Raw genomic sequence first — 72089 nt, forward strand, 5'->3', positions numbered from 1 at the left:
AATTGAAGTTCTACTGGGAGTGCGTACGTATGTGTACGCGCGTGAACATAGAGTTGGAGGATGTGGTTGCATTTATGCGCCAACATTCCAGGATAAGGAATTCCCTGTGTTGGGGGAAGGGGGGAGGGAGGGGAGGGAGATAAGGGAGCAGGTTCAGTCTTTGAAACTGTGTTTGCATTATGTACTGGAAATATGTATGTTTTCAGTTTTAGTTATTAGTAAAAGGAATGAGGTAAGGTGGTAAATATATGTTGGAGAGACTAAGCGGATACCGAAAACAAAGACGATTATGTGGCATTCAAAGAGATGGAGAGGTTAAAACAGTTTAATGATTCATAAGTTCAGGTGACACATACAAAATAGAGAATGAGTGGGTTAAAGTTTTCCAGGCTGGGGGGAAGGTGTTGTTAGGCTGCAATTTCATATGGCTGGATAGTAACTTTAGTTTATTGTGTACTTTTTGTGGAATAATTAGTAAATACAGGGTTTCATGTCTTGTATTCCACGTTTAATTCAGTGTACTTTAGTGTGTTAGTTAATAGCACAGGGGTGTAGCAAATGGTAAGATATAACCTGCTGGAGTGGAAGCGACGGAGATGGAAGAAGTACGTGTGGTTTATCTTATTACCGCTGTCTGATTAACGGAGGCATTTATTTTAGGAAGATACTGTTTACGCCGAGGTACAAGCTAAAGCTAGAGAGATCGTTGGGATTACTGTAGGACAGCGTAGCTGTCAAGGAAATTTTTTCGTGCTGGTTGTATGGAGGTCGAACAGGAGTGAGAAGTGAATAAAGACATTGGCCAAGCCTTCAGCGTGAATTATTACACAGGAACCGAAACTGATCATGGTTACAAAGATTGAGAGATTGGAGAGAGAGGATTTGGGGTGACTTTCATAGATAATAGGAAATGTATGGTTTTGTAGCTTGAATGAAATGCTCCAACGTCGTAGTAGCTTTGTCTAAATCGAAGGGCATTAAAACTAGTCGATGTGCTCTAGGGGACGGAGAACACGTTCGGAGTGGACAAGTAAGAGAAAGAAATTCTGTCGTGTCTTGTTCAAAGTCACCATCCCATTATTCACTTCAAGTGACAATGGGAAAACACGTAAATATTATCTGGATAGTACGGTGAGTTATGTGAGCACTACGCACAGCGAATGCGAGTCTAGTATTTTAATTACTGGGTCAACTCACTCGTTAGAAGAACAGGAACGTATCGTTAAAAAAATTTGCGTTGGAGTTGTTGTACTGAGCAAGCAGTACGCTTACAAGCTATGCAGCTCTCCTTCGAAATAGCTAGGTATCCAATAATACTTCGAGCGAACATTCGGCTACTAAAGAAATACACCAGCAGAGCTTTAGTGGTACCGAAGAATACGAACATACAACGTAAAGACAGTTTGCGGAGACACGTTAGGTTTATCTTGTACGAAGGAAGCAATTACTGGGGAAACGCTGACGTTACTTTATATAACGTCTCTGTATATTAATAACCTCTATGACGTTGTTCGCAGTATATGTGCGTCAGAAGATACAGTGGATAGCGCAAAGTGAAGGGAGCGTATTATATATGTGAGGGTGCTACCGTTCAGTTGTTTTGGCCAATGTGGGTCGCACAGAGAAAGAAGAGATACTGATATACATTTTGATTTTTAGCTTTAGACAAAATGGGCATAGAATTGCTTTGAAATCTAGTTATCTGTAGAAAGTTTTCGTACAGTCTCAAGAAGTGCTGATATAACCTCTAAACGATGACAATGAAAATATAAAAGGACTGATGAGACTGTTACCTTTTACTTATCGACATTCATTGTAGGTAACTGATGTTCTTTATCTTTTTTTACGAGAGTTCTGTGGGATGACGTTCTTTGAGCGTTCATGGCCTTTCCCGCAGTGTTCGAAATTTGGAGTGCATATTTCCCCCTTTCAGAATCAAAATATAATATACATTAGGCTATCCATTAACACACATAAGTGTCGTACACTGCGTAACGTGCGTAACTTCTCAAACCACAGAATCTCTTAGACTGTCTTACGTGACTTCAAATAAATCAACTGCTTCTGTGTAAGAAGCATACACTTTTTAAGTGATAGTGTACCTGACTTCGTTCTAACAAGCAAACCATTCCTCCAAAACCTAGAATATTAATTATAATTAATTACATAGAAAAAGTGTATTTTAAACCCAAATGTTCCTTTTCAGAAATCGAAGTGAGAATTTAAAAAAGAAAGGACTGATTTAACTAGTATGAAGAAAAAATATATGGACTATGTTCTTTCGCAAGAGACATACATGGCAATAACGAGCCTCAAAAATTCAACACATTGCATTGACTATCTTTCAGTATATAACACTACACAATCCCAATAAAGATGTCTACAGAGCCAGTAAAGAGTATGCAACAATGTCTAAGGAAAAATACCACCTATATCTGCTCTTGAAAAATACTTTATTCTTCAGATTAATACAACTATAAAACTATCTCATTAATTTTAATAACGTAGAACTAGAATAAACTGATGTCAACCAATGGATATGACAGACGTTGTTCCATTGTCCTTACATTGGAGATCGCGTCGGGAACACATGTGTTCAATGTACAAAACATTCATAGCACGCTTTTGGCACTAAAATATCCATGAAACTACCATTCTCAACCTGTAAACTACATACATTCTTACGTCAAGTTATTGCAGCAAACAGAAGGCATCCGCTGAAGTGCATTTCACTTCCAAATTGTTGGTGTGGTGATGCAGGGGAAATGGCAACAGATCTTGCCAAATGATACCACTTTTTAATTGGGGAGACTTCCAACGGGACATGGAACCAATCCATCAAGAATGAAATATTTTCATCGGTGGTAATGTGACGCAGTGAAGTTGAATAGTACGCGTAATATCGCGACCCCTGACTTTCAAAATAGATAGCATAGTTTTTGTGTTTTTGTATTTCAAACATATTGATTTGGTGCTTTTCGTCATGCATTTTTTCCCAGTTTCGTACCTAGATACAGAAAGTATATAAGCTATGAAATGTCTACGTACGCCAAATGTAAATTTATTCCAGCAGTTGTTGGCATTACGTTCATTTATTTGTCTCGCAGTGCTAGATCTCTTGTCTTCTCTTGTGTTCTATTCTTTTAGATGAATGTTATCTGTGCACTTTAGTTTTAATTGTGGTCACAATAAATTATAAGTGAAGATAAACTCTTTCTGTGAAGTTCGTGATGTAGTGTTTCCCTGCAACTCTACTATGAACTCTACTATGTCTTATCGTCGACATTCATTGTTTTTGGTTTCCTTCTGTAACATTTCACTACTTTCTATAAAACACGACTTGTTACATGCAGGAACTCTCTATACGGAATGTTTCTTTGTTGTTGTTCATGTGTGCTTTATCATTTCCTAAAGAAAAGCAATGAGGGAAATTCGGAAACTTTACTAAAAAGAGTATAAATTTCTTTTTGGTGTTTTATCTCTGCACGTCATCTGTGTAGAACCGTGATCCAGCAATTTCCGTGCGTCACTCACAGCAGTTGGTGACTGCTGAAAGCTTCTGGCCCTGCCGATGTGAAGCAGCTGGCAAGACAGCTGGCCTCAACCACAACGTCACACGTTTACTGTCATTCGAAAGAATAATGAACCGAATTTAATCGTGACAATCACGTTCCAGCTACACAAGAAAAAGATGGAAATTTTAAACTCAATATTGCGCCGAAGCCCTAGTAATTAGGGAAGGACGCCTAGCGCAGATGAACAACATGAGAAGGTAATTCGGCCGGTGCATATTCGAAGAAATCATTTCATATTGGCTTGAGTTTAAGGAAACCACACAGAATGTAAATGAGGAGCCGGAGTATATTTCAATCGTACGCCGGCCGATTACTTAATGATCTTTAAAAAAATTATTCCTTTCCTACCAACAATAAATTTTACCTAATTGACTGTAAAATATAGGTGAAGTTGTAGCCTAATACATCTAAGTTTAATATTATATAAATAGCTTGATTCAGTTACATTTGGGCCGGCCGGTGTGGCCGTGCGGTTCTAGGCGCTTCAGTCTGGAACCGCGTGACCGCTACGGTCGCAGGTTCGAATCCTGCCTCGGGCATGGATGTGTGTGATGTCCTTAGGTTAGTTAGGTTTAATTAGTTCTAAGTTCTAGGTGACTGATGACCTCAGAAGTTAAGTCGCATAGTGCTCAGAGCCATTTGAACCAAAGTTGCATTTGGATTTTCTGATGATAAATATAAGCTAACGCTAGACAATAGTGGTCCTACAACTTATCTTAGGAGACTGGCTGCAGGAAGGCATACCTACGTTCGTAGTATTTGTAGATTTAAGGAACGCTTTCGAAAATGTTGACTGGAATACACTCTTTAAAATTCTGAAGGTAGCAGGGATACGACAACGGTATTGAAAGATTATCTACAACTTGTACAGACACTAGACTGCAAGTATAAGAGTGGAAGGACATGAAAGGGAAGCAGTGTCTGAGAAAGGGAATGAGACGGGTTTGTAGTTCATCCCCGATATTATTCATCCCGTATACACAGGAAACAGAAAAAAGATACACCAAAAAACTCGGAACAGGGATTGAAGTTCAGGGAGAAGAAACAAAAACTTTGAGATAGGCGGATGATATTGCAATTCTCTCACAGAAGGCAAGGCACCTCGAAGAACAGATGAAAGGAATGTGTCTTGAAAAGTAGTTATAGGATGAAAGTCACCAAAATTAAAACAAAGTGATGAAATATAGCAGAATTAAATCAGAGGATTTTGGGAGACTTGGATTAGAAACTAAGCCACTACAAGGGATAGATGTAAAATGCAAACTGACAATAATAAGAAAAATGTTTCTGAAAAAGAGAAATCTGGTGTCAATCAATATAAATTTAAATGTTAGAAAGTCTTTTCTGAAGGCATTTGTCTGGTGTGTGCCCTTTTAAGAGCGTAAAACGTGGACGACAAACAGTTCAGCCTTGAAAAGAATAGAAGCTTTTGAAGTGTACTGCTACAGAAGAACGCTGGAGGATAGTTATATCGAATTACTGATGATGAGGTACTGAATCTAACTGAGGTGAGAAGAAAAATTTATGGCACAACTTCAGGAAAGGAAGGGATAATGTGATATAATACGTTTTGAGAGATCAAGGAATTGTATGTTTGTTAATGGAGACAGATGTGATGGATAAAAATTGTAGAGCAACACCAAGCAGATTCAAATGAATGTAGACTGCATTAGTTATGCAGAAATGAAGAGGATTACGCAGGACAGACTAGCGTGGAAGGCTGTATCAAATCAGTCTTCAGAGTAAAGACCACAACAACATCAACAGCAACAAGAGTGTGTGTTGGGTATAAGGTTTTCACGTAATGTGACAAAGTGCTATTATTGTACTCAGCTGAGATACAAAAATACGGTTGTAATGCTATTTCACGACAGCAGTTACTGTATCCCTTATCAGCATTTGTATTTGAGTCTCCTGATGCGTCTACATACAGTTGCAAATCCGGTTCAGTGCGTCCACTGGTACTGGTCGCTCTTAACACTTAACGCATATTGTATCTAGCTCTCCCTCAGACCTTGTTGTTGCACATCCTTTGAAATTATTCTGCATGCTTCTCGCATTCTTTTCGCTGACGTCCTACATCCCTATAGTGTGAGAAGAAATAATTTACATCTCTGTAGAATTTATTTCTGTGTCCAGATCGGAGCATTCATAGTATTTCTGAAATACTACATAAGCATTGCTATTCAGACCTAGGTTTTGGAAGTATCAGGTCCTTCACGCCTCGTATTGCATTCGAAATGTGATATGGTAAGTACGTCTCTTGCGTACCCGCCATGTTAGCCGAGAGCGCTAATGCGCTGCTTCCCGGACTCGGGTAGGCGCGTCGGCCCCGGATCGAATCCACCCAGCGGCTTAACGACGGAGGCCGGTGTGCCGGCCAGCCTGGATGTGGTTTTTAGGCGGTTTTCCACATCCCACTAGGTGAATACCAGGCTGGTCCCCACGTTCCGTCTCAGTTACACAGCTCGCAGACATCTGAACACATTCGCACTATTCCATGGATTACGCTAGACACAGACAGTTTGGGTACACTAATTCTGTCCCGGGGTGTACGGGGTGGCGGCAGGAAGGGCATACGGCCACCCCTTAAATTAACCTTGCCAATTCCGATTAACCATGCCGAACCAGTGTCATTGCGGGAAAAAAGGCACAAGCGAAAGATAGAAAGAAAGTACGTCTCTTGCGTCAGCCGTAAAGTTCAATATGATCTCATACATTATATTTTCTGCTCCATGTGATCTCTCATGTTGTGCTTAAAGTTGGTGTCGAGTCGATCTTCATCAGTCATGCCGCGCGGGGTAGCGGCGCGGTTTAAGGCGCCTTATCACGGGCCGCGCGGGTTACCCCGTCGGAGGTTCGAGTGCTCCCTCGGGCATGGGTGTATGTGTCGTCCTTAGCGTAAGTTAGTTTAAGTTAGGTTAAATATTGTGTAAGCTTATGGACCGCTGACCTCAGCAGTTTGGAGCCATAAGATCTTTCCACAAATTTCCAAAATTTCATCAGTCATGCTGGGAATCCATCTTCATCAGTCATGCTGGAAGCGAATTGTATGTTGTCTTCATAGATGTCGCTTTTCAGTAGAACACACATCACAAGTGATAATCTGTACGCTTTTTCCTTGAAACTGCACTCATTTTTATTAGGTATCGATTTACACGATGACAATTTTTTTAGTTCAGATTGCTGCAAATATCTGCTCCTCAGTCGCTTCGTGGCCGTCAATGTGTGCACGTGTTTCCGTGTTTCAGCAGCGAGCTTACCGTTTTCACTCTCACGAAACAAGTTTCATAAGTTCTTCATGAAGAATCATATTTTAGCGATTCAGCTCTTTTATAAGGTTCGTTATCGTCGCCGGATGGATTGACCATTTTGACAGCTTAGATTTTAATTCAATTAACCGACCCACATATTATATCTTGTTTACTACCAATCTTGAATAAACTGAATCATCTCATGAGGTAGTCCTCAACAGTGTCAAAGTTTTCCGAGGGAGGGCCAACTGGCTGCTTCGATCCTATGTAGCTGGACACTTGTTTTTTAGTGCTGAAGCGCTGTACTCACTTATGAACTATCCCTTCATCGCGCTGGTCAAATATGTGTGTTAAATCTGTTCGGTTCGAGGTGGCTCCGTCAATTCCGTCAATTGCCGCCCAAGCGATTGCCATTGGTAATGTGACAAAACATTGCGTTTAACAACCGATCAGCCATTCGATTTTTTTTCGTTAGGTTTTTCCAGTCGAATGAAACAACCAAATTTTTCACTTAATCTGAGACAACCGACTGACTGAAGTGCCTGACGATTGTGTCAGTTTAGAGTTGCGCCGTACCAAAACTACGGTTTGGTAGTTTCGGTACACTACATAAATGACGTAGTAAATGGTAGTATTACCGATAGTATTGGTAGCATTGGTAAAGAAAGAAACATAAATGAGTATGTGCGACGGAAACTAGAATCCGACGACTTCTCTTCGTTTCTTGTTTGTTTGCTTGTTTTGCACATAATAAGAACCGCACATCGTTCAGTATTAGACCAGTGTGTATTTTAAAAATAAATGTTCAAATTAGTGTGAAATCTTATGGGACTTAAATGCCAAGGTCATCAGTCCCTAAGCTTACAGCCGGCCGCGGTGGTCTAGCGGTTCTAGGCGCTCAGTCCGGAACCGGGGGACTGCTACAGTCGCAGGTTCGAATCCTGCCTCGGGCATGGATGTGTGTGATGTCCTTAGGTTAGTTAGGTTTAAGTAGTTCTAAGTTCTGGGGGACTGATGACCACAGATGTTAAGTCCCATAGTGCTCAGAGCCATTTGAACCATTTGAACCTAAGCTTACACACTACTCAACCTAAATTATTCTAAAGTCAAACTCTTATACCCATGCCCGAGGGAGGACTGAAACCTCTGTCGGGACCAGCCGCACAGTACATGACTGCAGCGCCTTACACCGCTCGGGTGTATTTTACACCCTTACAGAACGTAAATTCCTTTTTATAAGTAATAAAAATTAATCGATCGTGTAACTTCTTACAAAGTTCCTTGTTATTATTGATAAATGCGGAAGTTGTTTATGAATAACAGAAATATGTTTTATATAAGTTCGATAGATTTTGTGTCGTGGTTTTTTTATTTTAACTTTTTGCTGAGGAAACTGCGTTTTATAGCGCTATATGATAAATCTGTGTTGTTTTCATTACTTTTATTACAATATCCCTCTGTTTCACGGTACAAATCAAAAATTCACAAGGTAACACCTGACACGTATGCAACACACCTAACAGACAGCTGACGCGGGTACGACCTTAACTGGCCAAACCTACTACCGTGTCTACGCGTACTTACGGTAGTTTACAGTAGCCTATGGTAGTTTTACAGCTCTACGTCTGTTATATAAACATTTTCGCTAAGTCTCTGTGTTTGACTGATTTCACTTACATACTTTTTCAGCCTTTATGGAGGTTATAGGTGCACCATCACTAGGGTTGCCAATATTTTTAGAGACAAATGACAAGGAAAAGTGACTGAAAACTATGTTTCTAAAAATATTAATTATTTTGCTGAGGGAAAACGTCGTTTTGTGTGTTTCACATTAAGGAAATTTCAGCAGACCATTCATTACTGGGATATTACTAGACCTGTGAACACCAACAGATCAACAGATATGCTGAGAGCTACTTGAAATGAGCTAAAGGTTATATAGAAAGGAGCGTAACCAGTGTTCTGGTCGCCCAGGAAAGCTGCCGAATGCAGGAGATAACTCTAGCGGCTACTTACGCCAGCTGCTGCAATAACAGACGGCTGGAACCAGTGGGAGATACGCGCCATCACTTCGCTGCTTCTGCTACCCTGAGCAGCAGCGCAGGAGACTGTAATACATCGCTTCCAGCGCTACGCAGTGGCGCCAACGTGGGTGGTCTAGACTGTCTGCAGTGGTGGCTAGAGATAAGCTTCACTATCCGCCTCCGTGGCCAAGGTCACTAACGCTCGTCTGTGGTAAGCCGGTTCGAATCCTGGTGGTGGAAGAAATTTTCACTGCCAATATATTTTGGTTGGCAGGGAGTGAAGAGGTAGTGGCATAATGTCCTGGTTTATATACCAGCAGACCTCTCCGCAGCGCCCCCCTGAAGTGAGGTAATATAACACTGTTGACGGTGATCCGTCAGTCGGAAGGGAACGTTAATCTCGGAGGCCCTCTGGTGCTCTTCGACAGGTATTGGCTATGTGCCGGCACCCTCTCCCTTCTCTCATCATCTCCAACACAAACGTGACATTGTACAATACACAGATACTTTACAGTCATTTACACTTAACTGATACAGTTACGCGCACAGTTCTCCTACTTCGTGAAGGAAGGTGCCTGCCGACGCAAATGACAGAGAAAATCTTCCCAATTCGGCGACTGAACATGCCCTTCGGGGTCTCCCAGCCTTTCGTGCCACACGACTTTACTTCATATGCATAACTGTGAAACTGAAGTACCAATGTATGATTGTCAAGAGTATTTCTTCATGCGACTCTGGTGGCCGGCTTTATGAGTATGTTTACGGTGGTCGCTACAGCAACGACAAAAAGGAGCGTCACAAAAATACTTGTAATTGCAAAGGGGACTACTTACCTTACTCGTCGTCGGTGTTGTTATCATGTGTACGATTTATACGTACGCAGCCGGTATTGCAGTTTTCTACACACTATACTTACATTCAACGCAGATAAATGGTTGAATAAGAACTGCAGATCTAGATTCAACTGGTTTTTAAGTAATGGACATCACACCTTTTCAGTAAAACGAAATGCAAACAGTGGCTAAAATCTAGCAATGTTCCTTCCTCTCTCACATACTGCTAAGGAAGGAACTTTTATGCTATATTATGGCCGACCGTTGTGCCCAAGCGGTTCTAGGCGCTTCAGTCCGGAACCGCGCGACTGCTACGGTCGCAGGTTCGAATCCCGCCACGGGCATGGATGTGTGTAATGTCCTTAGGTTAGTTTCGTTTAATTAGTTCTAAGTTCTAGGGGACTGATGACCTCAGGTGTTAAGTCCCATAGTGCTCAGAGCCATTTGAAACATTTTTTCCTATATTATGTACCCCCAACGATATATCACCTTTGTTAGTTACGTGTTAATTGCATCTGGGACCAATTAATCCACAGCACTATATTAATCAGTTTTAAATGATTAAATAGAAATTAGCCTATTCAGTGCATAATTAAATGAAAACGTATGTAATACGGTTGCAGTAGTTATTCGGAGATGAAGAGGCTTACGCAGGACAGAATGAAACAGGTATTCCGACCGAAGACCACAACAATTACAACACCAACAACATATACAATGTTCATTTTAACTTTGGCGTACCCACAGAGATGTCTTCACGTACCCATGGGTTAGGGCTACCCTCCGGGGTATGTGTACGCCGGTTGTATACCACTTTAGTTCAACTAATGAAAGTCAACAAAAATGCAGTGAAGAGTGATTTCAGTTGAAAGACCAGATATTTATGGTTCAACCGACAGAAAACTACCGACTGATTTCGCTTGAAAAGAAAGAATGAGTAATAAAATCAGTCAATATGGAAAACTACAACAGACTGGGTCACTTGTTTTCATTCGGTTGCTCACACAGAATGCTTTCACTAGAAATAAATGAGTGCATAATAATCCAACTGATACGTACACATCCAAGCGACTGACTCGGTTGTTTTGGTTCGGTTCCTCCCACAGCTTGGTTTCACTCAAAAGAATGAATGACAAGCCCAACCTACTGAATCGACTGTTTCCATTCTGTTGCCCTCATGGACTGGTTTCAGTCCAAAGATCGAATGAATATTTCAACCGTCCGCAGCTCGTGGTCATGCGGTAGCGTTCTCGCTTCCCACGCCCGTGTTCCCGGGTTCGATTCCCGGCGGGGTCAGGGATTTTCTCTGCCTCGTGATGACTGGGTGTTGTGTGCTGTCCTTAGGTTAGTTAAGATATAGTAGTTCTAAGTTCTAGGGGACTGATGACCATAGCTGTTAAGTCCAATAGTGCTCAGAGCCATTTGAACCATTTGAATATTTCAACCGATATGTAGAGTTACAACAGAATCGCTGCTTTTTCAACAACCTACTGAATCTATAGTTTCCATTCACTTATTGTCATCACTTATTGCCACACTAAAACGAAATGAAATGATCTCATGTCATTAATGGCCGGGAGTCACCACCTGGGGAAATTCGGCCTCCTACTTGCAAGTCTTTTCAGTTGACGCCACGTTGGATGACTTGCGTGTCAGTGATGATGAAATGGTGATGAGTACTACAAAACACAACACCCAGTCCAGTCCCCGAGGGGAGAAAATCTCCAATCCGGTCGGGAGACGAACCAGGGCCTGTCAAACGGCAGTCAGACACGCTTACCACTCAGCTATAAGAGCAGACTCCATGCTAAGACGATAAAGGCTGACGTTCGCCACAAAGACCTTGCTACTCGCGTGCGCATGCGCACAAGTTACTTATCTCTTGCCTCTCGCCCTTCTGACAGTGGCCAGACCATGGCAGGCAAGCACTGCGCACTTCTCGGCTCGTTATGCACTCATCGTAGCAGCCGAAGTGTTTTTGGATGCATCTGTCTCCGCCGCAACAATATGAAATATTTACGAACCAGTGATAACCGATATGTCACTTCCGGCATTGACGAGTCACACAACCACCCGTTCTAAAGGCTATATCTCACGGTTTGTAATATACTGAACAGGAATAATGCAAGAGATACCACGTCCGAGTACTCACGTGCCTTGCTTATATCTGTTTCTGAATGGTTCGCGCCGGCCGCAGTGGCCGAGCGGTTACAGGCGCTACAGTCTGGAACCGCACGACCGCTATGGTCGCAGGTTCGAATCCTGCCTCGGGCATGGATGTGTGTGATGTCCTTAGGTTAGTTAGGTTTAAGTAGTTCTAAGTTCTAGGGGACTTATGTCCACAGCAGTTGAGTCCCATAGTGCTCAGAGCCATTTGAACCATTTGAATGATTCGCGTTACTTTTGTACTCCAGGTTTTAACCTGCCCAACACAACGCGGTATCTCCAAATACATGATTGTCACCGTCAGTGGTATAGTCAATATTTACCGTTTTGTTTTCATTGGTAGCTTTCTCCGACACAGCTGGACTTTTCCAACATTTCTGCTTCACGAAGTTTCACAATGCACACGAATGCGACAGCTTTTAACATTCGAAGTGATAACCGCAGTGGCGGACAAAGAGTGGTGCGGATGTGGTGGAGAGGGCGGCCTGCCCAAGACTTCTGGTCCTGGGAGGCCTCCACAACTTTAGGGCTTTGAGGTTTGGAGACTCTCCAGGATCAGATAACTTTTAATCAATTCCCAAACAATGCCAGAATGAAATTTTCACAGTGCAGCGGAATGTGCGTTGATACGAGACTTTCTGGCAGACTGAAACTGTGTGCCGTACTGAGACTCGAACTCGGGACCTTTGCCTTTCCTTTCGCAGGCTAGTGCTCTGCCGACTGAGATACGTAAGCACGACTCACGACCCATCGTCGCAGTTTTTCTTCCTCTAATATCTCATCTCCTACCTCCCAAACTTCACAGTATTTCTCGTGCGAAACTTGAAGGACTAGGAAGAAAAAATGTTACGGAGACATGGCTTAGCCACAGCATGAGGAATGTTTAAAGAACGAAATTTTCATCCCGCAGCATTGGCCTCCGAAAGGCAAAGGTCGCGAGTTCGAGTCTCGGTCTGAAACACAGTTTTAACCTGCCAGGAAGTTTCAAGGCCACAGTATGTTTAGTAAATAACAATCAATTTGAGTACGAGGCCCCACACGTACGCGAAGCATAAACATCCGTACCCACTTACCTCACATCATGCCATAGAAACTGCCAATGGATGTGTTCAGAATTTTTATGAAACGGTGCTTCAAGTTTAAAAACTGTAGAATGATAACCAGTCCTCTGCTAAACGCAATTATTCTATATGAAACATTTTTTGAGATGCCATCTACGCAGGTGCACTACAAGTACAAGTGCACTTCATTGAAGAGCTTAGCAGTGATTTATTTGTTCTAAAACTAAACTATTACACACTAAAAATACATTTTAATAGCTTGTACGAAATTATTATGTAATTTATTTTATGAATATGAAAATCCAACTAGATGAACTAGAGCAGAGTCATCGAGATTTAAAAAATGACTCTGAGCACTATGAGACTTAACATCTGAGGTCATCAGTCCATCGAGATTTAAGCAACGGTATATACCAACTGTAGTATTCAAGATCAACAATAGAGTCATCTACACCTAAGGTGCCGAAATTAACCATAGAAAAACGTTACGAATCCATCCGGAAGATTAGTGTCGAGGTCCGGTGTGCCGGCCAGCCTGTGGATGGTTTTTAAGGCGGTTTTCCATCTGCCTCGGCGAATGCGGGCTGGGTTCCCTTATTCCGCCTCAGTTACACTGTGTCGGCGATTGCTGCGCAAACACTGCCTCCATGTACGCGTACACCATAATTACTCTACCACGCAAACTGTTGGGGTTATACTCGTCTGGTATGAGACATTCCCAGAGTGGGGTGGGGGGCAGGGGGGGGGGAGGTCCACTGAAGGCCGGACCACACAATAACCACAATAACCCTGTGTTCGGTGTGGGACGGCCGGGGTGGGTGGACAGCTATGGCCTGTTGTGGGGATGTGAACCACTGAGGGCTACGGCGGGATGAAGCCTCTCCGTTGTTTCTAGGTCCCCGGTATAATATACAATACAAACTACAAATATCTGACTTTTTTGTCAATGATTACATCTACGTTATTCATTTTTTTACAGAATGTGCTCTATAAATACATCAGTATCTAAGCAGAACAGGGGTCTCATTTAGTTTTGCCGCCCCGTGCCTCCGACTGGCTTAGTACGCCACAGGATAACAGAGCACTTCGCAAGCAGAAACACTAAATTGACTGAAATAGTTTTCCAACAAATTAAAAGAAAGACCGAGGAGGGCAGCAGCTATACACTACATAGGCTAGTGACATTTTTCTGTGATACACTACTAGTCATCAAAATAGCAACACCTTGAAGATTATGCAACAAAACGTCAAGTTGGCATAAAGTCCAGCACAGGCCCGGATACGAAAATAATTAGCATCTCAGCACAACCACACAAAGTACGTATGAGCATCACCATCTATATTTAGAATATAAGTAAAGATTAGACAGTGGGCTTCTCATTAAGAAAGTGCATTTGAATCATTGGTTATTTGCGAGAAGTGCCTCGCGTAAGATAGGGAAACGTCCGTCAGCACGTGTCAGTGTTCGAGAACGGCAAGATCGTGAACTATGGAAACTGCGAAATTGTTGCTAAAGTTGATCGAGTCTCAAGTGTCCTGCGAATATGAAATCCAAAGAGACAGGAGAGCTATACTCAACACCATACCCTCAACTATACGACACCACTAGCGTTCATATAACTACAAGTGACTGTAATGGTGCAATAAGAATATGTACGAGTAGTAGCCTGGCGGAAATTGTGAGACATGTTTGAGATGACACAGTTATAAGTCCCAGAAGGCGATGAAATTGCCAAGATGACAGAAAAAGCTGAGATGGTCGTTTCAGAAACTACAATTCGATACCACATCACCCATGTCAGATAACTACAATTCAGTGTCATAAACAAATGGTGTATTGCTGAGATACGTAAACAACAGCACATGGAAAAATGTGAAACTGAAGTTATGAAAATGAGATTCTGCGAAGCAGGTTGTGCGAACGCTCAGTGCGTTGGAAATTTTGGCGATTAACGTCAAGAGAAAAGGATAAAGACAGTGGTGGACGTCAAAATCAAATCAAACCTGCTATGAAGTATTCCCAGATAAGAATGGAAACTGATGCTATGGATGCATTGATAGACATACGTAGGGAATCAGAAGTTACAGCAATATCTGAGCGATTTTATAAGAGAATTCATCAGGCAGGCAGAGATGTGAAAGTTATACTAGTGTGAGGAGGTGTTTTGGTTCCATCATACAGAAGAAAAAGGAGGAACACAAAGAAATAATGGGGAAAGTTAGATAATGGCAAGAGCCTGATTAATGGACACTTCGGGAATAGCATGTTCTCAGAAAAGAAGGCAATGACTGACTTGATGAAGAGAGAATTGATCTTGTTAAGTAATTCTTGCGTCTCTTCCAGGTAGAACAATATAATTATAAATGAAAATCATAATAATGTGTATGTTCTACGGGTTTAATTTATTTAGTTAGCCAGTTTTTGGCTTAGAAAGCCATCAACACACTTTAACTGACTATCGTCATCAAAGAAGTTACAGCATTTTGAAATAACATTGGAAAAGATGTTACTCATCTAGACTGAGGCACGAACACACACTAAATGTCATCTTTGACAATGCAGTGGTAATACAATTAAAAAATAAAAAGTTGAATGGTAAACAAATATAAATGGAGCAAACGAGGAAAAACATTAACACTAAAATCGTAAACACTGCCTATATAATAATTCAAATTAAATTAACTAGCCCAGTAAAATAAGACTAGTAGCCAGTGTGACAGGAGAACTAAAAATAGCTCCAAGCAACAGTAGCAACAAAAAAATGGCTCTGAGCACTATGGGACTCAACATCTTAGGTCATAAGTCCCCTAGAACTTAGAACTACTTAAACCTAACTAACCTAAGGACATCACTCACACCCATGCCCGAGGCAGGATTCGAACCTGCGACCGTAGCAGTCCCGCGGTTATGGACTGCAGCGCCAGAACCGCTAGACCACCGCGGCCGAGTAGCAACAGAATGTAAGGAGTACATAGAGAACCCAATAAAATAAATAAGTACAGGAAAGCGGAGGAACAGGAAGGAAGAGAGTGTGGGAAGCATTGGAAAACTGTGTGGATTAAATGAAGTTAAGACGAGAGGAAGTATTGAACTGTGTTTGGTCATTTATGATTATTTGTAAATCGGGACTGTGGGTTGGATGTTTTTTGATTTCCTGGGCTTCAAACAGATGGTGTTTTCGACCTTTGTTTGATCAGTTGAGGACACGGGACTTTCGCTTGTAGCTGTGGCCCTCAGTCAGTACACGTCCAACAACTGTGGAGTCATAGTTCTGCAGCCTCAAGATGCGGTTATGATCAGCCAATCTAGTTCCTATGACTCCACCTGACTGACCAATATAAAATTTATAGCAATCAGAACAAGTAATTTTGTGTACCCCATTTTAAGGGACTATTAAAATTATACTGTGATGTGGTCTTCCTCACATAGTACGAAGGCCTACAGTTGCAAGATTTCAGTGGTTTTGCTACACTCTGTGATGCCCGTCCTAAATATGAGATGTACTCTATTTCCAACAGGCAGCGGAAGGAGCAACAGAGGGAGCAGAAAGGAGGGGTACACTATTCACTCTTAATTTCCTGTGCAAGATGTGGCCAGTCATGAAAGAACAGTAGCCATTTGTTGATGTAATACATTTCTTTGTATCTAACTCTGCTTTGAAATGTCCGTTGGACAAAGGATTAGTTATGAAACGGTTCACCATTCAGTGGAAATCTGCATCTTTGTGAGTTACTCGTTGTTGTGAGCAAGAAGGTATTACTGTGATTGCAGTTGTTGTATTTCTATAAACTCCGAGGCAATGTGTTTATCCACTAACGTCAATGGTTAAGTCTAGGAAGTTTATGGATTTGTTTCCAATCTCGCCTGTGAACTGTATATTTTTATACTGTTATGAAAATATGTATTGAACTGTCTTGTAGTTCATGTCTACACACACAAAACACCATTGACATATTCGATCTAATATTTTATATTTGCACTCGAAGGTTATTAATTCAAGAACAATTGTTCCAAGTAATTCATCAGTATATCAGCCAAACGTGGACTAAGAGTGGATCCCACAGATTAGCCATCTAAATGAATCCGTTGGAACTCGAAATTGTTTTGTGTTTAGCATGTCAGAATGGTCAGTCTCAGGTCTTTCAATTCTACAGGGATGACATTAGATATGTTCATGAACCCTCTCAAAATTTCATCACATTCATCTACTGGTATGTTGGAAAACAAACTTCAGCCATCAAATGATACTAATTTAGCACTGTGTGAGATGGATAGATTTTTAATCTTATTTATAAGATCCACTTAGTTTAAAATGCCTTGCTTTGATTTGAATTCTGTATTACTTTTAATGAACGTGTCCAGTATACTAGCCAGTTTGTAAAATGAAGTAGTAAATGATCATAACTGAACGGATGGGTAGAACATGTTCCTGTAGTTTTGGAAGCCCATATAGTCTAGGAGGTATTGGATTGATTTTAATAAATAGTTTTGCTTCAAAAGCATAAACCATGATTTTGCAAGATTTAATTGCATATTCAATTTCATCTTTGAATTTCTTGATATTAACTTTAGGAAGGTATTAGGCGCATGTGGGACTTAAGAAACAATTTACTTTTTACAAATAATCACGCTAGTTCAAAATTACAATGGAGTTGCCTTAATCTGATTTTGTGGCAGTAATATCTCACTGATACAATTTCTTTCTGTAGATCCTGAGGATGTGAAAATCCTTAGTCTGTGGAGCGTTACACTCAAGTGTTGTTCCTTTCTATAATGGATGTTTTGCGATAGTATCTGTAGCTATGCTTTGCAGAAGTGTCTTTAGCTAATAATTATTCAGCATCCACCTTCATTATATCAAGTTTTTTACATTATGGAAGATGGGAAGTAGCGTGTTTAAATTTTTTCTCAAGCACAATTTATTCATTTGTCAAAAATAGTTCAAATGGCTCTGAGCACTATGGGACTTAACTTCTGAGGTCATCAGTCCCCTAGAACTTAGAACTACTTAAACCTAACTAACCTAAGGACATCACACACATCCATGCCCGAGGCAGGATTCGAACCTGCGACCGTAGCGGTCGCGCGGTTCCAGACTGTAGCGCCAAGAACCGCTCGGCCACTCCGGCCGGCAATAGTAACTGCTGGTAAAAGGTACAACAAAAGGAGTACAATGGGTCCGTCTTTCGGTTTCGTAACATATCGAATTTTTCTGGAATACTTCATGTCGATCTCCCTCTTTTCTCAATTCTGCAAACGCCAGCGACCTAGCAGCTGTATTGTCAAACTTGCGTGGTGATGTTGAACGTTGCAATTTCTGTTGGTAGCGCTGGGCCCCGATTACTTCAGTATTTTGCCTCACACGCCTCCATCCACCAAAAAGACCAATCTTGTCATCAGTTTCAGCACCTGTTTTTTTAAGAATGCCAACGTGAAGAAAGAGCACACTAGTGCTAGTGGTCCATTTAGTGCGCTTAAAAAAAGGATCAATGCGGAAGTATAGAAACACGTTTTACAGCGTTGTGTACGGAACAGTTCTAAGATGATGATTGTTTGTATCAGCATGACAACGCATCCTGTCATAAGCAGCATCCGTGAGGCAATGGACTGTAAAATACCTGAAATGAGTTTGTTGCCAGAAGCCCCGAACAGAACCCAGTGGAATACCTTTGGGATGAGTGAGAACGTTGACTTCTTTTCCAGGCCCAGACATCGAACGTAATTATCTTCTCCTCCTTCGGCTCTTGAGAAAGAATGGGCTGCGATTCCTCCACAGACATTCAGACACCTGATTGAAAGTGTCCATTAATAGGTATCCGGATACGTTAGATCAGATACTGTATATGCAAAGTTAATAATCCTCTCATTCTGCACTGCACAGGTGGATAACTGGAACGTTCATCTACAGTGGCCTAAGTTGTATACCTCTAGTTTTGCGGCGGAATGCTTCATCCTCCGTGGGACTACCGATTCATGAAATTCTATAAGTACAAGGTATCATTTCAATGTAAAAGGAGTGGGTATTACTCTATTATCCAAAGAAGAACAGTTCTGAGAGAACTTGATTTCTATTCTGAAATATTACTTTATTTGGCTGCATTGTTCATTTACTTATAGTACATACACATTTCAGTCTCTACTACAGCAAGATAACACAAGTCTTGCGACTGATTTTTTGAGAACATAACGGTATTTTGTTCGTCACGATAACGACTCAGTTTACCTACGCATATCACGATAATAAATTCGCAATCGACATGCATCGCACACTAATTTATTTCCGAGACCAATACTCAAGCTTCAATTCAAATTTCGATACAAATGGAGTAGTCTAGTCGCCGGCTGGTACATATAAATAATTTACCACAGGAAATGTTTGAAAATAAATATACAATTGCGTCGCCTCTCCCGTTTCATGACAAATTCGAACATGTACTAACAGTTAGTTACTCATTACCGTCACAGCGAAACTTTCATCGCTCTGCTCTTCTCCGCACTCCGACGAACTAGCCGATTTCTATAGCGCAGCAGCCTTCTCTAAGCGATAGGGGAGTACGACGATACACAGCTTACAAACTAATTTCTCTGTGAGAAATCATATGTGTTCAGCAGGCTCTAGTATGGACTGGGACTAGAATTCAGTGTTTTTGAAAGCAGTCCACAAAACATTGACTCTGGAATTGTAGCAGTTATGAGAAACGATACTGACTACCAATTCATGAAATTCTTTAAGTACAAGGTATCATTTCAGTGTAAAAGGAGTGGGTATTACTTTATTATCGAAAGAAGAATAGTTCTGAGAAACTTGATTTCTATTCTGAAATATTATTTTATTTGGCTGCATTGTTCATTTACTAATATTACATACACATTTCACAGAGGAAGACTGCACTGTAGTTCCTTCTCTAGATTGTCGCACAGATGACAAAATGGTAGATATCGAAATAGACGACAGAGGGATAGAGAAACAATTAAAATCGCTCAAAAGAGGAAAGGCCGCTGGACCTGATGGGATACCAGTTCGATTTTACACAGAGTATGCGAAGGAACTTGCCCCCCTTCTTGCAGCAGTGTACCGTAGGTCTTTAGAAGAGCGTAGCGTTCCAAAGGATTGGAAAAGGGCACAGGTCATCCCCGTTTTCAAGAAGGGACGTCGAACAGATGTGCAGAACTATAGACCTATATCTCTAAGGTCGATCAGTTGTAGAATTTTGGAACACGTATTATGTTCGAGTATAATGACTTTTCTGGAGACTAGAAATCTACTCTGTAGGAATCAGCATGGGTTTCGAAACAGACGGTCGTGTGAAACCCAGCTCGCGCTATTCGTCCACGAGACTCAGAGGGCCATAGACACGGGGTCCCAGGTAGATGCCGTGTTTCTTGACTTCCGCAAGGCGTTCGATACAGTTCCCCACAGTCGTTTAATGAACAAAGTAAGAGCATATGGACTATCAGACCAACTGTGTGATTGGATTGAAGAGTTCCTAGATAACAGAACGCAGCATGTCATTCTCAATGGAGAGAAGTCTTCCGAAGGAAGAGTGATTTCAGGTGTGCCGCAGGGGAGTGTCATAGGACGGTTGCTATTCACAATATACATAAATGACCTTGTGGATGACATCGGAAGTTCACTGAGGCTTTTTGCAGATGATGCTGTGGTGTATCGAGAGGTTGTAACGATGGAAACTTGTACTGAAATGCAGGAAGATCTGCAGCGAATTGACGCATGATGCAGGGAACGGCAATTCAATCTCATTGTAGACAAGTGTAATGTGCTGCGAATACATAGAAAGATAGATCCCTTATCATTTAGCTACAAAATAGCAGGTCAGCAACTGGAAGCAGTTAATTCCATAAATTATCTGGGAGTACGCATTAGGAGTGATTTAAAATGGAATGATAGTATAAAGTTGATCGTCGGTAAAGCAGATGCCAGACTGGGATTCATTGGAAGAATCCTAAGGAAATGCAATCCGAAAACAAAGGAAGTAGGTTACAGTACGCTTGTTCGCCCTCTGCTTGAATACTGCTCAGCAGTGTGGGATCCGTACCAGATAGGTTTGATAGAAGAAATAGAGAAGATCCAACGGAGAGCAGCGCGCTTCGTTGCAGGTTCTTTTAGTAATCGCGAAAGCGTTACGCAGATGATAGATAAACTCCAGTGGAAGACTTTGCAGAAGAGACGCTCAGTAGCTTGGTACGGGCTTTTGTTAAAGTTTCGAGAACATACCTTCAGCGAAGAGTCAAGCAGTATATTGCTCCCTCCTACGTATATCTCGCGAAGAGACCATGAGGATAAAATCAGAGAGATTAGAGCCCACACAGAAGCATACCGACAATCCTTCTTTCCACGAACAATACGAGACTGGAATAGAAGGGAGAACCGATAGAGGTACTCAGGGTACCCTCCGCCACACACCGTCAGGTGGCTTGCGGAGTATGGATGTAGATGTAGATGTAGAAGTAACATCTCAGTCATTTACATCTACATCATTCCTCTTCAAACCATTGGGAAGTGCATCCCAGAGGGCTCTTCCCAGTGTACTTGTTATTAGGGCTTCTTTCCGTTCATTCACGTATGGAATGCAAGAAGAATGGCTGATTAAATGCGCTGTAATTAATATAAAATTATCTTCACCATACGTACCGCGATGATAAATGGGCGTTTGCAGTAAATTAATAAAGTCGGATTTTAAAGCGGCCCTTGGAAATATGTAAATAGGCTTTCCTGGTATGTACAGATATGTAGTGTCTCCTGTGTCTGACACGTCCGACAAAACAGACACCACTGCGTATACAGCGGGTTTAGAGAAACTGTATTACTTCAGCTGCCAACAGTCAGTGAAATAAATCAATATTGAAGGTTGAAAAGTTTGTGGCCGGCCGAGACTCTAAGCCAGACGCTCCGCTTCTCTAGAACTGTTGCCTTAACTGCCTCGGCCATCCGGACACGTTTCCCCTCCAACCTAAATTCTCAACCTGCCACGCGCAAGTAGCGCCCATTACCCTTTATAGTGAGATTTCCATTGCCTACCATCGATAAATATAAACAATCGAGGACAAGTTGAGAATTTGGGTTGAGCGAGAAGCGTGTCTGGATGGCAGAGGTGGTTAAAGCAACTGATTTAAAGAAACGGAGCATTCGGGTTCGAGTCCCGGTATGTCACAAATTTTCAATCCTTACCATTGATTTATTTCAACTCTTGTAGGTCGATGAAGTCCTGATTTCTCGAAATATAGTTTCTTGAGATAGTTTGTGTCCACCTTCATGTGTCTACCAGTTCAGTTTCTTCAGCATTTCCGTGACACTCTCCTAGAGTCAAACAAATCTTTACCATTCGTGCTGCCCTCTCTGTATGCGTTTAATATGCCCTGTTAGTCGTATATGGTATTTGTCTCGCATACACTCATCAGCCAGAACAGTATGGCCACCTATCTGATAGCCGGTTTGTCCATCTTAGGCAAGGATAATAACGGCGACGCGTCTTGGCATGGAAGCTATGAGGCCTTGGTAGGTCGCTGGAGAAAGCTGGCACCACATCTGCACACACATCACCCAGTTCCCGCAAATTCCGAGGAGGGGACCGATGAGCTCTGACGCCACGTTCAGTCACATCCCAGATGTGTGCGATCGGGTTCGCATTTGGCGAATTGGGGCCAGCACATCAACTAGAGCGCGCCACTGTCTACCTCGAACCACTCCATCACACTCCATGCCTTGTGACACGGCTGTTGGGAAACATGACGGCCATGAGAAGGTGTACGTGGTCTGCAGCCTGTGTGTGATACTCCTTGACCGTCATGGTACCTTGCTCGAGCTCCAGTGGACCTATGGATGCCCACGAGAATGTTCCCCAGAGAATAATGGAGCCGCCGCCAGCTTGTCTCCGAACCGCCTTGCATGTGTCAATCTAATACCGAAGCAAGAGCTCAATGGGAAAGCAAAAGCTTTCATTGTTCTTTTTGTTACGACAAGCCAAAGCTCTTGCTTCACATTTTATTCATAAATTCCGAAACTTTGGCTTAGAAATTCGAAGGAAAAGCATTTTCTTCACTTTATTCTTACGGCCCAGGGGGCTATTACCCTACAAGACGACGGATTCGCGCCCTCCTATCATAATGATGAAGAATGTATCGGAATTCATCAGATAATTCAACGCCATGCCACTGAGCCAACGTCCAGTGAAGATGGCACATTCATAGGTCATCGGCTGCGGAGGCCCATCGTTAGGAGTTTTCGGTGCACTATGTGTTCAAACACACTTATACTGTGTCCAGCATTTAAGTCTGATGTTAGTTCCGCCACAGCTCGACGCCTGTCCTGTTTTACCAGTATGCCCAGCCTACGACGTTCGACATTTGTAATGGGGATGGTCTCCCAAAGCCACAACATCTGGACATAGTTTCACCATGGTTTAGCCACGTGTTGAAGACACTCAACACAGCACTTCTTGAACACCTGACAAGAAGTGCAGTTTCCGAAGTGTTCGTGCCTAACCAGCCGGGCTATCACAATCTGCCATCGGTCAAACTCAGATAGATTACGCGAATTCTCCATTTTACAAACGGCCACACGCTCACTGATACTACGTGCACCAGGCGGTATCTGACTAGCAGTCATTTCTCGCCAGGTGACGCTGCTACCGCCTGGATTGGTTTCTGTCGATAATAGGTCGGTATTTCAAAACAGCACGGGCAACACGCGGTCTTGTATTACCTTGTTGGAATAACGTTACTGAAACGTCGAAGATAGGCAAAGTCGCCGGTCTTAAAGCGTCAGAAACATAAAGCCTGCCGTTCAGATTATCATTTATGAGAACCAGAGGTTTTCTTATTGTGTACCCAATAGCACCACATACCACCAGACTGGGTGCTGGGTCCGTACGGTGATTAAGAATGCAGGCTAGATACAGTCTTTCTCCTCGGAGCCTCCACACACGCATACGACCATCGTGTTGTTGTACATATAACTGAGACTCGTCTGCAAGGATGAAATTTTGTTAGGAAAACCACCGTCGGCGCGCCTGTCTCTCTGCTGTCGCGTTAAATAAAGTCACAATAATGCCCGCCGTGCTGAGAGATTCCGCTGTTCCAGGCGTCGAAGCTGCATCCATGTAGATACTTGTCTGTCACAGACATGTTTCTTTCTTGAATAACGTTCTTGAGGTGGTTATATGACCCTGCACGGTCGAGGAGCGATATGTTGTCCTGTCAGACGCTAGTGGCGTGGCGCCGTTGAGATCCTGCATGGCGTTGTGCATGGCCCCCCAGAATCCATAAACCCCATAACCACATGACGGCCGCAGGATACCCACCAACGGGAATAGCATTATCGCGGAACAATAAGTCACTCTCTCTACACGCCACAAACATGTTGCTGTCGAATTCCGTCACGTGATGACAGACGTTTCTCCTTCGCACACGATGCATCACATGATCTTCACACAAACGAACGACATGCAAATGCAATTTGTACAAGAGGAATCCGTTTCGTAGAGCACTAACGGTAAAAAACCACGAACTCCGAAGGAAGTATCAGAATGGGACGAAAACTGGTAGAAGGGATGCACACGTACAGAGAAACAAATGATTATAATTTTACAAAAATTGTATGACTTATTCAAGAGAACGAGTTTCAGAAACTGGGCTAGTCAATAACATGTTGGTCCATCTCTGGCCCTTATGCAGTTAGTTATTCGGCTTGGCACTGATTGAACCAGTTGATGGATTACCTCCTAATACGTATCGCGCCGTATTATGTCGAATGGCGTCGTAGATCGTCAGAACCGCTAGTGGTTGGAAGGCCCTGCTCGTAAGGCTCCGGCCGTTCTCAATTGGGGAGAGACCCGGTGATCTAGCTGGCAAGCACGGAGATAAGCAGTAGAAACTCTCGCCGTGTGCGGGCGGGCATTATATTTGTGAAATGTGAGCCCTGGATGACTTGCCATGAAGACAACAAAACGAGGCGCACAATATCGTCGACGTACCGTTGTGCCGTAAGGGCGCCGCGGATGACAAACAAAGGGATCTCTCCTTCGTGGGGGACCACAGTCATGTAAAATTTTTGAAAAAATTTCCGCCACTTGGGTGTTAGTTATTCATTTATTGTACACAATCGTGATTCCGGCTTTGTAGCCATTCTCAAGCGCATGTAGAAATCTTAAAATATTTCTGACCCATCTGTGACAAGTCACAGAATGGCTACAAAGCCGAAATCATGATTGTGTACAATAAATGAACAATTAACATTAAATGACTGAAATTTCTTTTTTCCTTAAAAAAAAAGGTAGTCCTGCTATGAAATTAAAAGGCACTCCAGACCATCACTCCTTGATGCCTGGATGTGGCGCCGTATGGCGGGTGACAGTCACGTTGTTGTCCCACCGCTGTCCAGGGCGTCTCCAGACACGTCTTCGGCCTGTAATCTCACTGACTAGAGTGATGATTCCCAGTTGCAACTGAGCCCCGATGACCAGCGAAGACATGTTTGGCGACGCCCTGGACAGTGAGATGATACCAACCTCACCGTCGTCCAACATACGGCCCGACAAACAGGAGTGAAGGACTGGAGCCCATAGGATGTAATTCGTGGCACCCTTACAGCTAAGCGGTACGTTGACAATATTCTACACCCCGTCTTGTCTTTTTGCTTACTAAACCAAACCTTCGCCAGGCAGGTCGCCGTATCTCTCCCCAGTTGAAAATGTTTTAAGCATTATGGGCTGGGCCTTCCAAAGAGCTCTGGATTTTGGCGATATAACGCACCAATGGGAGAGAAAGTGGTACTATATCTCTTACGAGGACGTCCAAAAACTCCATCAATCAATGGCAAGCCGAATAACTGCTTGCATAAGTGCTAGAAGTGCAACATTATTGACTTGCTCAGTTTGTGAAGTTCTTCCTCTTGAATAAATGGTTCAATTTTACGGAAATTGTACTCATTTATTTTCCTGTGCATGTACACCACATCTACCGATTTCTATCCCGTTCGGATAGTTTCTTCGTGGTGGTTAGTTCTTTTTTTTTTTTTTTTTTGTCTCTCAGAGAGTATTTCCTTTTACACGCAGTGTGTAGATGGCATTACTCGTACCTACTTGATGTGACTCAACTAAAATGTTAATCATTTGCTTATGCAATCATGCATTATACTTCACGTGAGGCGCCGGCCGGAGTGACCGAGCGGTTCTAGGCGCTTCAGTTTGGAACCGCGCGACCGCTACGGTCGCAGGTTCGAATCCTGCCTCGGGCACGGATGTGTGTGATGTCCTTAGCTTAGTTAGATTTAAGTAGTTCCGAGTTCTAGGGGACTGATGACCTCAGATGTTAAGTCCCATAGTGCTCAGAGCCATTTGAACCATTTGAACTTCACGTGAATTGAGGTTTGTTGCATGCTGCCGTCACTGTACTGAAGTGTCAATGGCCAGCAGTATGCATTGGAGTAAAGCCTGTCGATATAGTGGAAAGGTTTGCTTGTATAAATTCGCTTCAAGCATGCTCATGGTAACGTACGGACCGCTCCTACTTACTTGGTGCAGAAGGCGCGCGATGCGCTCCGTGTGGTCGGCGGACAAGTGTTCGGCGTCGGCGTCAGGGGAGTGCATGGGCGGGCGCCGTTGCGGTGTCGTCAGGCGGTAGGACGCCAGCAGCGATAGCAGCGACAGCGACGCCGCAGCCGTCATCAAGTCCCGCAGCCGCATCGTGCGCCTACCCTAGAACCATCAAGTTTTGCACAATTAGTGACATACAACGCCCTTAACACGAAAATTTGGATGTAGTACAGTAGAACTAGTGACCACCTCATGCAGGGTGGTCAATAGAGACAGCGTAAAATACAGTTTTGCATTAAAAAGAAATTGCGAAACATTTAGCGAAGGAATATTGCTTAATTGAGTGTTGAGTTCATTCACAGCCTCCTTGTAACGTTCTGCTCTAGCTTTTATTGATCTTTTTACCAGGGTCCAGCGGTGGCCGTGCGGTTCTAGGTGCTCAGTCCGGAACCCCGCGACTGCTACGGTCGCAGGTTCTGATCCTGCCTCGAACATGGATATGTGTGATGTCCTTAGATTAGTTAGGTTTAAGTAGTTCTAAGTTCTAGGGGACTGATGACCTCAGATGTTAAGTACCATAGTGCTCAGAGCCATTTGGACCAGCGTCTACACTATCAGGAAATTTTCCGGCGTGAAACGCCAGAATATTCATTGCATTTAAGTTCATAAAGGTGATGTTTAAACTTACGGGTGGATATTCAGATGCGATGAAGACTGAGGGTGAGCGATGTTTGACGTTATTTCATGGCAGCTCATATGTTCTACTACTCAAGGAATGACTCCTGAGCACGCCTATCGGACGCAAAATCTCATCTCATGTACGTAAGTCAAGAATAATAGCAATTTTGAAATCATAACTTTGTTGTTGTGGTCTTCAACGGGAAGAAAGATTTGCTTCTGCTCTTCACGGTTTAGAAATTATAATCTACTGGTATTATCCCTAGTTTAATTCTCGTAACTGTGTAAAGATAAGACTGACGGATTACATCGAGAAAGTTCAAAGAAAGGCAGCACGTTTTGTATTATCGCGCAATAGGGCAGAGAGTGTCATTGAAATGATACAGGATTTGGGATCATTAAAAGAAAGGCGTTTCTCGTTGCGGCGAAATCTTCTCACGAAATTTCAATCAAGAACTTTCTCCTCTGAATGAGAAAATATTTTGTTGACGCTGACCTACGTAGGGAGAAACGATCATCATAATGAAATAAGGGAAATCAGAGCTCTCACGGAAAGATATAGGTGTTCGTTTTTAACGCGCGCTGTACGAGATTGGAATAATGGAGAATCATTGTGAGAGTGATTCGATAAACCCTCTGCCAGGCACTTAAATGTGATTTTCAGGGTATCCATGTAGATGTAGATGGGTGATAAACACTGTCGGATTAAAAGTTTCAGGACACGTCTATGTAATGCAAAAATGACCACTAAATATTAGGAGAGACGGTCCCCCGTCAGTATAGAAGGAGACGGGGAGTATTCTGTTGTTAGCACAGAAGCGGTAGAAGCAGAATGGGTCGGTTAGGAGCTCTGTGTGAGTCGAAACATGGACTAGTTACTTGATTAAAAAAAGTCAGTCAGGGATATGTCTACGCTTATAAAACTGTCCAAGTCGAATTTTGATGATATGAATGTGAAGTCGATCATTGCGGAAGGAGCTTGTAAAACCTGGCATGAAATCGAAAGAATCACTTACGAGTTCCGAAATGCTACCAGCAGTCTCGCTGTCACAAAGACTTCCCGTTAGAAAGAAAGGAGTACAGTGCTCAAGCAGGCCCTAGAGACAACACTTTTCTTTAGTCACTGCTAAGCGACGCTTGATGTGGTGTAAAGAGGTATGCCACTGTACTGTAGCGGGGATCAAGATGGCGGGTGTAAATCAGTTCCCCGCTATAGGCTATGCTGGAGTGGTGAGTTGATTAACTGGGCAACAGGTTCATGAATCCAGGTGAATGTCTGCTGATAAACCATAGAAGCAGTATAATGTAGGCTATTTATTTTGTGCGTAGGGTGGAGCGGTTGTATTGTAGTCTTGCTGCTGTCAGCAGCCAGGGACGGACGACAGACCTGGAGTATGGAGGGCGTGCTGAACTTAGTCCATGACCTTCGAAGACGCCGGCGGCTCACAACATCGTCCTGTCAAGTAGGCGGCAGTGGAGTGGAGTCACACTGTCAGCACCCGGGCAGGCGGAGATGTGCAGCGTGAGGACCCAGGCAGACGACCACCACGCAGCTGATACAGTCTCCGCAGAATTCGGTCACGTTAGGTGGCACAGAGGAAGCACCGTAGCATCAGACATAGGTGCAGCCTGTAATTCCGCAGCTAGTGGAAATGGCGTCTAGTGACAGCAGCTGAATGACCCAATCCAGGTCGATGGCTGTCGTGGACTACATCTAGAAGCTGGCTGCAGGCAATGACTGCTTAGCCGAAACGGGTAATATTTATGATGCCACGACCCAGCACTCTCTTGCTATGCTATCACTCATCGTAATATAGGCCAAGGCAGTGGCGCAGTACTGAGCAAGGACGGGTGGTGAGCCAGGTCATCATTGCTACAATTTGGCTTCCGTCCTTCTTCCGTGTCAGCGGTGCTGCAACAGTGGCGTCTAGACTGAATATGCAATAACTTGTTTCACTGTGAGGTCCGGCGGGTGATTCTTGCTGTGTCAGAACAGCCTGCTTAAGCTTGTTTTCAGAGACCGCCTTGGTGGCTTCTATCTGTTTCGTCTCTTTAAAGCTTCAGGCATCAGTTCTTGATGACAGTAGTCCACTTGCTTGGAAATGGGTTACAAACTTGAGCTTATGAAGCAGTAGTGCAATTGACAGTCGATGACTTTAAACGAGTGATTTGTAGTCATGAATCAGTCTACACCCTGTGGCTATCGTAACGAAGAATTTGGATTAACGAATAACTGGAGAACGAAACCAGTCATCATATGTAGTGCCTACAACAAAATATGGACGAGTTAATGTTGCAGTATAGGGTATTTTACATTGTCATAATGTGGTCCTCTTATTGAGCTTAAGAAAACGTTAAACGCGAAAGATAACTCATTTTAGAGCATTGTGTACTACGTGCAGTAGAGGAATAGTTTGGACACGAAGACGGTTTGTATCATCTTAACAATGCACCCTGTCATAAATCAGCATCTGTGAGGCAATGATTTGTGAACCATAAACTCCCTGAAATGGGCTGGTCTGCTCAGAGTTCCCAACTGAATCCAAGGGAATACATTTGGGATACGTTATAACGTTGACTTTGCTCCAGACCCTTGCGTCCAGTATAACTGCTATCTTTGGTTTCGGCTCCTGTGTAAGAATGGGTTGTCATTCCTCCGCAGGCATTCAGTCTTCTCACTGAAAATGTCCCAATCAGAATTCAAGCCGTCATAAATACGAAGGGTAAACACACCCCATATTAAAATCCATTAATAGGCGTCCAGATACTTTTGATCAGATTGTGTAGATTTTACTGCCAGTGGTATTAAGAATCAGCTGCAGTCTCTAAAACTGAGCAGAACTCCACAGCCCGATGGAATTACTATCGGATTCGAAACCAAATTTGGCGCTGAGTTAGCCCCCTTTTAACCATAATCTACAATAAATTCATAAAAAAGTCGTCCCCAGTGGTTGGGATAAAGCACAGATTACACCCGTCTGCGAGAAGGGTAGGAATATTAATCCACAAAACTACCGTCCAGCATCCCTAGCATCCAAATTCTGAGCTCAAACGTAATGAGATATCTCCAAAAAAATGACCCACTCCAAGCAAACGTGCATGGGTTGCGATGAAACCCAAACCACACTTTTCTCGCATGACACCCTGAAAATAATGGATCAAGGATGTCAGACGTATGCAGTATTTTCGAAAAACACTTCATTCAGCACCGTACCTACGGTTATTATAAAACCTACGATCGTATCGGGTATCAAACGAAACTTGTGACTGGATTTAGGGTTTCTCAGGAGGGCTGACACAGGATATTATCTTAGGTCAAGAGTCATTGACAGATGTAGAAATAACTTCGGGTGTGCTCGAGGGAAGTGTATTGGGACCCATGTTGTTCATGTTGTTTGTTAATGATCTTGCGTACAATATTACGAGAAAATACAGTCTTACCACAGTTGATGCAGTGATCTGTAGTGAAATACTATTTGAAAAAACCTTAAAAGTTATTCAACTGATAAGAGTTGAAAGTATTGCAAAGCTTGGTGACTTGCTTTAAATGTTAAGCAATGTAAAACCGTACGCTTCACAAAACGAGATGAAAACTGGGCAAATGTGACTAGGACTCTAGCTTTGAGGACCCAATACGAGCTTACTTATGTATATAGATAGTTCATCCATCCCAGGAATCGAGAATCACAACGATATTTGCCTGTTATTGATACTGATACTGGCAAGATATCAGTCCCGGGAATTGAAAGACATTCGAGAATGTTTTAATTTTAAGTTTAAATTTTTTGTGTAATTTCGCATTCACAACTGAAATTTTGTATCTATCTCATTAATTTTTGAATTATATTAATATGCTGTGCTAATTGTTGATTGCTGACGCATTGTCTTCGTGAACTGTCGTCCCTGTTGTGATCGTTGGTAAGACTTAACAGAATTCTGCAGAGAAGAAAACGGTACAGCCAGCCACAGAGCTATCGTTGTTATGCAAATGTCAAATCGTTCTTTGGAATCTTTCGGTGGATATTTTATGCGAGATTGTAACCTCTTCCTAAAAAACTAAAGTGCACCTGCATCTTTTACGAGCACTCTCTTGTAACATTACAGATGCTGCATGCGTCATAGGCATAGGCTGTCAGGGAATGTCTGTATGTAGAAAGAACAGTTCATAAGGGAACGCCGGCCGGAGTGGCCGAGCGGTTAAAGGCGCTACAGTCTGGAACCGCACGACCGCTACGGTCGCAGGTTCGAATCCTGCCTCGGCCATGGAAGTGTGTGATGTCCTTAGGTTAGTTAGGTTTAAGTAGTTCTAAGTTCTAGAGGACTTATGACCACAGTAGTTGATTCCCATAGTGCTCAGAGCCATTTCATAAGGAAACTGCGGTGCCACTGCGTGCTTGGCGTGGTTGTCAGGCACGCTTACGCCTATCACCACTAGATGTAAAGGCATCGTTTTCACAGCGGCAGGGGACTCCACTTAATCGTAGCTCAGCCAGTTAGCGCAATATATTTGTAAATTATACAAGCAAAACATCCTCAAGAATCACTCCACCTATTACCGAAAATCAGATCAAACTCCCTACAGTAGTTTCTCAGGCTGTTGACGGATTACGAATGCAATGTAAGTTTGTAATGACAAGACAAATTGTCTCTTCTGTAATATAATGACAAATTAAAAATTTGTAGATTTTTCTTTATTAGTACTGTGAACTCTTGACTCTCACTAAATTTCCTGATTCTAAGTCAACGGAAAGTACCCTATACGTTTTGATGAGTGAGTCTGCGACTGTCCAAAAATGATTGTATCTTTTGATTGCATTGTCTTTGAATTTTTCACAGTGTCGAGGGACCGTAGGCCACAGTACGCGACATAAATTTCAACTTAATACCTCTACCCGTTCCTGAGGAAAAGGGCCTTAATGGTCGGAAAAACAAAGAGACGGACAACAAAGTGATCCTATAAGGGTTCAGTTTTTACAGTTGGAGGTACAGAACTGTAAAAACATAGTATCCAATGACTAAAGTATCAACGAGTCATATTTGAAATCAATCAACTCATACAAATAACTAGATGTAGCAGCTTGTAGGGATATTAAATTGAACAGTCACATACAATTAGTCGTAGTCAACGCAGATGGCACACTTAGGTTCATTGGTAGAATACTTGGGAAATGTAATAAGTCCACAAAGGAGGTGTTCTGAAAATCGCTCGTACGACCAGTCATGGAATATTTTTGTAGTATGTGGGATCCGTACCATATAAGGCTAACAGGGGCTGTTGAACGCATACTGAGGAGAGCACGAATGGTCACAGTTTGTTTGACCTGTGGGACAGTGTCACGGGGATGCTGATGAATCTGAACTGGCAGACACTTGGAGAAAGCCACAAACCAAACTATTCGGAGAGAGCCTACTTGCAAAGTTTCAAGAACCAGAATCCAATGATGAACGTAGGAATATAATACAACCGAATACGTTTCGCTACCTAAGGAATCGTTAAGGCAAGATTAGATTAATTACAACACGTGTAGAGGTATTTCATTAGTTATTGTGTTCACTTCACAGTGATATTTTTGTAGTATGTGGGATCCGTACCATATAAGGCTAACAGGGGCTGTTGAACGCGTACTGAGGAGAGCACTAATGGTCACAGTAGGCTGTAGATAATAGTCTGTCCTGGGCAAAGCCTCTTTAGCTGTGCATAATTACTGCAACTTCATCCATTTTTACCTGATTACAAGAGCCAAGCCTTGGCCTCCCTCTATAATAATTACTCCCCTCACCACCGCACTTTCCTGTGAAACCAAAGTAACGATTCCTTGATGCATCAGGTGTGTAGTATCAACTGACTCCTCTCCAGTTCGGTTAACTACCCCTCCGTTATTTCTTTAGTCATGTAATCTTCAACATTATTCTGTAGCACCACATTTCAATGTCTTCAATTCTCTTTTCCTGTAGGCTGTCTGTTGTCCAAGTTTCACTTTAGGACAACGCTACACTCCAAATAGATATCTGCAGAAAAGAATGCACAGCACTCAAATTCATATTCGATGTTACCAAATTTCTCTTTCTCAGAAATGCTTCGTGTTAAATAAAATCACCTTCTATTGTGACTGGTAACGGTTGTTATTCTACACCCTATCTATGAAGTCAGTCCTGAAATCACAAATAGTTATGTAGTACATGCATTAAACTGGAGAGGAATGGGAAAGCCACCCGTCCGGATGGAGTTTACCCTGAAGTTATTAAAGTTGTAGCTGAAGAGGTGTCGATTGGCCTCAGTCTCCTAACATCATTGTTTATTGTTGTCTGTGCATCATGAAGGACACCTTATGACTGGCTGAGATTAACGTTTATTACGCCGGCGGAGAAGACAAACGCCTCACAATGCGACGACTGTCGCACGATTAGCTTTATGTCTCAGGTACTCAAATTATTTCTGCGAATCATACACGCAAACGGATTTACAAGAACTGTGAATCCCAAATGGATGTGATCCAGTTTGGCTTCCGAAATATTGTTACAACTCATGACGCACCCTCATCCTTAAATGTACTATTGCAAAGGTGCAGATACATCAATGTCGATGTGTATGCTTTTTTCACACACTACAGAAAGTATTTTGACTGTGTGAGACATATGCAATTGGTGGAGATTTTGAGGTCAACTGGTATTGACCAAAAGGATTTACGCACCATCAGCGCACTGTATTGGAATCAGACGACAGATGTAATAACTGGCCAAGGAACATCAGAAGCGACAACAGATAGTTAAGACTTCGTCAAGGCTGTATACAATCGCCTATCTCATTTAACATTTACTCTGAAGAAAATTTTCAAAGAAATATTTGTGGAAAAATTAACGGGATGATTATAAAAGGAAAGATAATCAGTATTGTTAGGTACGCACACTGGTGTCATAGCAAATGATCCACCTGCGTTAGAAAACATGATAGACAAATTAGTCCAGCGCAGTGAAGAGTTTGGCCTGTTTGTCAACGCCTCGAAGACCAAAGTTGAAGTCTTCTGTAAGAGAAGAATCCAAGAAAACTTATCAATTTAAGGAAATAAGATTGAGCAAGTATCCTCCTTGACGTACTTGGCAACTGTGATGGACGAGCAGTGCGACTCCAGGAAAGAGACCAGCAGACAATTTATTTGCATGAAAAAAATTTTCCTAATATCGGAACTTAGTCGGCAACTGAGAATAAGAGTGATTCATTGCTACATGTTCTCCATTTTTTTTATGGAAGCGAAAGCTGCAACCGTCACCAATATCCATAGAAAAGAATTTATGCTTTTGAATTGTATCTGTGTTGCCTTCTCATACGCATAACGTGAGTGCTAAAAATATCTAACGAAAAAGTCCTCCATCGAATTAAAAATACCTATTACTCATTATAAAACAAAGGAAAACTCAGTTTCTAGAACACGTTATAAGAGGCGAAAGTTACCGGTTATTACAACTCACCACTGAAGGAAATACACATTGGGAAATGTCTGCTGGAAGACGAAGGAATTCGTGATTGAAGGACATTCAAGAATGGTACAGCTGCACCTCAGAAGATGCCTTCCATGGTGCAATGTCACTTTCAGAGCTGGCTACGTGGACGGCCAACCTCCTTCACAAGAAGTCACCGTAAGAAGAAGAATTCCCTGTTACAAATAGAACGACCAATATCGAGTCAAATTTACAAATAACTTCGTAGTTTAAGCCTACTTATCAGTATAACGTTGCACCCCTTCTGGCCCGAATACATGACCTGATTCGGTTGCGGAGGGTGTTGAAATGCCGTTACCTCATTTGCTGAGGCAAGCTAGCCCACAGCTGTCCTTGATATACTGATATACTGGGTAGTGGAACTGCGGTAGAGTTACCGTCCGAGCTGCACCCACACTTGTTGTATCGGGGCAGATGTGGGAATGTTGCTCGTCATGACAGTGCCTCACCATCACGCACAGCGTTCGTAGAGACACTTGGGGTATGTGCACAAAGCTTGTCCTGTTGAAAAGGGAGCTACGATATTGTCACATGAAAGGTAATACAAGGATAGCTGTGATGCCGTTGCGAAACATGGGAAGGACTGCACCTCTCCCAAACTCGCAACCATGCTCACCGATGATGACCGTCAGGATTGTGCCGTAAGAGTCCCCTCAGTCATTACCAGCATTAACCCGAAATCATAACCGATGTCTTCACATACAGTAACGCCAGGAGTAACACCGCTATGCCTTTGCGAAACATGGGAAGGACTGGACCTCTCCCAAACTCGCAACCATACTCACCGATGATGACCGTCAGGATTGTGCAGAAGTGCGATACATCGCTGAACATAATGCGACGGCATTCAGTAGCAGTCCAATATTCCTGTTCCCCGCACCACTCCAAACTCAGCGGCTTGTGCTGTGATGTTAACGGCAACCTACGCAAGGGATGGTGTTTCCTTTGTCTGTCTGCTGCTAGTGTCCGACCAATCATGCAAGATAACACAGAATGTTGCAGGGAGTCCGTTACTTGCTCTCAGATGGCAGGTTCAGATGTGAGAAGTTACGATGTGCCTGGTGCACAAAACGGCGATCCTCCCTTGTGGTGATTAGGAGTGCTCGATCGGAAATAGGAATCTTGACTCCTGGTATGCCTGTCCTCACGTTCTCATGCTTTTCAACGTCGGCTCACTGTCACATCCGAATGCCCCATAAATCTGGGTATGGCACGACTGAACTAGCCAACGAAATGGATACCAACAACGAGGTTCCTTCCAATATCATAAGAATCACTCAACGTCTGAGGCTATTCATGCCCCTTATACACTGATAAGCCAGAACATTATGACCACCTACCCAATAGCCAGTTTGTCCACGTTCGGCACGGATAACAGCAGCGACGCGTTGTGGCATGGAACCAATGAGGCCTTGGTAGGTCGCTGGAGAGAGTTGGCACCACATTTGGACACGCAAGTCACCTAATTCCGTAAATTCCAGGGAGGGGGCCGATGAGCTCTGATGCCACGTTCAGTCACTTCCCAGACGTATTCAATCGGTTTCAGATGTGGTGAGTTGGGTGAGAGGTGGGGAGGGGGCAGACATCAATTGTAACTCGACACTCTATTCCTCGAACACCTCCATCGCGCTACTGGCCTTGTGACATGACACATTATCTTCTTGGATAGTCCCACTGATGATGGGAAACATGGTTGTCATGAAGGGGTTTACCTGGTCTGCAGCCTGTGTATCATACTCCTTGTTCGTCATGGTGCCTTTCACGAGCTCCACTGGACCCATGGATGCCCATATGAATGTTCCCCAGAGCATAATGGATCCCCGCCAGCTTGCCTCCGTTGCGCGGCACAGGTGTCAAGGAGCGGTAACCCTGGACGACTAAGGATTTGCGCTCTAATATCGGCACGATGAAAAAGGTATTGGGATCATGCAAAGCTATTCCACTGTGCCAATGTCCAGTGCCAATTGTCACGTGCCCATTTCAGTCGTAGTTGCCGACGTTGTGGCCTTAACATTGGCACATGCCAGGGTCGTCGGCTGTGGAGGCCAATCGTCAGGACTGTTCGATGCACTGTGTCTTCAGATGCACTTGTACTCTGCCTAGCATTAAATTTTCATGTTAATTCCACCAAAATTCGCTACCTGTCCTGTTTTACAAGTCTGACCAGCCTACGACGTCCGACATTTGTAATGAGGGGTGGGCGCCCAACCCCACGACACCTGGACGTGGTTTCACCTTGGTTTCGCCAAATGTTGAAGACACTGACCACAGCACTCCTCACACACCCGACCAGTCGTGTAGTTTCCGAAATGCTAAATCCGAGCTTCCGAGTCATCACAATCTGCTGTACATCAAACTCATGTCAGATAGATCGCATGCCTTTCCCATTCTACACTCGAACAGGTCGCTGGCTGATAGTACATGCTCCGTGCGTGTGTCTGACTAGCAGTTATTCCTCGCTAGGTGACGCTGCTGTAGCCTGAACGGTTTTACATCGATAGTAGATCAGTGGTCATAATGTTCTGGCAGATCAGTGTACACCCTACCAGACCTTCTAACAACACTAAACTCAAACAACCCTAATGCATTCAGACGGCCGTTCTTTCTGTCTCATAGAATTCCAGATCTATTCATTTCTCACCCGTCGACGATTTGTGCGTGTAAAAAATTACGTTGACAAATGACCCTATCTTCTGGATGCTTCACATTTTCTTCCAAGCGGTGTAATTTGAGCAGTCACAACATATGGCTCGTGTAATTCGCCACTGGGTGTAGGGCTTTTGTTTCACGGTTTGGAGGTAATGTGTGTGTTTGTATCCATAGCGAATCAGCGAATAGCTAAATTCGTCAGCTACGTTGTTCTCAGATAAATGTCATCAATTAGATCGTAGGCCATGATATGTTATATATTGTGCAACTGATTATGTTAGCGTGAAAGTAATCAATGTGTCGGCATTAGCTAATCGCTGATAATGATTACAAATAAAATGTAGCCTACGGATGAAGAAATTCTGCTGCAAACGATTTTAAAAACAAAAACGCATAGCTTTTGAAAGAGAGAGGGTTGATTCGTATGAGAGTCGGTCTGTTTGAATCGGGCTAGGCCGGTCAGAAATCTTTCTTCTGACTGTGGAACGAAAGCATGATGCCTCACAATACGTATGGAATGTAGAATACCTGAAATTTACTGATGATTGTAATTCAACACATGCCTATATGATATCCTCTTAAGATCATCCAGAAGAGCCACAGGTATACATAAAAAAAACAATTCGAATAAAAGGAGAAATGTCACCCAACATTTTCGGACACGCTGATGTACGCTGTGTGTTGGCATGTGTCAGCATTTTTAAATGTATACCCTTTTCAGTGCTGTGTGGTCTTGTTGTAGCACTCTGCTGCTAGCAAGATCATGGGTACGTGTTCTCTCCACCCATACCGTCGCCGCCACACATTTGCGTGAGACTTTCAAATGTGTCATTACTGCGCAAGTTTCCTGTAGATTTAGAATACGTAATTAAAAAATAATTATTATTTGCGAGAAGTGAATTTAGTGTGTTCGGTGAACGCATGAAAGATGTATTGACATGTGAATACAACCCGTGTGATAAGTATTCCATGAATAAATGAAACAATCATGTGCTAAATGTATGGCTATGTGGCCAAAATCCTTCCTTTTTTTAATGTTGTGCATTGCGCTGTCCTCTGTTTGACATTTTATTTCGTTAGTCAAGGACGTTACATAAAAGTTTGTTCTTTTCAGCTGTGTTGCAATCTGTAAAAAGCCATTATACACACTACATATCGTTAGATTGTAACGATTCGTCACCACTAAAATCATTAGCGATAGATCACAGTAGAAAGTTCACCTATCGTCGAAAATTATAGCTACACAAACAACATGTTTTTATTCATAATATACACATACCTACAGTAAAAATCAGTTGGCACTCTTGTTATCGTTTTTATAATTCTTAATTTTTCATTTTCTTGTTAGTCGTGGATGTTGCGGCACTTGTCTTTGCGTTATTTTCTTACAATGATGTTGCTGATTGATTTTTGTAAGTGTTCCGAGTGCCTAGAGAAGGGAACAACTGTTGAAGACTGTCCCTTTTCTGAACGAAAAGTGTAAATAATTTTACCGGAAAATATGCACTCTGAAGAACAAGAGTCAAACGTAAAAATGATTAAAAATTGAAGAATGTGGGTTATAGATGGTAATCACTTCGAAATTGGTTGTGTAACTTTTGTAACAGTCTCAAGTTGCTAATAGACGTTTCAAACAATCAAAGTGAGTGGAAACGTAGCGATAGCCTTACACACGGATTTGATTACGAGGGTTTCTAGAATGTTGTGTGGTATATCTAGTTATAAGCAACCGAGTATGCATCTGCAATGGTCACCAGCAGTGGTTTTGGAAAACAAAGAAAAACCTAAGTAGTTGTATCCAAGTAGGAGTTTGATTGACACGGTTTCCGTATATGATTCTGGTTTTTAATACAATTTTTGTTGTTGAGGAAGTTATCCTTAAATTTTTACATTCTCGAATGGCTTAACAGCACGAGAGACAAAGATGAGAGTCACATGTCAATCAAACCTCCCATCAGGGTAATACCAACCTGCCAGCATGAGAGTGATTTTTAAACTTTTTCTCACAACTGTATTGGCAAATGGTAGCTAGCCTGGTTACCCATACTTTCTTAAGAAACATGGCATACTAACTGCTAAAATATGCAACCAAGGAGAATAGAATGTTATTTGAATGGCACACAGATCTAGTGCATATTATTTCATCGCTCATTGGGTTAAAATTATTCTGGACAAACAGGAATGGTATTCGGCAGTGGGAAAATATTAATTATTAAATAACGTAAATGTCAGTGAAATGAGAACAACTAGAGTAGAGAAAGGAAGGAAGAAAGATAGACAGAATAAAACAGAATGTTACCGTTTTGTCATGGTAGAACACCCTCATATTTAAAAATGGGAGAACATAACTGTAAATGTTACGCGTAGTTTACTTCAGCTAAGGGCAGATTTTCTGTTTACAAAGTCATGCAAAAGAAAATAATGGAAATACGCAGTGTGTAATAAAGGTAATGTATCTGAAATAATCCACACAACGGGACACAATAGGAAAAATTTAATAAGTTCTGATACGTACGACTATGTTTTCCTCCAGAATATCTTTCTTTAATGATGAAAGACTTTTATCTCATGAGCGTCAATTCGTTAGCTTGGTTTATAATCTAAATCCTCCGCAGCAAAATTATCTCAGTTTAGTGATTTTATGTTATTCTTTCCTTCACAATTAGCACACAGAAAGACGTATAGCTGAGGGTGTTACGGACAACTTTGTTTTCAGCGTGGTTTGTACTAAGCAAATTCTGTGGTTGGTCTCGAAAACAAAAGCAGTGCATTTGAACTCGTGAGTGAGAGTTCAGCGGAACGCTGCTTATAAACGAGTTATCGAGTCCGTAAATATTGTACGGATTCGCTAAATAGCCTGCTTCCCGTCTGTCTCGTTCCATCATATTCCAATAAGATTATACTGTGCCACTCAACAAAACAACGGAAACAGAACATGAGATGAAATAGGAAGTAAATGCGTTTGCGAAGAGCCATAAATTCAGAGAGCACATGCATTGACAAGCTTGTCTCCATGAGAATAACTAAGTTCTTCACGAAAATCGAGCCAGTCACTCGTATTTCAGTTATAACAGTGAAATATCTTTTACATATTACTCATAGAACATATTACGGTGTCTTGCAATTACGACGACACACTACAGTCTTTCATTTGACGTAAGAATGCTGAGAAAACGCTAAACATGAAATTACAGCCACGCATGCATACTTTTTGCCTAGAGGGTCCTACATCTACATCTAACTCTACATGCATACTCTGCAATTCACATTTAAGTGCCTGGCAGAGGGTTCATCGAACCACCTTCACCATTCTCTATCATTTCAGTCTCGTGTAGCGCGCGGAAAGAACGAGCACCTATTTCTTTCCATGCAAACTCTGATTTCCCTTATTTTATAATGGTGATCGTTTCTCTCCGTGTAGGTCGGCGTCAACAAAATATTTTCGCATTCCGAGGAGAAAGTTAGTGATTGGAATTTCGTGAGAAGATTCCCACGCAACGAAAAACGCCTTTGTTTGAATGATGTTCATCCCAAATCCTGTATCATTTTAGTGACACTCTCTACCCTATTTCGCGATAATACAAAACGTGCTACCCCAATGCTATTTGGTAAGGATCCCACACCGCGCAGCAGTATTCTAAAAGAGGACGGACAAACGTAGTGTATGCAATGTCTTTGGTACGTTTGTAACATTTTCTAAGTCACCTGCCAATAAAACGCAGTCTTTGGTTTACCTTCCCCACAACATTTTCTATGTGTTCCTTCCAATTTAAGTTCTTCGTAATTGTAATTCCTAGGTATTTAGTTGAATTTACGGCCTTTAGATTTGACTGTTTTATGGTGTAACTGAAGTTCAACGAATTCTTTTAGCACTCATGTGGATGACCTCCCACTCTTCTTTATATTGGGTCAACTGCCAATTTTCTCACCATACAGGTACCTTTTCTAAATAGTTTTGGAGCTTGTTTTGATCTTCTGATGACTTTACTAGTCGGTAAATGGCAGGTCATCTGCAAACAACCTAAGACGGCTGCTCATATTGTCTCCCAAATCGTTTACATGAATGAGGAACAACAAGGGGCCTATAACACTACCTTAGTGAACGGCAGAAATCACTTGTGTTTTACTCGATGACTTTCTGAAAGGAAGTAACGAATCCAGTCACGTAACTGAGACGATATTCCATAAGCACGCAATTTCACTACAAGCCGCTTGTGTGGTACAGAGTCAAAAGCCTTCCTGAAATCCAGAAATACGGAATCCATTTGAAATCCCTTGTCAACAGGACTCAACACTTTGTGCGAGTAAAGAGCTAGTTGTGTTTCATAAGAACAATGTTTTCTACGTCTGTGTTGACTGCGTGTCAATAGACCGTTCTCTTCGAGGTAATTCATAATGTTTGAACACAATATACGTTCCTAAACCCTTCTGCATATCGACGTTAATGATATGGGTCTGTAATTTAGTTGATTACTCCAACTACCCTTCTTGTATATTGGTGTGACCTGTGCAACTTTCCAGTCTTTGGGTATGGATCTTTCGTAGAGCGAAGGTTGTATACCATTGTTAAGTATGGAGCTATTGCATCAGCATAGTCTGAAAGGACCCTAATTGATATACAGTCTCGACCAGAAGACTTCCTTTTATTAAGAGATTTAAGATGCTTCACTACTCCGAGGGTATCTACTTCTATGTTACTCATATTGGCAGCTGCTCTTGATTAGAGTTCTGGAATATTTACTTCGTCTTCTTTGCTGAAGGAATTTCGGAAGGCTGTGTTTAGTAACTCTGCTTTCGCAGCACTGTCTTCAATAGTATCCCCATTGCTATTGCGCAAAGAACACATTGATTGTGTCTTTGGCGCTAACGTACTTTACATACGACCAGAATCTCTTTGGATTTTGTGCCAGGTTTCAAGACAAAGTTTGTTGTGGAAAGTGTTATAAGGATCTCGCATTGACGTGCGCCCTAAATTCCGAGCTTCTGTAAAAGATAGCTGATCTTGGAGATCTTGCGTCTGTTTAAATTTGGCATATTTTTGTCGTTGTTTCTGCAACAGTGTTTTGACCCGTTTTGTGTTCCATGGTGGATCATCTCCGTCGTTTGTTAATTTATCTGGCATAAATCTCTCAATTGCTGCCGATACTATTTCTTTGAATTCAAGCCATTGCTGGTCTACACTTTCATTGTTAATTTGGAAGGAGAGGAGATTGTCTCTCAGGAAGGCGTCAAGTGAATTTTTATCTGCTTTTTTGAAAGTTTGGGAAGTCATTCACATCTATTGATGTTAGCCGAGTAGTCAACTGCATGTGTGATATGCATTTTTTGCTGTTACAGAGTTTTGTTTTCGGGGTAACCTTTCTGCCCCGTTCTCAAGAACTTGAGGTGTAACATATTTCCATTCTTCCTGCAACAAACGTAACTGGTGGGGTCACGCTCATGGATAAATAGATCTTGAGGCTGCCTATGTTTACTGTATGGTTAACGTTTTCCACGAGCTTCTGGTCCTTTTAGAAGCTCTCTCTAAAGAACCCATCCAGCTGATGACGATGCAATAGTCACTTCAGCTTGGACAGCAACACTGCAATGCTCACTGAAAGTGCCAGGTGGCAGTCAGTTATCAAACTTTGGGTAGCTTCTGGAGTTTATTAAATTTTCTCACTACTGGGGATAATGATTCGTGGCTCAAAGAGAAAACAATCACTGACTGTATAACAATGCTGATCGAATTTCACTATTGACACAAATAATCACAAAACTACCGTTTACTAAATAGCCACACTGGCACACATACAGAAACCTGATCACCAGGTGATGTACCAGGACACACCAACTGATCATTAACGCCGCTGTTTGCACGATTTGAACCACCATTGCTCACTGCTTCTTGTGAGGAGTGGCATCCTGGCATTGTCACGACCAAATAATAATAATAATCTTATCTCTCGTCGACTATTTCTGTTACTGGCCCCTGTACCTAATCTGCAGCGGAAGTTACCCGCAGTAGGTAGTAGATGAAGAGGATGTCTGACAACTCATCCACATAGTACGCTGTACACTGAGGTGACGAGAGTCATGGGATACCTCCTAATATGGTGTCCGACCTCCTTTTGCCCAGCATAGTGCAGCAACTCGACGACACACGGACTCAACAAGTCGTTGGAAGTCTCCTCCAGAAATACTGAGCAGTGCTGCCTCTATAGCAGTCATATTTGCAAAAGGGTTACCAGTGCAGGATGTTGTGCACAACGTGCAAAATGTTAGAAGCAGTCACAATCAAGCTACAGCTTGCCATTACAAAGTGTATTGTAAGCCTTAAAAATGTTATTAGGAAACCAAAGAGTATGTCATGCGTAAATAAATTCAGTAATTCACAGGATAAAATTAAAACCATATGGTCAGTTGTGAAGGAAGTGTCTGTTCAGCAGCACAAGATCGACGATATAAATTCAAATTATAGTAAAAATATTCCTGTTACTGATAAATCAGATATTCACTACTGGCCATTAAAATTGCTACACAAAGAAGAAATGCAGATGATAAACGGGTATTCATTGGACAAATATATTATACCAGAACTCACGTGTGATTACATTTTCACACAATTTGGATGCATAGATCCTGAGAAATCAGTACTCAGAACAACCACCTCTGGCCGTAATAACGGCCTTGATACGCCTGGGCATTGAGTCAAACAGAGATTGGATGGCGTGTACAGGTACAGCTGCCCATGCAGCTTCAACACGATACCACACTTCATCAAGAGTAGTGACTGGCACATTGTGACGAGCCAGTTGCTGGGCCGCCATTGACCAGACGTTTTCAGTTGGTGAGAGATCTGGAGAATGTGCTGGCCACGGCAGCAGTCGAACATTTTCTGTATCCAGAAAGGCCCGTAGGGACGTGCAACATGCGGTCGTGCATTACCCTGCTGAAATGTAGGGTTTCGCAGGGATGGAATGAAGAGTAGAGCCACGGGTCGTAACACATCTGAAATGTAATGTCCACTGCTTAGAGTGCCCTCAATGCGAACAAGAGGTGACCGAGACGTGTAACAAATGGCACCCCATACCATCACGCCGGGTGATACGCCAGTATGGCGATGACGAATACACGCTTCCAATGTGCGTTCACCGCGATGTCGCTAAACACGGATGCGACCATCATGATGCTGTAAACAGAACCTGGATTCATCCGAAAAAATGACGTTTTGGCATTCGTGCACCCAGGTTCGTCGTTGAGTACACCATCGCAGGCGGTCCTGTCTGTGATGCAGCGTCAAGGGTAATCGCTGCTGCAAACGTCGTCGAGCTGTTCGTGCAGATGGTCGTTGTCTTGCAAACGTCCCCATCTGTTGACTCAGGGATCGAGACGTGGTTGCACCATCCGTTACAGCCATGTGGATAAGATGCCTGTCATTCGACTGCTAGTGATACGAGGCCGTTTGGATCCAGCACGGTGTTCCATATTACCCTCCTGAACCCACCGAGTCCATATTCTGCTAACAGTCATTGGATCTCGACCAGCGTGAGCAGCAATGTCGCGATACGATAAACCGCAATCGCGATAGGCTACAATCTGACCTTTATCAAAGTCGGAAACGTGATGGTACGCATTTCTCCTCCTTACACGAGGCTTCACAACAACGTTTCACCAGGCAACGCCGGTCAATTGCTGTTTTGGTACGAGAAATAGGTTGGAAAGTTTCGTCATGTCAGCACGTTGTAGGTGTAGCCACCGGCGCCAATCTTGTGTGAATGCTCTGAAAAGCTAATCATTTGCATATCACAGCATCTTCTTCCTGTCGGTTAAATTTCGCGTCTGTAGCACGTCATCTTCGTGGTGTAGCAATTTTAATAGCCAGTAGTGTATGTACAGTATTTAACAATCATTTTCTAGGCATTTCTGGTGAATTAAATAAAAATTTAGTTTCTACAGGGAATCATAAAACTCTTTTGGAATTCCGCAGCTCGTGGTCTCACGGTCGTGTTCTCGCTTCCTGAACATGGGGTCTCGGGTTAGATTCCCGGCGGGGTCAGGGATGACTGCGTGTTTGTGTTGTCCTCATCATTTCACCATAAATCATCAAATTGGCAAGATTGGGAAGAGCAAAGGTTGGGAATTTGTACGGACGCTGATAACCGCCCCACAAACCAAACATCATCATCTTCCTCATATATCTCTTGGAAAATATCTTTCCGATACTGATGTTTGAAATACTCCTCCGTGATACTGACAAGGGAGAGACTGAGTCAATAATTAAATCACTGATGACTAAGGACTCTCATGGATATGATGGAGTGCCTAGCAGAATATTAAAGTACTGTGCTACACATGTTAGCCCTGTACTTAGCCATATTTTTAATTTTTCCTTTAGATATGGTGAGTTTCCTGAACAATTAAGGCACTCATTAGTAAAGCCGCTTTATAAAAAGAGAGAAATGGATAATATAAGCAGTTTTAGATCTATTTGTATGGCATCAGTGTTTGCTAAAGTTATTGAAAAGGCTGTGAATGTAAGGATAACTGATCATTTTATATCACATAATTTGCTATCAAATGTACAGTTCGGCTTTAGAACTCGTTTAACAACTAAATGTCCTATATTCTGTTGTCTCTGTGAGGTACTGGATGGACTCACAGTGTAGAGAGTGGCTGTGATGTGTGTGTGTGTTGGGAAGGGGGGGGGGGGGGGGCAGGGATCAGTGTTGGGGTCATTCCTGTTCCTTATTTATATAAATGATATGCCCTCTAATATTACAGGTAACTCTAAAATATTTCTATTTGCTGATGACACTAGCTTGGTAGTAAAGGAAGTTGTGTGTAACATTAGCTCGGTTTCAAATAGTGAATAGTGTAGTTCACGAATTAAGTTCATGCCCTGTAGAAAACAAACTAATGCTAAAATCACAGTAATACTCAGTTTTTACAATTTCTAACACACAATTCAACAAAACCCGACGTTTAATTTCACAGAATGCGCGTATGATTAGTGGAACTAAACAGTTCAAATTTCTAGGTGTTCAGATAGATAATAAACTGTCGTGAAAAGCCCACGTTCAGAATCTTGTTCAAAGATTTAATGTTGCCATTTTTACTATTCGAACGGTATCTGAAGTTAGTGATCGTTCGACACGAAAATTAGTCTACTTTGCTTATTTTCATTCGCTTATGTCGTATGGTATTATATTTTGGGGTAACTCTTCCCATACTGAAACGATATTTTTGACTCAGAAACGAGCAGTTAAGGCAATAAGTGATGTAAGTTAACGAACGTGCTGTCGACCCCTGTTCACTAGTCTGGGTATTTTGACATTGGCCTCTCAATATAGTTATTCTTTACTGTCGTTTCTTGTTAACAATATCAGCTTATTCCCAAGAATAAGCAGCTTTCACTCAGTTAATTCTCGGCTAAAATCCAACTTGCATTTGGATCAAACTTCCTTAATTTTTATGCACAAAGGTGTGCAGTATATTGGTGCTTCATTTTCAATAAGCTACCACAAGGATTCACAAATCTTAGCAGTAATCCACACGCTTTCAAATCGAAACTCGATAGTTTCCGCATGGGTCACTCCTTCTATTCTGGTGAGGAGTTCCTTGCTCATTTAAACTGATTCTTACGTGATATTGTTGACTGCGTATAATGAATCTTGTGGCTTGACTTTTTTCGGGTTCCTAAACCATTTCATTTTTATCTTTTATTACTTTTGTCTTGTAATTTCATGTACCGGCACGTTCCATGACCTTCGAGATTTGCTCCTCAATTTGGTCCTGCGGAACTTGGCATGTAAATAAATAAATAAATCTGGTCTCTCGATTACGTCCCATCGATATTCGATGGGATTTACGTCGGGCGATCTGGGAGGCCAAATAATTCGTTAGAAGCGGGCGCGGTGGCCGATCGGTTCTAGGCGCTTCAGTCCGGAACCGCGCGACCGCTACGGTCGCAGGGTCGAGCACTATGGGACTTAACACCTGAGGTCATCAGTCCCCTAAAACTTAGAATTACTTAATCCTAACTAACCTAAGGACATCACACACATCCACGCCCGAGGCAGGATTCGAACCCGCGACCGTAGCGGTCGTGCGGTTCCAGACTGAAGCGCCTAGTACCGCTCGTCCACACCGGCCGACTAATTTCAAGATCTACAGAGATCGATGACCGGATTCAATACTTCCTAATGTTTACACGACAACGGAACATCACTTCAACGAAATGACGTAAATTGTGGAGCGCTACCAGCGTTTCGCGCTCTGACTGACTCAACCCTACTTATGGACTCACTGTAGTAGAAAGCGTGTATCTGATAATGAAACATTACCTTTCAATCGTGCAGGATACTTTGAATTAAAGTTGTAGAGATTATAGATTAGGATGCAACAACCTCCACAGAAAGTTACATGTCCTTTTTTTAATAATTTTTGATAAAATTCACTAAAATAATAAATTATAAATCATCAGTTAACTTTTTCCTAATCAGTTACTATATATTGTATGTTCCTTTAATGGCTGTTATTCGATTTATAAGAATGTTTCCAGATCTTTTAATATACAGGGTAATTATAATTAAAGTTAAACTTTCGAACCGCTTTAGAAATAACACCACTGGTCAGAATGACGTCAAATTCCAACGGAATACTATCGGAGAAGAGGGAAAACGTATGGCAAAATAAAAATAAGTAGTTACAAAATGTAGCAGTAGATGGCGCTGTAAGTATCATAATTTGATAGTGGTCAACTACAAATGACAAATAAATCTTACAACAAGGCAAAGGTGTACGTTTGACATTCAACAAACTGTGGTGTGCATGGGTGTACAGGTGTGATACTGTTAGTTACGTAAACCTTTCCTCCACCGCAAGGTAATATCACATCGGATGGGAAAAATCTGTTTTTAATTATCCTGAGGACAAATACCGCATAAAAAGCATCAGTCACATCGGTTTTAATCGTCCTGAGGCCAAAAACCGCATAAAAAGCATCATCGTATGGGAAAAATCGGTCTTTAATTATCCTGAGGACAAATACCGCATAAAAAGTATCACTCACATCGGTTTTTAATTGTTCTGAGCCCAAAAACTGCATAAAAAGCATCAATCACATCGGATTTTAATTTTATTGAGGTAAAAAACCGCTCACATTGGTTTTTAATTGTCCTAAGGCCACAAACCACATAAAAAGCATCAATCAAAATTAAATCGGATTATTAATTTTCGTGTGACCAGCGCAAAGCATGTTCAATATGCTGCCCACCGTTTTCTGCAACAAGCTGAAATCTAGAAACAGCATGTTCCACAAAGAATGGAAGTGTTTCCGGGGTCACGTTCAGAACGTGCTGCGCAATGTGTGCCTGCAATGCAGCTAAGTTTCCAATCAGGACACTGAACACAACATGTTTCAAATAGCCACACAGCCAGAAGCACACGGATTACGATCAGGTGATCGGGACGGCCAGGCTCTAGGGACATGGCGCCTGATAATTCTAGCGTTTCCGGAAATGGTGCTTCAGCAGCTGCTTAACTGCATTTTCAATGTGTGGAGGTGCGCCATCTTGCATAAAAATGATCCCATCCACACATCCACGCTGTTTGAGAGCTGGAATGACGTTGTCGCGTAAAATACACTCATACCTCTTACCAGTGACGGTACAGGTAACAGGACCGGAAGCAACCGTCTCTCCGAAAAAATTTGGCCCTATGATAAACGATGCCGTAAACTCGCACCACACAGTGACTTTTCAGGATGAAGTGGTGCTGGTTGATTTGCGTGTGGATTTTCCGTTGCCCATATTCGACAACTCTATGTATTGACAAATCCTGTCAGATGGAAGTGGTTTCGGCCGGCCGTAGTGGCCGAGCGGTTCTGGACGCTACAGTTTGGAACGGCGCGACCGCTACGGCCGCAGGTTCGAATTCTGCCTCGGGCATGGATGTGTGTGATGTCCTTAGGTTCATCTACATCTACATTTATACTCCGCAAGCCACCCAACGGTGTGTGACGGAGGGCACTTTACGTGCCACTGTCATTACCTCCCTTTTCTGTTCCAGTCGCGTATGGTTCGCGGGAAGAACGACTGTCTGAAAGCCTCCGTGCGCGCTCGAATCTCTCTAATTTTACATTCGTGATCTCCTCGGGAGGTATAAGTAGGGGGAAGCAATATTTTCGATACCTCATCCAGAAACGCGCCGTCTCGAAACCTGGCGAGCAAGCTACACCGCGATGCAGAGCGCCTCTCTTGCAGAGTCTGCTACTTGAGTTCGCTAAACATCTCCGTAACGCTATCACGGTTACCAAATAGCCCTGTGACGAAACGCGCCGCTCTTCTTTGGATCTTCTCTATCTCTTCCGTCAACCCGATCTGGTACGGATAATCAAGCATAGGTCGAACGAGTGTTTTGTAAGCCACCTCCTTTGTTGATGGACTACATTTTCGAAGGACTCTCCCAATGAATCTCAACCTGGTACCTGCCTTACCAACAATTAATTTTATATGATCATTCCACTTCAAATCGTTCCGCACGCATACACCTGGATATTTTACAGAAGTAAATGCTACCAGTGTTTGTTCCGCTATCATGTAATCATACAATAAAGGATCCTTCTTTCTATGTATTCGCAATACATTACATTTGTCTATGTTAAGGGTCAGTTGCCACTCCTTGCACCAAGTGCCTATCCGCTGCAGATCTTCCTGCATTTCGCTACAATTTTCTAATGCTGTAACTTCTCTGTATACTACAGCATCATCCGCGAAAAGCCGCATGGAATTTCCGACACTATCTACTAGGTCATTTATATATATCGTGAAAAGTAATGGTCCCATAACACTCCCCTGTGGCACGCCGGAGGTTACTTTAACGTCTGTAGACGTCTCTCCATTGAGAACAACATGCTATGTTCTGTTTGCTAAAATCTCTTCAATCCAGCCACACAGCTGGTCTCATATTCCGTAGACTCTTACTTTGTTTATCAGGCGACAGTACGGAACTGTATCCAACGCCTTCCGGAAGTCAAGGAAAATAGCATCTACCTGGGAGCCTGTATCTAATATTTTCTGGGTCTCATGAAGGTTTAAGTAGTTCTAAGTTCTAGCTAGAAATTCTAAAGCAAAGGTCTCTCTGGCTGGGACGTCAACAGAAAGCAACACGTACACATGGGTAATTTTGAATGGATAACAAAGAAGGTTGTTTCGTAGGATTTTACGCACCGTACTCACGGATATGTTCAATGTTCCGGCAATTCTCCGTGCACTACACGTTTGCACACCACCACTCGTCTCCTCCTGCACTGCTGTGACCACTGCTGCCACTGACGTCGAATAAATTCGTTTCCTCCCTCTACCACGTTGCACACTAAAAGAAACCGTCTTTTCGAATTTCCGAATCATTTTCTCCGGACCCACGGCAGTCATCGGACTAACGCCATTTTTCAAACCCTTCAGTGTCCGGAACTTCTGCAGAGCGACGCGTGCACAGTCATCGTGCTTGTAATACAGCTTTACAAGCAAAGCGCGATCCTGCATTGAGACAAGTCATGGCGAAAGTCGCAGACGCGAAAGGAGGAAAATCCGTGTACCCGGCGTCTTTATACCAACTTCAATGTGTCGTGCGCATGACAGATGTTTTCATTTACGTATTCTGACACATACAGCGCCATCTATTGATCAATTTTCACACTATGTTTTTTTTTTCTTCTGCAATACGTTTCCCCCTTCTCCGATAATATTCCGTTACAAAATGGTTCAAATGGCTCTGAGTACTATGGGGCTTAACATCTGAGGTCATCAGTCCCCTAGAACTTAGAACTCCTTAAACATAACTAACCTAAGGACATCACACACAACCATGCCCGAGGTATGATTCGAACCTGCAACCATAGCGGTCGCGAGGTTCCAGACAGAAGCGCCTAGAACCGCTCGGCCACAGCTGCCGTCATTCCGTTACAATCTGACGTTATTCCGACCAGTGATGTTATTTCTACAGCGTTTTGAAAGTTCAACTTTAATTATAATCACGCTGTAGCTCTAGAATACTCAGACAACCAATTTCGAATAATATTTTCTCTCACGCCGGCCGGTGTGGCCGTGCGGTTCTAAGTGCTTCAGTTTGGAAGCGCGTGACCGCTACGGTCGCAGGTTCGAATCCTGCCTCGGGCATGGGTGTGTGTGATGTCCTTAGTTTAGTTAGGTTTAAGTAGTTCTAAGTTCTAGGGGACTGATGTTCCCAGAAGTTAAGTCCCATAGTGCTCAGAGCCATTTGAACCATTTGAATATCTTCTCTCCAGAGTCTTACCTCCATAGCCGTAAAAAACTGATGTGTTGTATTTCATTCGTGACAGTGATGTAGAGGAAATAGTGTGTGGCTGTGATTACCGCTGACCAATTTTTATGCGGTAATGTGCACTAAAACAAATATGTTCCTGACTGACTAACTTACCTGTAGCGTTCTTCTCTGTTATAAATTAATACATTATTTCTTGTTGAGATAATATTAGCGTTGACTGACCACTATGTTGCCTCACACAACATGACGGCAATCAAGTAGCTGCCGCAGCATTGAACATTGACTGTAATTAATATTCTGAACTGACATTTGTTGGATCTCATGTACCAATAATGTCGCCAAATGCAGTGCCCGATTTTACTGCTACTGGAACTTAGCCGTCCTAATCCGATAACCTGAAATTCGATAGTTTGTGATTCAGTAGACCGTGACTGAGTTCGTGTTTGCGCATTTCGACAGCTAACTAGAGGTCAAATAAGATACCGGTGCGAGAGTGAATGAAAATTCGCACTCATATTCATTCTGTACTGTTAAGCAATTGAAGTACCTCGTTACATGTGGTCACACCACGATGATGCTACATCCACCATTCCATTAAGGGGAGGGACTGGTGAAATTTCAACCCGATCGTAAAAAAAAAAAAATTCACAAATGGCTAAAAATTTGTTTCATAACATATCTCGACGTTCTGAATTAAGTGGATAAATCCAATTGAAAAACTCGTTGTTTTTTAGACCCATACGTGGAGTTGCTGGTTATCACGAAATGTATATTTAAAATTGTCGGAGGAATAACAACTTTTCGTTGTGGCCATTTTGATTTTTTAAACAAGTTGAAGTATAGTTAGTTTTCTATTACTAGATTGATATGGAAAGTGCAGAAATGTAATTGAAACATTAATTTTCTGTGAACATATCTATACAGGGTGAGTCAACTAACATCACCGCTGGATATATTTCGTAAACCACATCAAATACTGACGAATCGATTCTACAGACCGAACGTGAGGAGAGGGGCTAGTGTAATTGGTTAATACAAACCATACAAAAATGCACGGAAGTATGTCTTTTAACACAAACCTACGTTTTTTTTTAATGGAACCCCGTTAGTTTTGTTAGCACATCTGAACATATAAGGAAATACGTAATCAGTGCCGTTTGTTGCATTGTAAAATGTTAATTACATCCGGAGATATTGTAACCTAAAGTTGACGCTTGAGTGCGTCCCGACATGTCAGGCCAATAGATGTTCAATGTGGTGGCCATCATTTGCTGCACACAATTGCAATCTCTGGCGTAATGAATGTCGTACACGCCGCAGTACATATGGTGTAATGTCGCCGCAGGCTGCCACAATACGTTGTTTCATATCCTCTGAGGTTGTAGGCACATCACGGTACACATTCTCCTTTAACGTACCTCACAGAAAGAAGTCCAGAGGTGTAAGATCAGGAGAACGGGCTGGCCAATTTATGCGTCCTCCACGTCCTATGAAACGCCCGTCGAACGTCCTGTCAAAGGTCAGCCTAGTGTTAATTGCGGAATGTGCAGGTGCACCATCATGCTGATACCACATACGTCGACGCGTTTCCAGTGGGACATTTTCGAGCAATGTTGGCAGATCATTCTGTAGAAACGCGATGTATGTTGCAGCTGTTTGGGCCCCTGCAATGAAATGAGGACCAATGAGGTGGTAGCCAATGATTCCGCACCATACATTTACAGTCCACGGTCGCTGTCGCTCTACCTGTCTGAGCCAGCGAGGATTGTCCACGGACCAGTAATGCATGTTCCGTAGATTCACTGCCCCGTGGCTTGTGAAACCCGCTTCATCGGTAAACAGGTAGAACTGCAACGCATTCTCTATTAATGCCCATTGACAGAATTGCACTCGATGATTAAAGTCATCACCATGTAATTGCTGATGTAGCGACACATTAAACGGGTGAAAGCGGTGACGATGCAGTATGCGCATGACACTACTTTGACTCAGTCCACCGGCTCTCGCAATGTCCCGTGTACGCATGTGTGGGTTCATGGCAACAGCAGCTAACACACCAACTGCACCAGCTTCTCCTGTGACGGGCCTGTTTCGGACCCGTTTGCGTGCTACGACCATACCTGTTGCATACAGTTGGTGGTAGATGTTTTGCAATGTGCGGCACGTAGAATGCTCTCTGTCCGGGTACCGTTCTGCATACACCCTGCGGGCTTCAGCTGCATTTCGTCGACACTCGCCTTAGATGAGTATCATCTCCGTCTTTTCAGAGTTCAAATACACCATGGTCACACTACACTATCACAGACGTCTGGTAACACGGTGTACTACAGTTGGTCTGCGTGCGGAGACAAATGCAGAATAACAATAGCAGCAAGCGCGACATGCGGACACTGCGACAGCTAGACCAAACCACAACAGTGCACTATAGCCACACTCGTAAACACGGTCGTCATCGTAAACATGTCCCTGCAGATGCTGCTCGCCGACCGTGGCCCGTGTTTGTTACAACACGCAACTGAACGTCGGAGGTTTCTAGCGTCAACTTTAGGTTACAATATCTCCGGATGTAATTAACATTTTACAATGCAACAAACGGCACTGATTACGTATTTGTTTATATGTTCAGATGTGCTAACAAAACTAACGTGGTTCCATTTAAAAAACGTAGGTTTGTGTTAAAAAAACATACTTCCGTGCATTTTTGTATAGTTTGTATTAAACAATTACACTAGCCCCTCTCCTCACGTTCGGCCTGTGGAATCGGTTCGTCAGTATTTGATGTGGCTTACGAAATATATCCAGCGGTAACGTTAGGTGACTCACCCTGTATATGTACATAATCTGTACGTGCATCCGTAATCGTGTATGTATATGTCCCTAATCTATACGTACATCCCATATCAACGTAAATAAAAAAGTGGAACTATAATTTTCACTTTCTTTGCAATTTCCAGACATGGGGATTTACGTTCGTGGCGGACTCATTTGTGAACTGAAATGTAAGTATTTATAGAGTTTTCTGGTCGTGGATGGGAGGCGGCGGGGTGTGAGGCTCTTAGGGCGAGCAGGTGATCAACATTCGAACACAGTACAGTTACTTTACATAACTTTATTGACACCACTGAAGCGGTCAACCCCCTTGCAGTCTACCAACACTAACACGATGCGGAAGCCCGGTGAGTGATGACAGCACGACGTCTAGCGGCCAGAAAAGGTCCAATTTTATTCCGCGTGGCCCGCTATAGCCGTGGCTAACGACGCGCCTGTGCGGAAGCAGCGGAGACGGTAACGTGCTTTCCGCGTTGCTTTTCGCTCTCTTACAAGTTCTTTGATGTGATGAAATACCAATAACTAATATTATCAAACATGTTTCGACGTAAGACACACTCGGTAAATTGTAGTGAGATACTGAAGAAGAGATGGGAAAACATGAAAAGCGAATAAAACTAAAGCGTCAATGAAAATATATCGTACGAGGAAAACGTGATACACAAATGAAATTTGACAGTATTGCGAGGAATAACGTTGAGAAAAACAATGTTGCTAGTACGAGTGATGAAAAAAACGATTAAGGAAAGACAGATGAATATGAGGATATTCTACTTGATTTTTCACTGTTATCGTCATTATTATTAAAAACGAAGTGTACTGATTGCGACAAAAGTACCTTGAATTTTGAGTTAGATCCAACGTGCTGGCGGTTTTCGCGTAGAATCGCTCTGAAATGTTCTTACTCGTATTGCGAACTGAGTCGAAATGAATCTTCCAGATCATATATTTATACGTCGAGACGATGTTTCAAACAAAATGTCAGCAGAGCTCCTTTTTATGTAAATACGTGTCTGTGCTTGTCTTTTATACATGCAGGAAGAGGATATTCGAGCATGCAGCATTTCGCGATGATCATGAATATGCAATATTTCTCCTGTGATTCTTTTCAAGAACATGAGTGACGTGAAGAAACTGCTGATGACGATTCTAAGGAAGTCATTTTTGATGAATGGCGGGTAATAGTAAAAAATACATATAAAAGGTCAGGTTGACGATTCTAAGGAAGTCATTTTTGATGAATGGCGGGTAATAGTAAAAAATACATATAAAAGGTCATAACTGGATTGCGAGCTTATTGAAAGTTACTGTGATGAAGATTCAAAACTGGATTTTGAGAATGAGCTTATTCACAATGACCTCGAGGAATATGCAAATTGAATTCCGATAATGAGCTTATTGATAATTATTGCGAGGATAATTCACAGATGGAATCTGATTGTGAGCTTAGTGATATTAATATTGAAAAGAGTAATATGATACTGCAAAGTTCAGATGACAAAATAGATCTAAGGAAGATTACGATAGTTCATGTCCAACTATAGCTTTTCGATCTATAGCCGGTTTTGGCAGCGTTACTGATTTGTTCGCAGGATACATTGTCGATTTTGATACTGTAACAAAGTTTTGTCAAACTTGAGTGTTTACAGCAACTCAGTTAGTCGAATATTCACCGGAATTTCGTTTTAGGTTGGAAGGGCATGCCAATCAATGTTCAATCAGTCATTACGGATCCTCTGGAGCGATACCTGAAAATATATGGAAACGATCCGAAAGCCACGGATTTCGATATACCAGAATGCTTTATGGCGATTCAAAAGCTTTTAATCATGTCGCCTAACTGAATGTTTATGGAGATAATCATGAAATACAATAGAAAGAATGTGTAATCATGTTTTAGGAAATTAGCAATTTTTACCACAGGTTTTTGTGTTGCCTTAACAGAAGTCTTGTTTTGTGTATGTGCTTCAATTCTTGTAGGGAATTAGGAACTTTTTAGCTCAACAGATTAAAAGATAATCAGCTGTTTTAATTTGAAGTTACTTGTTCACTGCCTATAATACATTGCAACAGCCAAAATGTAGGGCCACTGTGAAAACTGTTCTCAAACAAGAGTTGGTTGTCATTCGTAAGCAGCTGGAAATCGCCCTGACTACTGTCTAACAATTGGCAGCTGCTGTTAATCGGTGTCATGGAAGAGCTTCCGAGGGTCAGGTGGCTACGATACCTGTGCCAGAGGTACCTCAAGTACTATCCCCTACTGTGGATCCTGGCTCCTCTGCAGAAAGTGCAGGATTTGTCATTACCCGTCCTCTTGACTGCGAGTGGCGTGTCATTAGTGGATCCAGGCGTCCTGTACAGATTGGACGGGGACCAGGGACGACTTATTGTGCTGTGCTGATCCCCCTAACCAACAAGTTTGAGGTGCTGTCTTTCACTGAATCTGAAATCGAGCCAGTGCGGCGCACTTCGCCTGTTTTGGGGAAACCTCTTCTGTCCAGTGTTAGGAAGAGGCAAACACAAAAGGGTAGGCTCTACTAATCGTCGGCAGTACAAACGTACGGTGAATGATGGTACCCCTTAATGGAAACGACAACAAGGAACGGTAAAGAACACCAGGTGCAGTCAGTGTGTTTGCCTGGGGGCCTCACTCAACACGTTTACGAGGCTATTCTGGCACCCATTGAGTTAATAGGGTGCAGCCAATTGCACAGTGTGGCCCACGTAAAAACTGATGCCTGTCGTCTGTCCTCTGAGGCCATTCTTGGGTCATTTCAGCGACTGGCAGAGAAGGTTGAGAAGACCAGCCTTGCGTGTGGAGTTTCACGAGGCTCACAATTTGCAGCCTTGTCCCCATAACTGTTCGTAGCCGTTTGGTTCTGATTCGTGTGGAAGGACTGAACCAGAGACTTCGAAGTTTCTGTGAGAAGCTAGGCTGCGACATCCTGCACTTTCACCATAGTGTTGAGAACTGTAGGGTCCCCCAAATACACTACTGGCCATTACAATTCCTACACCACGAAGATGACGTGCCACAGGCGCGAAATTTAACCGACAGGGAGAAGATGCTGTGATATGCAAATGATTAGCTTTTCAGAGCATTCACACAAGGTTAGCGCCGGTGGCTACACCTACAACGTGCTGACATGAGGAAAGTTTCAACCGACTTCTCATACACAAACATCAGTTGACCGGCGTTCCTGATGAAACGTTGTTGTGATGCCTCGTGTAAGGAGGAGTAATGCGTGCCATCACGTTTCCGACTTTGATAAAGGTCGAATTGTAGCCTATCGCGATTGCAGTTTATCGCATCGCGACATTAGTGCTCGCGTTGGTCGAGATCCAATGACTGTTAGCAGAATATGGAATCGGTGGGTTCAGGAGGGTAATACGGAACGCCGTGCTGGATCCCAGTGGCCTCGTATCACTAGCAGCCGAGATGACAGGCATCTTATCCGCATGGCTGTAACGGATCGTGCAGCCACGTCTCGATCCTTGAGTCAACATATGGGGACGTTTTCAAGACAACAATCATCAGTACGAACAGTTCGACGACGTTTGCAGCAGCATGGACTATCAGCTCGGAGACCGTGGCTGCGGTTACCCTTGACGCTGCATTACAGACAGGAGTGTCTGCGATGGTGTACTCGACGACGAACCTGGGTACATGAATGGCAAAACGTCATTTTTTCGGATGAATCCAGGTTCTGTTTACAGCATCATGATGGTCGCATCCGTGTTTGGTGACATCGTGGTGAACGCACATTGGAAGCGTGTATTCGTCATCGCCATACTGCCGTATCACCCGGCGTGATGGTACGGGGTGCCATTGGTTACACGTCTCGGTCACCTCTTGTTCGCATTGACGGCACTTTGAACAGTGGACGTTACATTTCAGATGTGTTACGACCCGTAGCTCTACCCTTCATTCGATCCCTGCGAAACCCTACATTTCAGCAGGATAATGCACGACCACATGTTGCAGGTCCTGTACGGGCCTTTCTGGATACGGAAAATGTTCGACTGCTGCCCTGGCCAGCACATTCTCCAGATCTCTCACCAATTGAAAACGTCTGGTCAATGGTGGCCGAGCAACTGGCTCGTCACAATACGCCAGTCCCTACTCTTGATGAAGTGTGGTATCGTGTTGAAGCTGCGTGGGCAGCTGTACCTGTACACGCCATTCAAGCTCTGTTTGACTCAATGCCCAGGCGTATCAAGGCCGTTATTACGGCCAGAGGTGGTTGTTCTGGGTACTTACTTGTCAGGATCTATGCACCCAAACTGCGTGAAAATGTAATCACATGTCAGTTCTAGTATAATATATTTGTCCAGTGAATTCCCGTTCATCATCTGCATTTCTTCTTGGTGTAGCAATTTTAATGGCCAGTAGTGTAGGTCAATGTGCACCACACATGAGAGTCTGCCAGTCAGGTAGCTGACTGTTTATTGGGTGCAAACAAGAGCTTTTTAGGTTAAGCGATTCTCCATCCCGTCCAGATAATGACAGCTGTAGGAAACCGTATCAGTGTAAAATCGAAAGTAACGCCTCCCACAGATGAGAGTATTAAAATCATAATGGTAAACTGCCGATGCATTCGCAACCAAGTGCTAGAGTTTGAAGCGCTCATGTAAAGCCCTGGAGCTCACGTAATACTAGGTACAGAAAGCTAGTTGAGACCTCAAATTAATAGCACTAAGATTTTTGGGAAAAATTGAAGTGTATATAGAAGGGATAGGCAAATGGGAAATGGTGGACGTGGTATATTTGTCGCAGTATACAAGAAACTCAAAACTACCAAGATAGAAACTGAAGCTGAATGTGAGATTGTTTGGGCAATACTCAGTATCAAGGATGGTTACAAAATGGTAATTGGATTCTTCTATAGCCCACCAGACTCATCTCTTGATGTGATCGAAAACTTCAGAGAAAACCTCAGTTCACCTGTACGTAAGTTCCGCAATCATACTGTAATCATCAGTGGAGGCTTTATCATCCAACAATTAATTGGGGAAATTACAGTTTTCTCAGTGGTGGGCATGATAAGACATACTGTGAAACTTTACTAAATGTCTTCTCTGAAAACTATCTAGAACAGATAGTTAGGAACACCACTCATTATGTATATATATTGGATCTAATGGCGACAAATATATCTGATCTCATTGAGGATGTCCACATCGAAACTGAGTTCAGTGGCCATTTCGCGGTTGTGGCAGAAATGATTACCAAGTGCAAAGAGCAACTGAAACAAGCAGAAAGATATATATGTTCATCATACAAGATAAAAATTCAGTAGTGTCTTATATCAGTGAGGAACTTGCAACTATCAGCACAAGTCAGGAGCATGTGGAGGAACTCTGGCTCAAGTTTAAAATAATAGTTGACCTCACACTGGATAGATATGTACCCAATAGAACAGTTCATAATGTGAGGGAAACTCCATGGTATACAGTCTCTATAAAGGAACCTCTAAATAAGCAGAGATTACTGTTTGATAGGTGTAAAACAAAGCTTAGGGCTGTAGATAGAGAGATGCTGAATGAAACGCTTTCGGCTGTCAAGCGACAAATGCGTGATGCCTTCAATGACTACCGTAGCATAATATTGTCAAATGAAATTTCACAAAATCGAAAAAAATGCTTTACTCCATTTTCAAATCTTTCTTTACAAAAGAAAACACAGGGAAATTGCCCCAGTTTAATCTTCGTACCTGCAGACAATATTAATAATAAAATCAGACTTTTTGCAGGTGATGCGTTTATCTACACTGAAGTACTATCTGAGATAACCTGCATAAACATTCAGTCAGATCTTGATAAGAGTTCAACGTGGTCCAGAGATTGGCAACGTGCTCTAAATGTTTAGAAATGTAAAATTGCGCACTTCACAAAACTAAAAACTATTGTATCATATGACCATAATATCAATGAGTCACTGTTAAAATCGGCCAACTCATGCAAATACCTACGTGTAACACTTAGTAGGGATATGAAATGGAATGATCATACAGGTACATACGTGAGTAAAACAGGCAGTAGACTTCGGTTTGTTGGTGTAATACCGTGGAAGTGCAATCAGTCTACAAAAGAGATTGCTAACAAATCACTCTTGCGACCCAGCCCAGAATATTGTTGAAATGTGTGGCACCCGTACTAGATAGGACTAACGGGGTATATTGACGTATTCAGAGAAAGGCAGAATGAATGGGCACAGGTTTGTTTAATACGAGGGAAAGTGTCACAGAGATACTGAAGAAACTGTACTGGCAGACTCTTGAAGACAGACGTGAACTATCTCAAGGAAGTCCATTAACAAAGTTTCAGGAACCGGCTTTAAATGATCATTTTAGGGATGTACTACAACCCTTCCCGCACTTCATACGTGAATGGAACAGGAAGAACCCCAAATAACTGGTACAATGAGACGTACCCTCTGCCCTGCAGCTCGCGGTGGTTTTAGATGTAGTTGTAGATGTTACAAACAGGTATTTTATGTCAGTATGTCTACACAAAATCTCTTGCACGTACAAAGACGTGTACACAGCCCTTTTATTTATACCGCAAAATTCTGAAAGGGTACATTTACAACACTTACTTTTTGCAGAGTCTATGCAGGTATAACACAAATTGTGGAACTAGCGGAGAAGTTACGTTGGGTGGCAAGGGTCATGGACAGCTGAGGAGACTACGATATAAGAACTGGCAGATTATTGCAAAAAAGCAATATATAGAAATAAAGGTGACGTATAAACACTCTTTTCGATATGAATGATATTTTACAGCTACAATAGTGTCAACTAATTTATTTTTTATAGAATATGAAGATGTAATATATGCATCAACATATCATTGCGTTGCCACTAACAAAAAACTGCAACATCCTCACTGCCTGAAAGGAGAGTCATCATGGTGTTCTTATCCAGTCAGCACTGGGAAAAGAAATTGAGCGTGGATCTCATGCTTCTAATATAAAAATCATTAAATCAACTTTCTTTGGATAAAATACTCTCTCTTTATACTCGCCTGACTGATGAATCACTACTAACATGATGTGCTTGGTGTATAACACAAAAGGCTAATGAGAGCTGTCAAAGCATTGTATGGGATAGGTATCCCAAAAAGACGTACGTTTCTGCAATGAGAGTAATAGTAGTGGCTTCTATCAGGGTTTGTGAATTTAATGTTGGCTCTCACATAGTTATTTCAGAAATAATGACGAAACTAGGGCTCGAATATGCTTATCGAATAGCACAAGCGTCAGCAAGAAAAGACAAAGTAGCGTTGCAGCAGGCTGAAGTGGAAAATTCTAAAAAATACAAATAAGTTCGCCGAAAAATTGGTTATGCCAAACATCAAAGAGAAAAAGCTACATTCGAACATGATGGTGTAACTTAGGTGCAGTGATCTTTTGATGTAACTGTGTATAATTCATACATATACTGTGCGCATTTGATTACAATTTTCAAACGTATCAAGTGGTCTATACTTATTTTTTTCATGCTGGGACAAAAATTGCATAATTTCGTAATTATTCTATTTTACGTTAAGCTATTGTCACGTTTTATACACTGAAGCGCTAAAGAAACTGATACAGGCATGCGCATTCAAATACAGAGATACACTCCTGGAAATTGAAATAAGAACACCGTGAATTCATTGTCCCAGGAAGGGGAAACTTTATTGACACATTCCTGGGGTCAGATACATCACATTATCACACTGACAGAACCACAGGCACATAGACACAGGCAACAGAGCATGCACAATGTCGGCACTAGTACAGTGTATATCCACCTTTCGCAGCAATGCAGGCTGCTATTCTCCCATGGAGACGATCGTAGAGATGCTGGATGTAGTCCCGTGGAACGGCTTGCCATGCCATTTCCACCTGGCGCCTCAGTTGGACCAGCGTTCGTGCTGGACGTGCAGACCGCGTGAGACGACGTTTCATCCAGTCCCAAACATGCTCAATGGGGGACAGATCCGGAGATCTTGCTGGCCAGGGTAGTTGACTTACACCTTCTAGAGCACGTTGGGTGGCACGGGATACATGCGGACGTGCATTGTCCTGTTGCAACAGCAAGTTCCCTTGCCGGTCTAGGAATGGTAGAACGATGTGTTCGATGACGGTTTGGATGTACCGTGCACTATTCAGTGTCCCCTCGACGATCACCAGTGGTGTACGGCCAGTGTAGGAGATCGCTCCCCACACCATGATGCCGGGTGTTGGCCCTGTATGCCTCGGTCGTATGCAGTCCTGATTGTGGCGCTCACCTGCACGGCGCCAAACACGCATACGACCATCATTGGCACCAAGGCAGAAGCGACTCTCATCGCTGAAGACGACACGTCTCCATTCGTCCCTCCATTCACGCCTGTCGCGACACCACTGGAGGCGGGCTGCACGATGTTGGGGCGTGAGCGGAAGACGGCCTAACGGTGTGCGGGACCGTAGCCCAGCTTCATGGAGACGGTTGCGAATGGTCCTCGCCGATACCCCAGGAGCAACAGTGTCCCTAATTTGCTGGGAAGTGGCGGTGCGGTCCCCTACGGCACTGCGTAGGATCCTACGGCCTTGGCGTGCATCCGTGCGTCGCTACGGTCCGGTCCCAGGTCGACGGGCACGTGCACCTTCCGCCGACCACTGGCGACAACATCGATGTACTGTGGAGACCTCACGCCCCACGTGTTGAGCAATTCGGCGGTACGTCCACCCGGCCTCCCGCATGCCCACTATACGCCCTCGCTCAAAGTCATTCAACTGCACATACGGTTCACGTCCACGCTGTCGCGGCATGCTACCAGTGTTAAAGACTGCGATGGAGCTCCGTATGCCACGGCAAACTGGCTGACACTGACGGCGGCGGTGCACAAATGCTGCGCAGCTAGCGCCATTCGACGGCCAACACCGCGGTTCCTGGTGTGTCCGCTGTGCCGTGCGTGTGATCATTGCTTGTACAGCCCTCTCGCAGTGTCCGGAGCAAGTATGGTGGGTCTGACACACCGGTGTCAATGTGTTCTTTTTTCCATTTCCAGGAGTGTATATAAACAGGCAGAATACGGCGTTGCGGTTGGCTACGCCTATATAAGACAACAAGTGTCTAGCGCAATTGTTAGATCGGTTACTGCTGCTATAATGGCAGGTTATCAAGATTTAAGGGGGTTTGAACGTGGCGTTATAGTCGGCGCACGAGCGATGGGACACAGTGTCTCCGAGGTAGCCATGAAGTGGGGATTTTCCTGTACGACCATTTCACAAGTGTACCATGAGTATCAGGAATCCGGCAAAACCTCAAATCTCCTACATCGTTGTGGCCGGAAAAAGATTCTTGTAGAACGTGACCGACAGCGACTGACAACAAACATCCAACGTGACACAAGTGCAACCCTTCCACAAATTGCTGCAGATTTCAGTGCTGGCCCATCAAAACGCCTCATATTGGCCCGTCAACACCGACATTGGACTGATGATGACTGGAAACATGTCGCCTGATCGGACGAGTCTCGTTTCAAATTGTATCGAGTGGATGGACGTGTACGGGTATGGAGACAACCTCATGAATCCATGAGCCTCCATGTCAACAGGGGACTGTTCAAACTGGTAGAGGCTTTGTAATGGTGTGGGGCGTGTGCAGTTGGAGTAAAATGGGACCCGTGATACGTCTAGATGCGACTCTGACCGGTGACACGTACGTAAGCATCCTGACTGATCACCTGCATCCATTCATGTCCATTGTGCCTTCCGACGGACTTTAGCAATTCCAGCAGGATAATGCAACACCCCACACGTCCATAATTCCTACAGAGTGGCTCCAGGAACAGTCTTCTGAGTTTAAACACTTTCGCTGGTCACCAAACTCCCCAGACATCAAGATTATTGAGCATATATATCTGGGTTCCCTCGCAACGTGCTGTTCACAAGAGATCCCCCTCCCCCCCCCCCCCTCCGTACTCTTACGGATTTATGGACGGCTCTGCAGGACTCATGGTGCCAATTCCCTCCAGCACTACTTCGACGTTAGTCGAGCCCATGCCACGTACTCCTGTGGTACTTCTGCGTGCTCGCCGGAGCCCTGCACGATATTAGGTAGGTGAACCACGTTCTTTGGCTTTTCAGTGTAAAACCAGAATTTTTGTAAACTATCTACACTTTTCGTACGTATATAGTGTTAAAAAGACAATACTTCAATTTCTTTGAAAAAGAAATCAAAACGGCCCAAGAAGAAAATATGTTACTCCTCCGCTAATTTTAAACATTTTTGCCTCAAACTTTATTTGTGAATACATTCCGTGATAACCGTCATATTCGTCATATTGAAGAAACAACGATTTTTTTTTCAAAACTCAAGACTCTAAAAGTATGAAAAACATTTTTTGTTTAGCAAATTGGATATATCCACTTCATTCAGGGTGCCAAAATATGTTATGAAACAAATTTCCAGCCCCTAGGGTTTTCTTACGATAGGGATGAAATTTCACTGGTGCCTCCCCTTAACTAACCAAGTCATTGGGACAACGAGGTGGTAAGTCGTATATCCCTATTGGTAACATTGTGTCATCAAATACGTGTTTCGCGTTCGTAGATTGTGACTTTTCAGCAGTTACACACGTCATTAGTAAGGACAGCGACAACCTTCGTGGCTCTTATCGTGGAATAAACAGGATAAATTTCGCGCATGTGGCAATATTTGGCACTTGGTTCGTTCGCGTTGTGAAGTTTCCGTACTTCGCCCAAAGCCAACTGAAGAGAGAGAGAATTCATCACTTTCATAATAAATGTTAATTAATTGGTTTCAGAACACTTCACAACCTTACCAGCTCGGTCTGATTAGCCATTTATGCTGTTTTATAAAGATTCTCCCCATCTAGTGAATGTTGAGAATTCTAAGAAGAAAAGTTTCACTGTTTTTCAGTAAAGAGGTAAGCCACACAGAGAACACATGTTTTCTCAGATAAAAGGTAACTGTAACTTTTAGATATTATTATTGAGTTGGAGCAATGATTTCAGCCTAGATAGAGTGGATAGCAATAGGTGAAAATCGTCCTTCTTCCAGCACGTAGCTTGATAGTTTCTCGACGACCGGACAACCGGCTGCGGCCACAGGCTGATTCGCGTCTCCCACATCCAGAGTAGAGTTCCCCATCTGCATCTACATACATACACTTCAGGCCATTTAAACTGCAACACCTCGAGAACAACACGCAACAAACGTCAAACTGGAAGGAAATGTAGAACATATATGCAAATGATTACCTTTTAAGAACAACTGCACAAAATAGTTAGTAGTAACATCAACACGGTTGTTTGTGAGAAGATCGTGTTATGCCTCGTGTAAGAAGGACACACATCTATCAGCATGACAGGAATTCGAGAGCGGCAGAATCGTGACCCTAACCAGGCTGTGGGTATGTCATACCCTGATATCATTGCTCACGTTGGTAGGCATCCCACGACCACCGTACAAACATGCAACTGATGACTTCTTAGGGGCAATATTTTACATCTACTCCTACATCCATACTCCGTAAGCCGCAGTACGGTGCGTGGCGGAGGGAACCCTGTAGCAGTACTATCATTTCCTTTGCTGTTCCACTCGTAAAGGGAACGCGGGGAAAACGACTGTCTATATGCCTCCGTATGAGCCCTAATTTCTCTTATCTTCGTGGTCCTTACGCGAAATTTATGTTGGCAGTAGTAGAATCGTTCTGCAGTCAGCTTCAAATGTCTCTTTTCTCAACTCTGTAAATAGTGCGCCTCGAAAAGAACCTCGGCCTATCCTCTAGTTCCCATCTGTGGTCCCGAAGCATTTATACAATATTTGCATGTTGTTCGAAAATACTGGTAACAAATCTAGCAGCCCGCTTCAGAATTCCTTCGATGTCTTCCTTTAATCCGAGCCGGTGTAGATCCAAGGCACTCAAGCTGTACTCAAGAAATATCGCACTTGAGTACCATCTGCGGCCTCCTTTACAGATGAATAATAATTTCCTAAAATTCTCCCAATAAACCGAAGTCGACTATTTCCCTTTCCTACCACAGTCCTCAGATGCTTGTTCCATGTCATATCGCTCTGCAACATTATACCCAGAACTTGACTGTGGCGCAGGATGCTACTAATGCTGTATTCGCACATTACGGGTTTGTTTGTCCTACTCTTCCTCATGAACTTACATTTTTCAACATTTAGAGCTAGCTGCCATTCATCACGCCAACTATAAATTTTATATTTTCCTACTGTTCAAAAATTTGTTCAAATGTGTGTGAAATCTTATGGGACTTAACTGCTAAGGTCATCAGTCACTAAGTTACACACTGCTTAACCTAAATTATCCTAAGGACAAACACACACACCCATGCCCGAGGGAGGACTCGAACCTCCGCCGGGACCAGCCGCACTTTTCCTACTGTCACTCAACTTCGACACCTGCCCGTACATCACAGCACCATCAGCACACCGCAGACAGGTCTGACAGATCATTTATGTATATAGACAATAATAGCGGTCCTATCACACGCCGGCCATTGTGGCCGAGCGGTTCTAGGCGCTTCAGTCTGGAATCGCCGACCGCTACGCTCGCCGGTTCGAATCCTGCCTCGGGCATGGATGTGTGTGATGTCCTCAGGTTAGTTAGGTTTAAGTAGTTCTAAGTCCTAGGGGACTGATGACCACAGATGTTAAGTCCCATAGTGCTCAGAGCCATCCTATCACACGTACCCTGGGCACTCCTACGGTAGGTACACTTGTCTCTAATGAACACTCGCCGTCGAGAAGAACACACTGGGTTGTCATCGCCATACAGAACCTCAAAGGGCCAAACCACTAGCACCTAAGAGGACAACAAATTGTTCCCTCTGCCGTGCACGATCGTAGAGCCACATTGTTTGTTTGGACTTGTTTGTAACAAGATAAGAATCCGCAAAGGCGGAGCACCAACATCTGACAACACCTGGCACACCAGGGGCTGTCATAACGGCGAACATTGTTGCGAAATTCCTTCAGGCGGCACCAGAGATAGGAGCACCGATGTTGATGTTTCCAACACTAAAAAAAAAAGAATAACAACATGTCTTTTCAGACGCGTCTCGAGTCTATGTAAAGCATTATGATGGACGTATCCGTGTATCGAGGCTTCGACGAGAGCGAAAGCTGCCAAATTGAATCCGTCATCGTCATGCGGGTCCAGCATCTGGCCTGATGGTATGAGGTACAAATCAATACACAATACGATCACTTCTGGCTCCCATAGCCGATAATTTACAAAGCACCCACTACATTTCTAAAATGTTAAGACCAATAGCAGTGCCCTATCTTCAAGGATTCCATGAAATTACCTTTCGCCAAGATATTGCTAGCCTGGTTGTTGTCCGTATTGCCCTAACCTATCTCGATACACAGGACGCTCGTCTGTTGCCATGGACAGCGTGTTCTCCATGTATCTTACTCACTGTGAACATCTGACCACAAGTTACAGGAACGTAACCACTCGCCAGATACTAAGATCGATGAACTCTTGCAGTGAGCACAAGCGGTATGGCTTGAAGTACCCGCAACTGTCATCTAATCTCATTTCGACTCGATGCCCAGCTAGTTAGATACAGCGTTGGTGACAGGGGTGACAGCTATATGTACTAGACTTGGTAGGATGGCAGGATGGAGGATGACAGATGACAGTGAACAGAAGGCCTCAGATTGTTGCATGTATCGCAATACCTATGTGCAATCTGCCACTGTCATGCTGAAGGATGTTGTGCTCCACGTGTGAACGAACTTTTCGAATTCGTGTTTTCAGGAACTTGATTACAACACGCTATTTCGCAATAACTGACTTAGTTACGTTAACACCGCCATGTTACATGCTACAATTCTGAGCCCTATAGCGGCAGAGGGTTCTCACTTACATCAAAGAAGCAGGAAAGTCGACCGAAGAGTATGCATGACATATGATACCACAATCGATGCTGAGAACAGAATATACAGTTCGGAAGCATTGCTTTTCATCACTCCATCGTAGTTGAATTAAATTAGGTGATGCTGATAGAATTAGTTTAGGACGTGAGATACCAAAAGTGGTAGATGAGTTCTGTTATTTTGGGTAGAAAAATATTTAATGAACCCCGTAGTAGAGAGAATATAGAATGTAGACTGCCAATAGAAAGAAAATCGTTTCCGAATAAAAGTAAATTTGTTAATATATAACATAAATTTAAGTGTAAGGACGAATTTTCAGGAAGTATTTGTCTCAAGTGTAGCCTTGCATGGAAATGAAACGTGGACGATAAACAGATCAGACAAGAGGTGAATAGAAGCTTGTGAAATGCGGTGTACCAAACGACTACTGAATGTTAGACGGTTATATCGAACAAGTAATGAGGAGGTACTGAAACGAATGAAGGAAAGAGGAAAGTCATTGTACAGCCTACGTAAAAAGTAGGGTTCAGTTGATGGGACACATCCTGAGGTGTCACGGGACCGTCAATAATTTGGCAATGGATGGAACTGTTGGTTAATAATGGCAGAGGAAGACAAAGGATTAAATAAAGTAAGCAGATCGCATAGATGTAAGTTACAATAACTCAGCAGATATGAAGATGCTTGCCCGTGAAAGACTTGCGCGGATAGCTGCATAAAACCATTCTTCAAACTAAAGACCACAAAAAAAACGTAAATGGGAGTTTGCAAAACAAAACGTAAAGGTCGGTTTTCGAGGAAGTCACAATTCATTAGCTTCATCGTACATATTACGTAGGCACGATCACAGTAAGGTACGAAAGATAACACAGAAGCATAGTGGAATAGAAATAAACAGAAATGAACTAATACTGAAACCAACCGCTGTGTACTGCTAAGTTACTTGTGGAGTACATACATTGCCGATCATTAAAACACTACCTCAGGAAGGAGAGCAAATAACGAAATTTTACTTTTTGTGCATATGAAGTTCAGTAGCAAGAATACATGACGAAATTCGTAAGTAATTTGTGGTTATACTCTAATAACTGCAATCTGGATGTTGTTCGAGTTGTAGATAACATTTTCCCTCTGTGTATTATCCTCGACACCTCCAGAACTTCAAGGAGCCTATTTCACTCAACAGTATCAAAATTCATCCTGAAATCTACAACTGCTATAAACGTACGTTTGATTTTCTTTAATTTACCTGTATCTTCCAACACAAGTCGTAGCGTCAATATTTCCTCGCGTGTTCCTACATATCTCTGGATCCCAAACTGATCTTCCGCGAGGTCGGCTTCTACCAGTTTTCCATTCTTCTTTAAAGAATTCGTGTCAGTATTTTGCAATCACGTCTTACTAAACTGATACAGCGGTAATACGTATTCACACTTGTCGGCCTCTGCCTTATTTGGAACTGGAATTATTATCTTGGAAGACTGAGGGTATTTAGTCAGTCTCATGTACCTTGTATGCCAAGTGAAATCATTCTGTGATGACTGGTTCTCCCGTGGGTCTCAATAATTCAGAGGGAATGTTGTCTACACGACGGTCATCATTTTGACTTAGGACTTCCAGTGTTCTATTGAATTTCCGCACTATCATACACTTCTCGCCGGCAATAGTGGCCGAGCGGTTCTAGGCGCTTCAGTCCGGAACCGCGCGACCGCTACGGTCGCAGGTTCGAATCCTGCCTCGGTCATGGATGTGTGTGATGTCCTTAGGTTAGTTAGGTTTAAGTAGTTCTAAGTTCTAGGGGACTGATGACCTCAGATGTTAAGTCCCATAGTGCTCAGAGCCATTTGAACCATACACTTCTCGTCTTTATCTACTTCCTCTTCCTCTTTCATAATATTATCGTCAGGTTCCTTTTCCTTCTACATATTCTTTCCAACTTTCGGCTTAGTACTATTTTGGCATCTGAGGTCTTGATATTCATACAGATGGTTGTCTTTTCTTCAAACCCCTCTCTAATTTTCCTGTAGCCCACGTCTCTCTTTCTCCAAGTCATGCATGCTTCTAAAGCCTTTCATTTGCCCTCTAGTCATTTACATTACCTGATCACATCTGTTAATAGACTCGAAGACAAAAATTACGACACATCGAGAAGAAATTATCCGAATGAGACGGAAATCGGTAGATGTACTATACGTGTACAGACAAAGAACTGATTACAATTTCAGAAATAACTGAGTGATTTATTTAAGAGAAAGAGCTTCACAACTTGAGCAAGTCAGGAACGCGTCGGTCCACATCTGGCGCTTACGCAAGCAGTTATTCGGCTTGGCGTTGGTTGGTAGTGTTGTTGGATGTCGTCCTGAGGGATATCGTGCCACTATCTGTAAAATTGGTGTGTTAGATCGTCAGAATCCCGAGATGGTTGGAGGGCCTTGTTCATAATGCTCCAAACGTTGTCAGTCGGGAAGCTCTGCGGGGAACTTGTTGGCTGGCTAGAAGAGAAGCATTGGAAACTCTTAGCGTGTGCGAGCGGGCATAATCTTGCTGAAATGGAAGCCCAGAATTGCTTGCCATGAATGGCAACAAAACGCGGCTTAGAATATTGTCGACTTACCGACGTACGTGTCCGGAGACGCCCGGGACAGTGCTGGGATACCAGTCTTACTGTCGCCAGCCATACGGACCGACAGACAGGAGAGATGGTCTGGGGACCCACTTCGTTCATAGCAGGACCCATTCTATTGTCATCCACGGCACCTTGACAGCACAGCGGTACCTCGAAAATATTCTACGTCCTGTTTTGTTTCCCTACATGACATCCATTCTGGGGTTTACATTTCAGCAAGCATTATGCCCTCCCACACACAGCGTCAGTTTATTCTGCCTGTCTTCATGCTTGCCAAATACTATTTTGGCGACGAAGACCGCCAGATCTCCTCTCCACTGAAGGTGTCTGGAGCATTATAGGTTGGGTTCTCTAACTAGCTCGGTATTTTGACAATCTTACGCGCTAATGGAGAGAATTTGGCACGATATCATTCAAGAGGATATCGAATATCTCTATAAATGAGTGCCAAGCCAAATAACTGCTTGGGTAAGGACCAGAGGTGGCCCAACACGCAACTGACTTACTCAATTTGTGGAACTCTTTCTCTTAAAGAAAACATGCAATTTTTGGAAACTGTATCATTTATTTGTCTGTACATGCGCATCACATCTACCGATTTCCGCCCCATGTCATTTGTGTTACAGAGTATTTCGTATGGACTATATAGACTTCTGCGATCCTAGCTCCACGTCCCTGAATTCTTCGATATCTGATGCCATGCCCTCCAGATCAGGATTCTAAACGCGTGTGCCTGACTGCAGAACAGGTGGGACTACCAACCTGTGTACGATATTCTCACTGATAATTGAAGACCTCGGTTGTGAACAGTGGTAAGTGTCAGTCGATAAGAAACAGATTTATTGCATTAAAACATCGTACGTGGTGAGCTTTATTCATATTAGTTGATACTTCCACGAAAATCGAGAAATAATGAAGATCTTCTGGCAAGAGAAAGGCCAAAAAGCCTAAGGATTTACGCGGTCCATAATTCGCCAGATTCTAAACGAAAAAAAATGGAAATGCTCTATCCCTAATTTGAGATTCTCACTGATGTCAATTTTGTCAGGATGTGTGCATGCAAAATGTGGAAAATTCTAAGAGCGTGGCTTCCAGTAGTAATGAAGGCGGTGTTAGTGTCGGGAAAATGCTTTTCAAGGATTATTTG

This window comes from Schistocerca cancellata, chromosome 4 (genome assembly GCF_023864275.1).
Source record: "Schistocerca cancellata isolate TAMUIC-IGC-003103 chromosome 4, iqSchCanc2.1, whole genome shotgun sequence".
Taxonomy (NCBI): domain Eukaryota; kingdom Metazoa; phylum Arthropoda; class Insecta; order Orthoptera; family Acrididae; genus Schistocerca; species Schistocerca cancellata.